General features: G+C 43.4%; 1 protein-coding gene and 1 long non-coding RNA gene across 6 annotated transcripts; one reads left to right on the top strand and one right to left on the bottom strand.

Annotated features, from left to right (window-relative positions):
* Window positions 1-27,419: 27,419 nt before the first annotated feature.
* On the top strand, window positions 27,420-32,875 carry FUT2 (fucosyltransferase 2 (H blood group)). Of its 5 annotated transcripts, none has more exons than XM_015888572.3 (3): window positions 27,420-27,750; window positions 28,011-28,435; window positions 31,385-32,875. In XM_015888572.3, the coding sequence occupies exons 2-3, from the start codon at window positions 28,413-28,415 to the stop codon at window positions 32,442-32,444; spliced, it is 1,083 nt and encodes a 360-aa protein (XP_015744058.1). In that variant the 5' UTR covers window positions 27,420-27,750; window positions 28,011-28,412; the 3' UTR covers window positions 32,445-32,875. The 5 variants fall into 5 exon arrangements, with proteins under 5 accessions (XP_015744058.1, XP_007431057.2, XP_015744059.1 ...); XM_015888573.3 differs by lacking the exon at window positions 27,420-27,750 and adding an exon at window positions 29,187-29,523 and having other exon boundaries at window positions 27,809-28,435; XM_025168412.2 differs by lacking the exon at window positions 27,420-27,750 and adding an exon at window positions 29,187-29,596 and having other exon boundaries at window positions 27,809-28,435.
* Window positions 32,876-46,324: 13,449 nt separating this feature from the next.
* On the bottom strand, window positions 46,325-63,043 carry LOC148215707 (uncharacterized). Its single transcript, XR_015796483.1, has 6 exons — window positions 62,899-63,043; window positions 53,404-53,474; window positions 50,391-50,499; window positions 49,086-49,116; window positions 47,814-47,862; window positions 46,325-47,454 (listed from the first exon to the last, which is right to left on the bottom strand). It is a non-coding gene; the product is annotated as an uncharacterized LOC148215707 (long non-coding RNA).
* Window positions 63,044-63,437: the final 394 nt, after the last annotated feature.

Below are 63,437 nucleotides of genomic sequence, written 5' to 3'. Positions count from 1 at the left end.
CAAAAAAGGAATAAATAAAGCTGATTTCAGGCCATTTCATTGAAGAACCTTTTCAGTTTTTTGGATCTACTTTACATGTTTCTGGATGAATCGACAATCTATTTGCACTTCTTCAACCTGAAACACCAACACATTTCATATTTCAAAATTCAAAGCTGCAGTTTCAGTTTTGAAACTGAAGTTTCAAAGTTTCAAGTCACCACACTTTAAGACATGAATCTCATCATAGATTCTGAGGGAGAATCTTAAGTATGTAAACTAAGCAATTACCCCAATTCTTCTAAAAATCCCTAAAGCCAATAGTAATTCCATGAGAGGGTGTCATTAATAAATCACAGAAGGAAAATTTATATAGGAGTGCTTGAAAATGGTCCTCTTCACCAAAACTTTGCACATATTTAATTACACATTCGGGACCGGATATGGATGTACTTACTCATATTCGACTTCTTCATCAGACATGGTGGAAGTTCTTAGGTTTTATCTAAAAAAAAGAAATAGACAAGCCATGGTTTTTGGGGTTTTTTGCTGGTAAGAAAGACTGTGGAATTAAATCTCAGATATTAGCCCTGACAATGGAAAGGTTATTAATAAACCACCTTCGTTGCCATAATCATATAATCACAGTAATCTCTATTCTTAGTATTGCTATTATTATTATTTTAAGCACATTGTCTAGTTTAAAGCAGTCCTAATCATAGCAATAATTAAACTGTTAATAATGGTATGCTTAACCCACAGGCCAGTGCCTGTTGCTCTAGACTCCGTCCGAGAGATCATTCTAAATCCATGTGGAACCCTTTGGCCTTTTATGGTATGAATTGTAGTCAGAGCCAGTAAGGAGACAAAGACGGACTGTGATCAAAGGCAGCAGGCTGGGTATGTAGGAACAAGGTTAGGGAAGATAATAGTTTCCATCACAATCTATTTTTAACCTTTCTCATTGCAGAGCTTAGCCCAGAAGAGAATACAAGTCCTTTCCAATGAAGGAAGCTGGCCAACATGACCATGGGATGTATGAGAAGAAGAGACCAGCACATCTGGAGGAAACCAGGTTCAACAAGATGCTCTGGTTGGATATTGGAATATCATTGGATGCTTCACAGGAGAATGTAACACAGAACCCTTCTTTTTACTGAATGGCATTTTCTCACACAAGGCTTCCATTGACTGAACTAGGTTGCTCTATTGATTGATTTCATGTAGGTCTCACCCTTTCTTTACAGCAGAGGCTGCACAACCATGTTTGGACCTTGGGATGCATTGAGCTTTTGAGCACGGTCGCCGGTTGGAGGCTAAACTCCTTCATTGTGAAGGAGGGACCAGGACAAAAACGGCATCTTTTATTTTAATTGAATGAGAATTACATTGATATCTTATTTAATATCCACCTCTTTGTGGCATTAAATATTACATTTCAAGAGCAGATTCTGAGCAGAGTTCCAGATACTGCCCACCCTTCCTGCTTTCCCTTTTTATGCTCCCAGCCATTGTTTGGCCAACCTCCCACAAAAAGATTGAAATCAAGGAGGAGCTTTTTAGATTGCGCTGAGGAGATTGCTACCACACCTCAAACAGAACGATTAAAAAGATGGAAATCCCAAGCAAAACATCTTTACGATTGGATAGAACCACTTGAGGAGTTGCCTGGAGGTTCAGAGTGGACGGTTTGGAGATGTTTAAATAGACTGTGCACTGGTTTGGGTAGAACTAAAGATCAAATGGAAAAATGGGCGTTTCTTCCTGAGGACAAGGATATTTATTGTGAATCTGGTGCTATTCAAACAATTATCCATCTTTTGCAGTGCCCCTCGGGACTGACATGCACACAGAATGACTTGCTGGTTGGAAATACCTTTGCCATCAACGTGGCCCGGCATTGGGCAAGAATTATATAAATCTATATTTTTATTAAAGTTTTTAATTTTTTAAAATTTAGATCAATAATTATCTCCTTTCCAGTTCCTGCTTTTCTGACATGAGACGAGATGAGCAATTGTTTGAGGTAGATTAGACAGAAAAATAGAAATTGACTCAAACTTAGCCAGCAAGTTATATGGCCATGTGGGGATTTGAACCTGATTTCTTCCTAATCGCTAGACTACGATGCCTATATTTACTATTAGTGCCATTTAGCAAAACTGTACATTGCTCCATTGCGAGCTTAAAGGGTTTGTCAGCCTGGCTTAATTATCCTGGCCACCTTCCAAGAAATATCCTGTCTTTATAAGGATTGCAAAATTTCCATGCTGGTTGGTGCTTGGGCCAAGGAAACGCAAGACAAGTGTGTGTATCCTAGACTTGTGGACATTTGGAAAATCTTTTGGAATAAGTGATTTGGACCTCACGGAAGTGCAACACTTCTGCATTCATTAAATGTGTTGCTATAATGACAGAGAGCTGCTGGGTTTTTGCAAAGTCCAAATCGTGCAATGATGCTTCCAAATCATTCTGGCAAAAAATACCAGTTGCATATATCACTTGCAGAAACTATGGAGAACTTGTGTTTTCAGGGCTGTGGGACCAAAAGAGGAAGAGGAGAGATTTGGTACAACTTGTGAGAAGTCATAAAATGGAGTGACAGAGCACCAGGGAGAAAATATATCTGAAGATACTTTTCACCAAATAATACATTGAGTGCGGATATAAAATGTGTCCCAAGTGTAAATATATTGAGAACCTATCCCTGTCTGTGTGATGAAAAAGAAAATAATTTTAGGTATCCGTGGTTCTGTAACGAAGTCTTAAATAAAATATAATATCTCTACTCTAGAATATAGTAATATAATACGTAACAACCCTACCCAGAGAATAGACACTGCATTTATTGTACTCGAGTTAGTAGCTTCTCGACAATCTAAAAACTTGTAGCATGTAAAAAATGAAAGAGAAAAGGATTTAGAATACATACATTTTACAAGTAGGGCCTGAATTTGCTCTGATTATCCAGGAAAGGTATAAGCCATTGACTCATCTGAGTGCTTTGGCAATGTTCACACAACACGTTCATCCATGGTTTACTGTGCTAGAGTTTACTGAATTAATTGTCTGGGTTCCCATCATAAACTAACCACTCTGGCTAGATTCCCAAAATGCATCAAGCCACAAACTCGCTGGCCCCAACTTAGCCTACTAGGCTAGGCAAATGTTGCTAATGAGATAAAAAGGTGAACAACTTATGTAAACTTTGGGACCTAATCCAGCACTTGGTGCAATTGTAAGTTCATTTAAAAGGAATCTCTGATTATAGTAGTGGGCTTACTCTCAAGGAACTAGCATAACATTTCAATGTTCTAGTTAGGGGTGTCTGGCGGGGGGTGGGGGGGCAGGCAAAAGGTCAATGCAGTAAAAATTGGGGAGGGCTTCAATTGCACAGTTGCAGCTGCCATCTTTACTTTTTTGACCCTCCTCCTCAGATGCCCCCAATTATAGTCAATCATTATTAGCAAAGAAAAATGAAAATAACAGAAAGCATTTAGCTAATATATAATTTCCTCACCTAAAAAAGAGAAACATGTCTTTAAGAGCTGGACAAAGTACAACATGGAATAAGAAAATGGAACCAAATATTGGAGGACCAATGCTGGACATTTAAACCTCAGAGTCCCTTTCCCAATTGGTGATACCTAAATAAAATTAAACTAGTCTCAATAGGTTTTTTGAAAAACAATATTGGTTAAGAATTTTACTGTCAGCTGGCTACCCTTCTGTAGTGCCCCAGGTCTCCTTGAAGAAGATCCATTTTGGACTGAATTGGAGGTGAGAATTGAAATGATCTGCTCTCTGGGTCTTTTCCTCCCCCCTCTATTTACTATCAGCTTTGCATCTTGGCCTATCTTGGGACTACTGAGTCTGCCTTATAGTAAGCTCCAGTTGTAGAGTACTTTAAGCCAAGAAAAGGATGATGGTCCAAGGTGAACCCAAAAGCATTATGACTGAACAAGGATTGAAATCTCAGATTAGTCTCAGCCCTACCATTAGGCAGAGTAAAATACAACATTTGGTGGGAGAAGCTTGTGACGGTGAATGGTACAAAGGACCTGCAGATACTACCAGACTTTCTCAGTACAATTATTCTATGGGTAACATATATGGAATACAAAAATCCAGTCTATCACTTGATGGCAACAAAGTGTTAGAATTTTCTTTGCTCTCATCACAGGTGTCCAGAAGTTAATTATACTAATTTTCCTCAACTACATGCCCTCTGGAAGCGTTGGACCGTAGCTCTTCCCAGAAGTTCCAGGTAAAATCCTCCATGCTGGAGAGGAACTGTGGAATATAGTCCAACACATTGTGAAGGTACCCAGTTGGAGAAAACTATCTTGGATTTAATTACTGGAAGTAAACCTCATCAAACTTAATGGAACTTATTTCTGAGTAATCCCAGATAGGATTGACATAGGAAATGTAGCAAGTTACCTTTATTTGTCTTTTGACTGTTTAGTGATGACCTACATTTGCCACCACTCAAAATCTCATGTCCCTTCATCCTTCAATCTCTGATCTGCCCAATCATTGAGCAAGGTTCACTCAGTGACTTGAGGATGGATCCTACAGATTTGGGACTTGTACAAAAGAGCAATTAGGGCCACTTTTCCCCACCCTCCCCACCCATCTTTTTGGACTTTATCTGACACAACCAAAGTAGGTGGGGCATTTTGTGCTCTTATTTGAAGCAGCTGTTGTAAAAGGTCAGACATACTTTGGAAGCGCTATTGTTTCTCAGTATCCAGTTTGAATCTGCTTCCTCTCTCCCTGAACTTTAAATAACTTTGACCAGGCTGGGTGGCATCTGTATATCTTGCCAAACCAGAACTATTGCCTCCTGCTACTGTTGAGTGTACCCCTAAGACAGGGTTCAATAACCTGCCAACTGAGTTGAACTATGTAATGGAAGCTTTTCTTAAAATAGTAATAGAATTATAGATTCAGACTTGTAAGGGGCTAAAGAGATCTCTGAAAATCATGTCACATTTCTCTGATACAGTGTTAAAATACATTTTCTTCCTGAACTTTGGGGGAGGGGGGAAATCTGTATTAATGTGTACTTGTCTGGGAAAGGAACTGAGACAAATGTCTCATATGTTGGATTGTCTTAATATGTAAATGTAAGCTATTCTCGCTCCTGCCTTGGGCAAAGTTAGTCCAAACAGTAAGTCAGAGAACTTTGTTCTGCTTTGATAGTGTCTATACAATTCAGGGAGCAGAAGGTTTCCAACTCAACCCTTAAATCTAATTCAAGTGCACTACAATGCTGAGCTTGGTTACTGAGAATTAAATCCCACTGAATTCAGTGGGCATCCTTTCCTATAAATGCATAGGTTTGCATTCTTAATCTAGAACAGGGTTCTACAAGAACTTGATGGGGTTCAATCAGAAACTAAGGGCAAAACAACAACCACAAAGAATTCACTCAAACACAGCCAATCTTCTACTACAGCTTTGCCTCTCTTTTTTTTAACCAACAGGTTCTGCAGCCTGAAAAAGTATGAAAACCATGATCTAGAGATCTTTCTCCCTTTCACCTAACTACAGAAGAAACATGTTTCCTTAACTCCCTTTTTCTGCTGTTTCCCTGTGATGGTGCCTTCATCTCTTCCCCAGTCCCTGAGTGTGATAGGCTTCCAATCCGTGAACTCGTTTTGCAGCATATTTTGAGCAGTCAAAGTATTTCAAATGTCGTATCTGGATTCACTTTCTGTGCCAAACCACAATTTTTAAAATCATGATTTGCTGAAAACTGAAAAATAAGGTCTGCACAGAAGGCCAAGCCACAATGGCTGCCTTAATATATTGCACTAATATACTGCCTGCAAATCAATCAACCATGTCTTGGCTTAGTGATATATGAGGGTCCAACTATTATCTCAGCAATGCCATCATATCGATGCTGAGAAAAGTCAGCCGCTATCCCATCTTGCAATGGGGAGGACGCTGGCGAGCATTCCCACTGTCAGCTAGCAACTTTTTTGTCCTACAGCTCTCTGGCTATCATTGGCAGAAGATTGTACAGGAGTGACATGTGATTGGCTAGCGTGTGCCCCAGTGTACAGTCAAACCCAGTCAGTATGCTTAGGTTAGGGTTCATTGAGTAGTGTGAACTTAAGCGATTGGGCTAATTCAATAAAGCCAAATTTCAGTCAACCATGGATGGTATGGGGAATAAAAAACCCAGCCTGAGATGAGATTCTATACATACTGACATGGGAATGACCTTTATTGGCCTTTAAGTAGACAGACACTTTTGGTCAATATGTGGAAATGAGCCCTGATATGGAATGCTTCAATTCTCATAAGAACGATCCGTGACTTTAAGACCCCATGGACAGTGACACAATCCCCAAAACTTCATGACTGGGTTCAAACAACAGGGGAAACTAGGTTAAAATGGAGTTAAGTTGTTTGTCTTAGCTTATGTAAACCAAGCCATCATATTAAACCACAATATAGTTTATTATTAGGACATAGCATGTTATGTTAATCTTTCGTGTGTTGTGTGAACTTAGGTTGCATACATTCACCCTCCAATAGTTTATCTGACTTGGACTTCATAGCCAAGATAATTTTTGTTCTTCTTTTAGTGAAATATATATGTGGGGGGGTGGGGGGTTGGCAATGCAGAGAAAAAAGTTATGCATGAAGCACAAATCTCTGAAATTATGCTACTATTGTTCAAAATATGTTTCTGTATTTCAATGATTTGAGTGTTTGAAAAAGACATCTGTATGTGCTGCAAACAGTGTTTAATTTCTGTGAAGATCCACCCACTACCACATTCTCTCTGCACATATTCAGTGTGGTTTTAATCTTTTATGATCCAATTTGATTGTCCCCAGGGCAGCAGTGAAAGAAGATCAAGAGGCAAAGAAATTCCGTTCGGGACATAATTCCTAATGAGCTTTGAGGGGGAGATAGGAATCTTAGGATTTTGGATGGAATTTGAGAAGAGGTTCAGCTGTGAACTATATTAGGAATTTCAACTGACCTGGACTGTCATGGAGTGGAAAAGCACCTGCAGTGAATGTGGGAGGCTATAAATTTGACCCCACGCTCAGTCAGAAGGAATTTTGGGATTTCTGTGATACATTATACAAGAGGCTATATGTTTGAAGGGTAGATGTTGCAGTCAGTGCATGGGGCAAAATGAACCCAGGCACTGCAGATATATGATTATAGGCTTTTTCTGTTTTTTTATTGGCTCTTCATTTGTTTCTGGGTCTGACCCAGGCGCTGGTTTTAACTTCTAAATTCCTGTGTATTTAGTAGCTCAGTATTTAAAGCCCAGCTATGCAGTTGGACACCGGTACGCCCCAGCATGCCCTGTCATAACACTCTAGGAGGCACCACATCACTGCCCTACTTGGTATTATTATTTACAGGGACATCAAGAGGAAGGAAGGAAGGAAGGAAGGAAGGAAGGAAGGAAGGAAGGAAGGAAGGAAGGAAGGAAGGAAGGAAGGAAGGAAGGAAGGAAGGAAAAAAAAAAACCCCAAAGAACCAGTCTCAAGTTTAATCTGTATTTCAGGTAATGCCTTTGGATCTTAAGAAGACCCTGGAGGAATTCTTTGGGGGAACAAATGATGGTTGGTTTCATCCCTGTGCTTTGCTGGAAGTAGGCCATCTGGCCAGGAAAAAAAATGAGATAATGGGGAGTATCTTAGTGTGAGACTGGGAAAGGAGGCTGGGAAAGGAACAGAAGCAAGAGGTGACAAAAATAGTCACAAAATTGAAGGCAAGTCCATTGGGAGCTTATCTTATAAATGGAAACTTGACCCAGGTGGCAAGGAACCCTGGAAGAAGCATGTCAGGTCATTCATAGAAACTCAGTCTTTATGAACTCACTATAAAGGAGGATGGGAAATTCCTCTTACAGGTCCGAAATTGCTGTATTTATCCCAGATGCACATGAAAGATCCCTTCCTGAAATCTGCTTAGCTCTTGCTACCTTGATCTTGCCAGCTGTGTGAGGCTGGACACTTAAAAAGCTGGAGAGGAACACCTTTACCAGTTGACTTCTGGTAGAGGTGCTTCGGGATTGTCCAGGCTCCCCATGGCAGCCATGTTGGGAGTGTGCTTGCCACATTCCAAGCACGCCATTGCTCCCATACATTTGAGGGACCTCCTCTTCTAACTCATGGAGAAAACTTATCTGGTCACTAAGAGTCAACAACAACTTGATGGCACATAATCAATCTCTTCTAAAGGACCATCTCTTCACCTACTGTATTTATTCAAACCCTCATGCCAGAAGCACAGCCTTTCTCTGCCTGCTTGCCCTCAAATTTGAGTGAGTTCATGACAAAAAAAGGCCTTTTCAGTGGCACATTCCTTGGAAATAATGGAAAATACTCCTTAGAAATATACATTAAGTGCCAAGCATTTTTTTCCTGCTGCCTCAGACTTTTTTCACTTCATTTTAATACTTTTAAGTGTTGATATTAACATTTTCCTCTTTGGCATTATGGTAGCTGATAGGTGCTCTGCCTACAGCTCTGTTAACTCTGTTAACTCAGTTATTTTCTCTGTTTTGCTCTCTATATTGTTGGATTTTACTTTTTTAAAACCATATAACTGTTATTCATACTTCCCTCTCTTTTTAATTACATTTGCACTTTGTATAACTGTTGTTAATCATCTTAAGTAATAAGTACACACCAGAAGGGCAGAACAGGAATTTTTAATCAGGTAAAAAATAAATGCGTATGTCTGTTCCTGGTCATTCGATTTCATAGATTCTGCATTTTAAACGTTCTATGTGTTTAGTTGAGTAATGGCCATAAAATCCAGGTTAATGAGTAGAAGAGATATATTGAACATTAAAATCAAATTCAGTTAGAGGGCCCTTTCTACTGTAGAGCAGCTGAACAGCTACTTGCTAGAGTAAGTATGCAGACTAGAGTCAGGTGTTACTTAAATCTATAAGGAAGGAAGGAAGGAAGGAAGGAAGGAAGGAAGGAAGGAAGGAAGGAAGGAAGGAAGGAAGGAAGGAAGGAAGGAAGGAAGGAAGGAAGGAAGGAAGGGTGGGTGGGTCAAGGTTGCCCAAGGCAATGTCTTGAGTTTATATAAGATCCACATTGTCTTTTTCAAGCCCAAAGTTACATCTGCCCAAATCATCTCAGCATCTGTTCCTTCTAAGTGTGCATACATTCATGCACCCCAAGCATACAAATCAAGAGTCACCCCATGCATGCATCCACAGGCATTGCTAGATCCCCACATGCTGGTACCCCCTAATCCTCACCTGGGGGTAGAAAGGTCAAAGATCCCGCTGGCTCTCTGAGCAAGCACTGGCTTCTCCAGGAGCAGGGGTAGCATGGCAGGTTGGAAGTCCTTATAATGAGGTAACCAGACACCTCTCTCTCTTCCATCCCCCTGCCCCCACACCCCTTGTGTTGGATGCTGTGATTTGTTGAGAGGAAAATGACAACGGGTATGAAGTTGATCCCTGCATTCCTGGGACAGAATGTGCAGGATCATAAAGGAACAAAAGAAGCTCCTGAAAACTGAGATTGCTCTCCTTGGAAGCAGGCAAGGAGGGGTTTACTTGCCTTCTCCTGTACCCATTGGAAACCCTTTCAAATGCTCATACATCTGAAGTTCTACCACCTTCAAACATGCATATATCCACCAAGTTTTTCTGTCCATAGCTAATCCAATGTTAAGCAAGAAATGAGGATGAGCTCTTAGTAGGGTCACGGTTTCAATCATTCTACTTTTTTTGAATGTCTGTGTAGTTCTCTTGGCAACAGTATAAAAATGGTTTGCCATTGCCTTTTTCTGAGATATTTGTTCAACTTCCAGTCTAGCCTGCAGCCTTGAAAGTACTAGAGAGACCTGATAGTTTCTGAGGCTAGACAAAGTCCCTTGCTGAGATCAACTAATCTGTTAATTTGTAAAATAGCAGCATTCAGCGGATATTCTTGCTATCACTCCCTTTCACTATTACAAACTTCCAAAAGTTGATAGGTTTTTCACTGGCCCTTGCCATTGTGCCTTTGAATTGTGACAGGATTATAACAGTGTGCAAAGATCACATTTTATCACCTATTAATTTATGATGACTGTAGAGCATATGGCTTCCAAGGCCAGTTGGGGAAAAAAATGGCAGCCTAAACTTAAATTTACTTTACAACAACCATTCCTGCTGCTGGATTCTGACAGATGGTATGAAAATAAATGAACTGTAATAGTTTTCTTCCATATGACCAATTTATTGACCTAGTAGAAAGAAAAGTAGGGCATCCTATTTTATTATAAAGGCAAACTAGTGGCAACATGAAGATCACAGAGAAAGAGAAGAATGAAGAGTCAACCCCTAATAACTAGAGACATCTAGAGGAAGATATGTCAGTGCAGCTGGGAATTCTGGGAGTCGTGATCTCAACACACCTGGAGGCTACCATAGGGGAAGATAGCCATAGAACTGGAATAGCTGAATCTGTCATTTTTTGGTTTCTGCCTCTCTTATTTTTGTGAACTCATCAGTAACATAGAGATATTTTTGTGCACATTTCTCCAAATATGCACCTTTTTGTTTGCAAGTTTGCTGAATGCACACAGCTTTTGCAAACAACATTCAGTCAGACATAAGGAATTATTATAAAAACGTTCATCAATACGTGCATTTCTGTGCAGACGTTTCTCCATTTTTTTCCCCAGAAAATGACACACTGCACTGCAAAATTCAGACCTGCATTTAGTTCATATGCAAACTACATAAACTTCTGCCCATTTTTAGCATATTATTAGCGTCTTGATGTGTTGGCTCTAGCAATGTCTGAAATTGGACATTGAGGTCTAATTTTGGGTAGGATGGAGGGGGAGAAAAGGGGAACTGTATTTCTCTGATGCAGTTTGCTTTCTTTAGCAGTACCCTTGCCTATTGTATCACTGTCCTGCTGTGGGTTGAAAGCTTATATTTGGAGGCCCTTGCAAGAAAGAGAATTGGCATCAGCAGCAAAGCAAAGAATAGAAACCCATGCTCTTTGCCACCCTCCCATTGTTCCCCTCGTGGAATGCCAATGAAACAAGAGACCTCCCAGCTGTTGGGAGAAAGATAAACTTAGCCTGGTGTGTATGAGACAGTGTGCATGTGTGTGTCAGAGGGAGAGAGATGGAAGATGTGGGGCAGACAGGATGAATTTCTGGGAGGGTCTTCTGACTAGAAGAGTGAGCACACTTGAGATGAAAGGAGTAAGCAATGGTTGTAGAACTCCTTTTCTTTAATATTGTTTTATCTCTCTTCCCCATTAGTCCAGATGAGCTGATGAGTTGATTTTGAATGAGAAGCTGGTGGATGATAATCAGGGATTTAACAAAAGAGCTAAAAGTTGTCAGTTTCTGAATAGAGTACCCAACAGAGTCCTATGGAAGAGGAGGAAGATGGATGATCAGAAGGCCTTTGGATCTGGAAAGAGGGAAAGGGGGCACAGGGCAGAGGGATACCACTTTGGCACCAGGTCTGTAGTCAGTCTATAGTGCCTTGGGCATTACCATTATAGCCCCTCCAAATGTTGCTGCCGAATGTTAATTTTTAATGTGAGTGAAACAGAGTATAATGAAATACACAGGGAACAATCACAGGTTATGGTACTAATTTAGTTAATTATAATTATATTAAACAGCTACTACAATTATAAATGTTTATAATAATAAAATTTATAATGAAACATACTAAAGATTTCCTTAAAAATTATTTGTTCTTACTCTGGCCCCACCCATTTTGATAACATGGCCCTCAGCATACTCCTCAAAGGCCCTATGTGGCTCTTGGTCTGCCCACAGTTCCCTGCCCCTGATTCAGAGGAAAGAGAAGAATCTCAGGTGGGCAGATAGCTCAGCCAGCCTTGTGATTAGACAGAGATACCGTGACAGTTCAAAATGGGTGAAATGTTAAAAAACAAAGTTTTATTGGCCATTTGCCCTGCATTGCACTTCAACTCCCACTTCTGGGTGTGGCGATCACTATCCTGTTGCCAGGGCTGAAGTGAGATGGGGCGCCTTGTGTCTAGCAAAGCACAAACATGGCCTGGCAACAACTTCTGCGTCCCCTTCATGTTGCCTTTATCTCCTCCCCGGCCCATGAGTGAGACAAGCTGAAGCGATCCTAGGGGTACTGGAGCTAAACTAATTTTTCTCCTCTTCTTTCGACATCATCCAAGGGCAGTCTCAGGTTGTACAAAATCTGTTAGCCTTTGTCACCCATGACCTTGGAGTGAAGTCAGGAGACCGGTGTAACTGGGAAGAGAGACAGTAGAAGCAAAATAGGGATTTGGGGTGTGCAGCTTTGCCTCTACTGTCGGCCATGAGTCTCTCTCAATCCCAACAGAAGAAGCTCATCCCTGCTTTATGCCATCATTGGCATAAATTCACTGAATTGCTTGCATGGATTTTTATTGAAGCTCTTATGGGGCTATATAAGCCTATAATACAAATGTGTCATATTTTCTATATGGGGTGTTCCCATCAGTAAATTGCTTTATTTGCTTTGTTTGCAATCTTGAGTCTGTAATCCATTATTCATTCCAAACAGACCATCTGGAGTACAGATAGGAACCTATCTTAACATCTCTCCTGGTAGCCTAGCACAGGAGTGCCTCAGCTGAAAATGCTTGACTTCATCCCCTAGACACCTTACAGGAGGTGCCACCAAACTGTAACTGTTCATGCATAAGAAGGGGACAAAGTGGTAAACGCATAAGGGATCAGTACACCAAGTGTATGCAGGTAATTTAATTTAAATCAGATGATATTCAATTTCTGGCCTGGTCCCCGCACCTTCTTTGCCTCCTTTGGCAGTGCGCACGCATGCACACACACATATAGCAGCTGTGAAGCTGTGACATCAACCTTATGTTAGCCCTACAAGGTAGTCCAGACCAGAAGCACAACCAGGAGTACTAGCTCTATCTTTATTGTAAGGCTAAATTAACAGAATATTGCTAGTCTGAAAGTACCCCTCCCTTCCTTCACTTTTACTCTCCTGAAAACTAGGGAAGGTCCCTTCTGAGACGCTTTCTCTTCCTTCCTTCTTCCGATTCAGATTCTGTTTATCAGAGAGTTGTCTAGGCTGTGGCTCTTCCTCTTTTCTCCCAAGGCCATTCCCAAATGCCATTCTACCTTGGCAGCTATTTTAAGGCTGGGAAAGCTGTGGGCAACTTGCAGATCATTCTCCCAAACGGTTTCAAAAATGGATCAGATATGTTGGGAAGACCAATTGTTGAGTTACAAGATGCTCCAGACCTTGCTGCTGGGAGCGGGGCCGTCGGCAGCGAGCAATGGCGTGAGCAACAGGGGTGGCAGCCTGGTACCCCAGCTGGTACCGCCCCCGGTGCCCCGGTCGGTGGACCGACGGGCGGCTGACACCCTGAGACTTCGAGGCATCACCGGGAAGTTCTCGGGGGATCTTGAACAGCTGCCGCACTTCCTGACGCACGTCAGGGGTTTCATGCAGAGGGGTGGTCACCTATTCACTAGGGATGAAGATAGAGTATCCTACGTGGCCAAGCTGTTAGACGGCCAAGAGGCTAGCTGGGTGATTGGACTGTACGACGCCAACACGGCGGAACTGAGGAGTTTCCCGGACTTCATGCAGGTGCTCCGGGACAGGTTCGAGGACACATTGAGCGCCAAGCGAGCCGAGGACGACATCCTGCAGTTTAGGCAGCGGGACAAGTTGGTGTCCGAGTACGCCTTGGAGTTCCAGAGGTTGGTAGAGAAGCTCACAGACTGGCCGGAGTCCCTGAGGGTGAAGTATTTTAAGAGGGGGCTCAATCCGGAGATCCTGGAGCAGGCGCTGGGCCGGGATGACCCGTCCACAGTGAAAGATTGGATCTGGCTGGCCGGGACGGCGGAGTCGGTGTGGCGGCAGATTCAACAGAGCGCGAGGCAATGGGACCAGACAAGAGACCGGCCGAGGGAGAGACCCTCAGAGGAGAGGCAGAGCAGTCGGCGGCAGCCCACCGGGGGGCGAGAGGCAACCAAAACCCCGAACCTGTGCTTCCGGTGCGGGGGCAGAGGCCACCGGGTGGCGCAGTGCCCGACAGAGCGGGAAGGAGCCCCACCCCGGCCCGAGGTCAAGCCCCCGCGTCCTACTGGAAAGAGGGCAGGCGACCGACCGCGGAAGAGTGCAGTGGTGGCGGTGACCAAAAGAGGCCGAATGGGGTGGTCGACCCCTGAGACGGCATCCTCCGGGGAGGATTCAGAGCCGGTGGGAAATGAGGCGCGCTCGCACTGAACGGCGTCCCAGTGTGAGCCGGGGAACCGAGGTGCGCGGACCCAATCGGGGATGAGGACTGCCCTCCGTTCCCGGTGAGGATACGCATCCAGGGGGTGAGGTCCGGAGGGGAGGCACAGCTGCGGGCGCTGCTGGATTCAGGCTGTACTCACTGCTTGATGCACCCAGCTGTGGCGCCTCTGGGAACCCATCGCATTCAGCCAGCTAGACAGCTCGCTGGCGGAGGGGGGGCCGGCTCAGTATTACACAGAGCCGGTCCAGATGATGATCGGGAGTCACCGGGAAGAACTAAGGTTCGTGGTGGTCCCGGTCGCCGATTACACGGTGGTACTCAGCTTGGCGTGGCTGCGGCGACGGAACCCATGTGTCGACTGGGCGGTGGAGGTGGTGCGATTTGGGGCCGAGGAGCCGGCAGAGCGTGAGAGCAGACGGGACCGGCCAGCGGCGACAGGCGCGGCCACAGCCACAGATGGGCAAGTGGAGGATCTGAGGCACGGGGGGACGAGGCAGGAGCAGACTGAGGTCGGGACCTGGGCGGCGACCGCAGCAACGGCAGCGCTGGAGACCCGGAGGCTCGCGGTGATCCCGAGACATAGGCAGGCAACAGCGGCCAGCGGGATGATGGTGGAACAAGGGCCAGAGTCCGGGGAAACCATGTCGAGCGGCGGCATACCGAGGCAATACCGGGACCTGACGGTGGTGTTCGGGGAGAAGGAGTCCAACCAGCTCCCACCACACCGACCCAGTGACTGCGCCATTGAGCTAGAGCCAGGGGCAAAGCTGCCCAAGCCGAAAATGTACTCCCTGTCAATGAAGGAGATGGGTGCCCTTTGGGAGTTCATAGACAAGAACCTGGTGCGGGGATTCATCCAACCCGCGAAGTCACCGTTAGCGGCCCCAGTACTATTCCAGGAGAAGAAGGATGGCTCACTCCGGATGTGCGTGGACTACCGGGGGCTGAACGCAATCAGCACCGAGTACAAATACCCCCTCCCCCTGATGAAGGACCTACTGTCGCACCTATCCAAGGGGAGGGTGTTCACAAAGCTGGACTTACGCGAAGCATACTTTAGGGTTAGGATCCGCGCAGAAGATGAGTGGAAGACGGCGTTCAATACGCCTCGGAAGCTACCAGTTTTCTGTGATGCCGTTCGGATTAAAAGGGGCCCCAGGGGTGTTTATGCAGCTAATAAACAAGGTGCTGCACGACCTACTCTACCAGGGCGTCCTGGTCTACCTGGACGACATCCTCATCTACACCGAAACCCTGACGGAGCACGTGAGCCTGGTGTGCACGGTGCTCCAGAGACTGCTGAAGGCGCAGCTGTACGCGAAGCTCTCAAAATGCGAGTTTCATCAGGAGCAGCTGGATTACCTCAGCTACTGTATATCCAGTCGGGGGATTGAGATGGACCCAGCGAAAGTGAAAGATGTCCTGGGCTGGGAAGCGCCGCAAACCCGGAGGCAACTTCAAAGCTTCTTGGGATTTGCGAACTTCTACAGGCAGTTCATCCCAAACTTCGCCCAAATCGCTCTTCCCCTGACGGACTTACTAAAAACCAAGGGCAGCAGGAAGCCCCCCAAACCCAGCATGGCACTCGTGTGGACTGCGGAATGCCAGGGGGGCGTTTGAGGAGTTAAAACGGCAGTTCACGGCGGAGCCGATCCTGCGCCATCCCAACCCAGATCGGAGGTTTATGATCCAAGTAGACGCGTCAGATGTGGCAACGGGGGCAGTCCTGCTCCAACCCAGCCCGGAGGGGGCCGTCCACCCATCCGCCTACACCACCCACAAATTCACGGAGACGGAGAGAAGGTGGATGGTGTGGGAGAAAGAGGCGTATGCGGTCAAGTGGGTGCTAGCCACGTGGAGGCATCTATTGGAGGGGGCAGCCGAACCATTCGAGGTGTGGACGGACCACAAGAACCTCGAGGCCCTGAAGACCCCACGTAAGCTATCCCCCAAACAGGCGCGTTGGTCCCAATACTTCAGGAGATTCAGTTTCACCCTAAAACACATCCCCGGGAAGCGTAACTTCCTGGCAGACGGGTTGTTTCGCATGCCCCAGCACACCAGCCTGCGAGAGGAAATCGTGGACTCCATCATCCCCGCCAGCAGGCTGACTGCAAAGGCGGTAACCCGGAGCCAGACCAAGGGGGAGCGGCGGGACGCGGCACCTGAGGTAAAGCAAGGGTTCGCGGAAGCGGCGGAGCGGGACACTTGGCTTGAGCAAAACCGAGACGTGCTAACCAGCCAGGGGGGTTTGTGGTGGCACAAAGGGAAGCTGTACGTGCCCGAAGAGTGCCGACGGGGGGTCATGGAAAGAGCCCACAACAGCCGGAACGCGGGGCATTACGGTTTCGTGAAGGCGCTCCACTTAATTCGGCAGCAGTTCTGGTGGCCAACGCTCCGGAAGGACGTGGAGGCATACTTGGGGGGTTGCCCGGTGTGTGCGATGGCAAAAGGGGCTAAAGGCAAGCCTAGGGGGCTACTCCAGTCGGTAGCGGACCCCGACGGCCCATGGCAAGAGATCGCCATGGATTTCATAGTGGAGCTCCCGGAGAGTAAGGGGAAGACCGCCATTTGGGTGGTTACGGACTTATTCTCCAAACAAGCGCACTTTGTAGCATGCCAGCAAGTCCCCACGGCGGAGAGGTTGGCGAGGCTGTTCATGCAGCATGTTTACCGGCTGCACGGCGCGCCCCGACGGGTGGTCAGCGATTGGGGCGGCAACTTCATCGTGCGGTTCTGGAGGGAGTTCCTGAAGCGGGTGGGGATGAAGCAAGCCCTTTCCTCTGCGGCGCACCTGCAGACGGACGGAGCAACGGAACGCCTGAACGGGGGGCTCGAGCAGTACCTGCGCTGCTACGTGGGACACCAACAGGACGATTGGGCGGAGCTACTGCCGTTCGCGGAAGTAGCCTACAATAACACCGTCCACAAAAGTACCGGCTTTTCCCCGTTCAAAGTAGCCACCGGGAGAGACTTCGTCCCCATGCCGGAATTGCCTCAGCCGGCATCCCAAATCGACTCCCTGGACGCCTGGTTCACCCAAATCGACGCCACCCGGCAGGCGGCGCACACAGCATTGCAAAGAGCCAAAGCCGACTACAAAAAACATGCGGACCGCAAGAGACTCCCCGAGGGGCAGTGGAAAGTGGAGGACCAGGTTTATTTGTCAACCAAAAACCTAAAGACGCACCAGACATCGAAGAAACTCAGCCCGAGATTCGTGGGGCCGTTCCCCATCGCAGAAGTCATCAATCCGGTAACCGTCAGGCTGACGCTCCCGAAAAGCCTTGGGAAGATCCACCCAGTGTTCCACTACAGCCTGCTAAAGCTGCACCAGCCGGGGAACGCCTGGCACAAGGCAGAGGTGGTGCCACCACCCATCATGGTCGGTGGGGAGCAGCACTTCGAGATCAACCAGATACTGGACGCCAGGAGGCACAAGGGGCAGGTCCAGCTCCTGGTGCAGTAGAAACATTTCTCCAAGTCCCACAGCGAATGGGTAAGCAAAGCCCACATAAAAGCGCCAGACCTAGTGCGGGACTTTTACAACAAATACCCCGGGAAACCGAAATAAAGTTGGGGGGGGATTTGTTTTCAGGGGGGTGATATGTCAGGTTCGGCCGGCACGGCGCTTCAGGGAAGCTTGCAGCTGCACCGCACGAACTCCGCCGGCGGTGGCTAGCTGAGGGAAAGAGGAACTGAAAGCACTGCTAATTAATGGGCCACCTGCGCCCAGCCAAACAGGAAAACCGCAGCAGAAGTTTTAACTCTACACTGATAACGGCGCGAGCCAACAATGAGCGGGGCCGCAGGCAGCGAAACGAGATCACCACGCAACTCAGAACCCTCGGGTTTGCACGTAACGGGGGGGAACCAACCCACACCGGAGGGGACTGCCAATCAAGGACAATGGACCCTGACCGAACCTGCCATCATGGACAATTAAGGGGGATTATTGGGGGCCGATAATCCGCAGCGGTAACGCAATTGCAGGGCGAAAAGCGCGGGAAGGGGGGAGTGTAAATGAGTGATGCAAATGTACCAAGCCAATCCTGGCTTTGCTTGTAACCGCTACGTTATGCATGAGTAAACCTCTTTTGTGAACCACACGTGTCACGGGAGTTTCTCTGTCGAACGGGGCAAACCTTACACTTATTTGCTTGCTACATCCAGAAACAGCATTTAAGGAAAGGAAAGGAAAAACTTTGTGCTTCTTTAAAAGCCCCTGGCAAGATCTTGGGGATCACCTGTTGCATTTCAGCACCCAGAAACAGCATTTTTAAGGAGTGGGAAGGAAGAACCCGGGGCGCTGGATGCCTTTATCGTGTGAATAATGCTTTTATTACATGCTTATTTGCTTGCTGCGGTGCCAGGCAGGGGCTTTAAACTCGGAGAAGCCACTCTCTTCCGGGGGGTGGGTGGGCGGGAATGGCGCGTGGGGGACTCGGGCTATACCAGCTTCATCTATGGGGCAGTGGTTATGCAGGCCTTCAGGTGTGACGCTTCTGGGTTCAGCTAGCCCTGCTGGCCGCAAGGCACATGCAGGCGCAACCATGACAACCCTCCCGGTGACGTCCGCGTACATCACTTCTGCCTGACTGCATGGCCCAAGGCGCACGCGGGCGCCACCTTGACAAATCCGCCTGTGATGTCATCATGACTCAGCACTTTCTTATCTGATCAAACCCTGTTAAAAAAAGTATGTACTTATATTACTTGCCTCTACTTGCTAACTTTTATAGAATCCTGCAGGATCACCCAGCTGTCTCTGCAGTGACAAATGATGACTGGTTTAATACTGCCGGGTGAGAATAGGAAAGACAGCCCCGTTTCCCATTTTCTCCAAAGCAGTAAAACCTTTCCCCAGGGTTGTAAAAGATCATTGAGCCTAGGAAAACACATGCCTATCCCCCCCTGAATCCAACTGGAACCACCTGCAAAGTATAGGTGATGCAGCCAACCCAACATTACAGAAGCACGAACACAGCCTTATCTGTGACTCTTTAAAGTACCTGCATCTTTTCCTAGGATCCCATGACCATGAGTGCTTGAAAGAGTGGAAAATAGCTTCTCCACTCATACCTCTGTGCCATTTTATAACTGAATCTAAAGTATTGCCCAACCTTAAACTAATCACCTTCCCCTAGTTCAGTGTTTCTCAACCTTGGGAACTTTAAGATGGGTGGACTTCAACTCCCAGAACTCTTCAACTTTAAGATGGGTGGACTTCAACTCCCAGAATTCCCCAGCCAGCCATGGGGAATTCTGGGAGTTGAAGTCCACCCATCTTAAAGTTCCCAAGGTTGAGAAACACTGCCTTAGTTCCTCACACTTACAGATGAAGGATGTGACCCTGCCAAGCAGTCCAGTAATTATAGTAGGAAACAGCAAACTTCTCTCAAACAACTTGAATTTCTAGATAAGGCAGGTGAGCCATTTACTTTTCCTTTTCCAAATGTAGCTGAAACCATAATCGTTTATTTAAACAGCAGGTATATTTGCTGACAACATAATGAGATTTAGAATGGCTGGGAAGTGAAGGAAACAATTAGTAGCCATGTTACTAATTGCCAGCTGGAATGTAAATAAACATCAGGAAATATACCAACAAGCTTTCTTGGCTAATTTTGGCAACCACTAAATAGCACTCTTCAGGTGTTCTATGGTAAGCTAAGGAAAGGGAGCACTTGGGTGGGTTGGGGAGTATTAGGGGCGACACATATTCCAAAAACAATTCAGAAGACAGACCTGGAACTTGATGGAAATGCAGCACCTTTCTGCCATTCCCTGAAACAGCCCAATTCTTTTCAAGCTTGTGCAAGTCCTGAAAACACGATATTCTTCTTCTAAAATCTCAGCCCCCCTCCTAATGTATAGGGCCACCCATCTCACAGCAAGGACTCTGGGCAGCATCCAAAGTCAAAACTAACAATTAAAACAATCCAAATCATAAATGTCTGAGATTGCAAACAGCAAGTTTCAACTTGCCATAAAAGTAATATCAGCCAGCAGAGTTCGTTTAACCTCCCATCCCAACTGCTTGGGGGAATAGCCAGGTCTTTAGTGCCTTGCAAAAAGCTAACAGGGTTGGGGCCCTCTGGATCTCTGGGAGGGATGCTGTTCCACAGGGTAGGTACTGCAACAGAGAAGGCAGGATGTCTGGGTCCAAACAAATGACATTGTTTAGTGGAAGAGACCTGAAGCATGCCCTCCCTGCTAGATCTGGTGGCGCGAGGAGAGGTGATGGGAGATGGGTAACTCCCTAAGTAGCCTGGTCCTATGCCATGTAGGACTTTATAGGTGATAACCAGTACCCTGAATCACCCCCGTAAGCCTACTGGAAGCCTGTGTAGCTTGCAGAGCAGTAGTGTTACATGGGCATAATGGAGAAGGCCAAAAACTGGCTAGGCCACTGCATTCTGGACTAGCTGCAGCTTTCAATGGCTCTTTAAGTGTAGCTCCATGTAAAGCACATTGCAGTAATGCACACGGGAGATGAATAAAGCATGGGTCACTGTGAGTGAGACCTCCTGGTTGAGGAATGGGTGCAGCTGGTGCACAAGGCGAACCTGTACAAAAGTCCTCCTGGCCATGACTGCCACCTCATCTCTGAGCAGGAGTTCTGAGTCCAGGAGGACCCCCAAATGTCACTCTAATTCCAAGTGCAGAACCATGCAGAGTTAAAGATGGAACAACTCCAAACTGGGGAGGGGGTCTTAAAACCCACAGACACTCAGTCTTGGCAAGATTCAGCCAAAGCCTGTTCTCCCCTACCCAAACCTCCAAAGCCTCCAAGCATTGGGAAAGAACCTGGATGGCATCACTTGGTCAGCCCATGACAAAAATGTATAGTTGGGCATAATCATTATACTGATGATTTCTGACCCATGTTAATGGATGACCTCACCTACAGCTTCATGTAGATGTTAAATAGGAGCAGGGACAGAGTGGAACCCTGAGACACTCCCTCAGGCTTGATCATTCCCCTCTACCAACACCAACTGGAACCAGTCCCAGAGAAAACAGGAGAATCACCACAGTACCATGCCTCTTACTCACAATTCCTGAGTCAGCCCAGAAGGATACTATGAGCCATAGCAGTGTTTTTTTTAACCTTGGCAGCGTTACGATGTGTGGACTTCAACCCCCAGAATTCCCCAGCCAGTATGCTGGCTGGGGAATTCTGGGAGTTAAAGTCTACACATCTTAATGTTGCTAAGGTTGAGAAACACTGATCCATAGTTTTGAAAGCCACTGAGAAATCAAGGAGGGTCAGGGTGGATGCATTAACACCATCTCAAGCCTGCCAAAGGTCATCAACAGGCAGTATCAATGTTGTCTCAGTACTATGACCAGATCTGAATCCAGACTGAAAGGGGTGCAGATAATCTACTTCTTCCAGGGCCCTCTGGATTTGCAAGCTGACCACCTTCTTAACAACTTTCCCTAAAAAGGAAAGACTGGAGACTGGATGAGAATTGTCCAGATTCATTGGGTCCAGTAATGGCCTTCTGAAGAGAGGGTGGGTCACTGCCTCTCTCAAAGCAAACAGAACTATCCCCTCCTGCCAAGAATCATTCCCCACTACATGGACCAACCACATATCACCTCCCAGGAGACTTTGCCCAGCCAGGAGGGACAAGAGTGGTTGAATTCACAGTTCTAAGGACCTTATTCATTTCGTCAAGGCCAACATATTAAAATTTTTCCAAGAAAACCAAGCAAGACTATGCCTCAGGCAACTCCATAGATCCTGCATAGCCAAATTCTGACTCTGAATAGAACTGAGCAATGTTATCCAAACAGATACCTAGAATAGTCTCACAGCAGTCCTGTAACTGTTCTCTTGGCTACTTCTTATGCAGGAGGGACTGGGTTACCCTAAACAGGGTCACAGGTGAAAAATTAACTTTCTTTCCATCCTTAACACCAGAAGATAATTCTTAAGAAAGGTTCATACTCATGTTTGGTCAGATTAAAGTCTTTGTTTCCCTCCAGTGGCACTTGAGGCAACTCTTATGTTGCTTTGTTACCAGAGCTCCTCTGAAAATCAAAGGACCCCCTGGGATCTGCACACATAGAAAGTCTGCATAGATGCAAGCTGATCCAAGGCCATCATTGCCTTTTCACAAAGACTAAAGCCTTAGTCAAACCATGTGCTATGTATTAGAGCCCCAGGAACAACCCCAAGCTCCCTCTGAAACCCAAGAGTCCATGAGGCTCCTGGGTCAGATTGATCAATTAGGTCCTGCCTCTCCATGGGAGGTGCAGCACCAGAGAACTTCAAAGCCAACAAGTTAATGTAACTCTTAGAGTGATCCATAGCTGTACCAGTGTTAAACTAGCAGTTTCCTCTTTATTCCAACACCAAGGATTGCCAAATATATAAATCTAATAAATTCTGTCACTCATTAACTTGGAAGGAAGTCAGGGGACTATGCTGACTGGGAACAAAAGCAGTAGAGATAGGATAGGAATCGGCAAAGAAGTTAGCAAATGATATGCTACTGTATGCTGACTCAGGGATGCAAGGAGAACAATGGTGAAAAGACTATAGGCAGTTGGGTGGTTTTAGACAAGTTAACCTTGCTTGTTGATCATTAATCCATGTGTACTAGCAAAGGGGATAAAGGAAGATAACAGATAACACTTACTGCAAAAAATCCAATCTCTAGACTTCTGATGGGGAATAGGAATCTCTTGGCATGTTAATGTTTGAAGAGCAATCAGGCAATTCTTTGATTGATTGATTGATTGATTGATTGATTGATTGATTGATTGAGGATGGAGGATGAAGAAATAGAGAGTAGACAGAGTAAGTACCTAAGTCCTAAGTCCAGTCCAGAGTTCAAGTGACACCAAATTCTAGGCAAACAGTTCAGAAGGCAGGCCAGTTGTCAAATCCAAACAAAGGTCACCACAAAAGCAGAGGTGATACAGAAACAAGAGGCTACGAAAGTTGTTCCAGCATTTGAATGATTTCAGGCAGAAGCTTAAATATTGGAAACTCCTGACACCCCATCCAAGAACTGCTAGTGCTGATTATTGGTATAGTAGTTGCTGAATATGGTCTACTCAGGAGCAATAGACTCCCACCACACAGGAATTTTCCAAGTAATCTAGTACTCCTCCTCTTCTCCGTCCTTGAAGTCTTATGCAGCAGCAATGCACTCACACAAGTTGCATGTCCATATCTATATGAGGGTCACAATCCATGTATGCAGAATCAGTAATTGTAGGATGTGGTTCTGCTGTGCCAAGTCTGTCCAGTGCCAGATGAGCCTATCTAGTGTTTCATCTATTCATTGCTATTCTCCCTTGGATGAATATCCATCTGGGAAGACCATGACACCGAGCTTCTTCTTTCCAGGGAACTGGAACCATTGCTAAACACTGGCATGCTGAAACTTCCCACTGCTCAGCAGTGAGGTGCATATATTAGCAATCTGATCATCATGCAGGTTACAATGACTGTATAGGCATCTGATTCTAATTGGAATGACCCTCCCCCGCTCCCCAAAAAATGAAACATGCATGACGATGTCACAATGCAAATCCTGCCTTTTTGTGTCCTGATGTCAGACACAAATGCATAGTAAATCAAAGGGATGTGGTTTGTCATTACAACACATGTTTTGTCAGTTGTTTCTCTTTCCTCCCCACTTCAGATGCCTATAACTGATTGGCTCTTCTGTAAAGAGTGTATGGGTAACACTTCTTGTTATGCAGATAGAAATATTATCCTAAAGGATTATAGAAGCAAGTTCAGCTCTCATGCATATTCCTTAGAAGATCTCAACTAAAAGTTAGTAAAGCAGTGCTTGAAAACTGCATGTGACCCCTTGTCAGCCTTTTAAGGTAGATCAGACTATGAATCCAATGTCATGTAGGTCAGTACTACCTTTACTGTAAAGCTATAGTAATAGAAACTTGCAAGTCTGAATGCACTTCCCCCCTCCCTCCCTTTAACTTCGTGAGAACTAGGGAGGGTAAGAACTAGGGAGGGTCTTGTCTGAGATGTTTACTCAGGGTACATTCCTGCCCTGGACTCAGTCCTCTTTTATCTGACCACTGTCTTGGTAGCTGCTCTTCTTTCTGTCCCTCAGGGCCATTCCCTCTTTCCTCTACATCTCTAAGCACTCCTTTTGTGACCCATTCCTAATTCCCAGGCTGGATGCCAAATATTGAAATTTGCAAAGGCTTCAGATGTACTAATCTCCCTCTAATTTCAAAAAATTCAGGCCAGTTTTTTCCATGTTTTAAGGTTTTTGTAGTGCGCAAAATTGTTACACAATAAGTTTAGGTATACTTCCATTTAATTGACCTTAACTGCCTGTACAGGCTGACATGCAATCTTGCCCTGCAAGATTCTTAGAGAAATATATTGACCAACCCAGCACAGGACACTTAAGTTTAATACAACTCAGCTTTATAACGTACAAGGAAGCCTTTTCTTAGACACATCCATGTTTTTGTTTGTGGTATCTCCTTTCAGTTGGCTAGAACTTTCCTACCAATCCTTATTTTCAGCTTGCCAGCTGACCACATTTCTTGACATATTTCCTTTATTTGCAGCTTCATGAACTCTCCCTTGCTCATTCTTCTACCTTGGCAAATTTTCCCACATTCATGAACATTTAAGTTGCAGCCAACAAATATAGATATTATGGCAATCATGGTCAGGGAGTATCTGTGATCATAGAAATTGGAATAAGCCCAAGAGCAATATAAGCACTAATATATATTGTAGAAAGATTCACCTCAGTTTTAAGAGATAAGATTGATCCTTAAAGACTTTGCAAGGTTTAAGGCATTTATTTTGCCACTTAACCCCACCGCCTAACACCAGCAACAATGAAACAAAATCCACATCTTTTAGCCCCATCCAATGTCATGATATCACCAGCCACATTTTCTGAGGAGGCCCCCAATTTGTTCTGAAAGTACAGCTGGTGCAGTCCCCAAGTACAGGTCCATTGTCCTCCTTTGACCTGAACAGGTCCTTAAAGATCTCTCCAATCTCAGAATAGATGTGGGTGGAAATTGTTTCACAAACAATGATGATAATTTAGATTATCAAGCAACCGTGCCCAGGTCTAGCACCATGTTTGCTGGAAATTCTGGGTGTTGCAGTCCCAGCATATCTGAAGGGTATCTGAAGACATTGGGAAAGTCTGGCCCTGATGATCCCAGATAGAGATATCAGGCCACCTTCTTTGGCTTTTGGAAATTTTAGTATGTAATTTTCATGCACTTTCAACCTCAGTCTTCACAATAATCTGATCTCGCTGCTAGCCTTTTTAAATTATGCAAAATGAAAATTTCCTAGAATTCTATATTCAGGACCAAATTAATAATTTGTTTGGAATTATGCTGTCTGACAGTAGTCCCTTAAGAGTGAAGGAGAGGTTCTTGATAGAAAGGGACCCCTGGGCTTAACCAGCAGTTGGTTTAGCATGAGTTGGTACTAAATCCTTGGCTACTCTTGAAATCCGCCACAATATTATTTTTGCAGTAAATGGCAGCACTGGACCAACCTTCTCTGGTCTTGGAAGCTAAGCAGGATCTATTCTGTTTAATATTTGGATGGGAGACCATCTAAAAGTTCTAGGGCTATAGGCTAGACTGAGAAGTGGAAACCAATCCCAGAAGAAAGGAATAATAAAAACAAAAGGATGTCAAAACAAAAAGGATAACACTTCTGTATAGTACTGTTGTAAGGAAACAACATGGATATGTCTGCAAAGTCAGCAGGAATAAAATTCAACTTGAAGGGGACCTCTTTAAAAGGAATCTGGCATTATCAAGACTACAGAAGTGGTATTTTAACCAGTCCCCTATTACACTTTCTATGTGTTTTGGTATAACTAGACCCGTTACAGTCATGTCTGCACAACAAAAAAAATTAGGATGGTGGCCCCACTCATACAGTTGAGGCCCATCTCTTTGTACCAGTATGGGACGCCAACACACCTACAAAAGGGACAGAACTTTGATCATGCAGACACAGCCACCATCTTGACTTTTTGATTCTCTTCACCCTCTATAGATGCTTCTGAGGCTTCTTATCTGCCTTTTTCTATGTGTTTCTAGCAGTTCCTGTTTGTCTGTAGCTTAACTCTATAGAAACAGGAATTGGGATCTCCTGGGCCAACACCTTGCTTTTCCATCTGTAGGCAGTATCTGCTGAAACTAGTTTCCATTCAGAGGAGTTTTCCTCAAAGGAGTTTCATATTCATACTGATATAGGAAGAAACCCAGCTTGGAAAATCCCTAAAAGGATGGTGGATTAGATACAACCCCAACCCCCAGGAGATACAAGAAACCACAGGAGTTACAAGAACTACCTTGGGACAGGAAGGAGTTTAGCTCTTTGGAGGCTGACAGCCCTAACCATTCTGTTCTGATGATTTGGCCTTATCCACAGAAATGTCTTCATTCTATGCCTGCAAAAGTCTGTCCTGCCCTGAAAGCACATGTATAAGGCAGGTTTCTCAACCTTGGCAACTTTAAGATGCATGGACTTCAACTCCCATGCTGGTTGGGGAATTCTGGGAGTTGAAATCCATGCATCTTAAAGTTGCCGAGGTTGAGAAACTCTGGTATAAGGTTTAGATAGAACAGAAGATCATGATTTTAGTGAGTAGAGTTTTAATAAAACATAATTTGTATTGCATTTACTTGTATCCGTGTACTTTTTTGGGAATATTTGAGGCCAGCCAATATATTTATTGATGACTAAGCAGGTATAATTTTTGTATTTGTATCTGATTTTTCTTCAAGTTAAATAAAAGCATTGAGGAAGTCTCCAGAACTTGTCAAGCCTAAGGGAATATTTATTTTTTGGCTTAGGGGAATATTTACTTATTTATAGGGGATTATTTCTGTCACGTTGTAATTGACATTGGTTTTCTATTTGAACATCATGGAAAGTAAAAAAAATTGCTAGACTCAGGAGTCAGTAAAACAAGATACTCTATTTGTTCTGGATCAAGTTACGGGCAAGAACCACAGGAAGAAGAAAATTTTTAAAAAATGAATACTTATGGGTTCTGCTCATATAGCTAGTGCCATTTTGAATGACTGACTACAGTTTAATGCTCCTAAGTTAATCTTTCACTATGAGCGAGTGAAAAAGAGTTTTGTTTTTTGTTTTTTCTTAATCAGGACTGGGAAGCAGCTGTGGAGAAAGTGCGGAAGCAAAATTAGTTTGGAGAAATGGGACACTGAAAGAATGGACATTGTAGGAAAAGAGCAGTGTTGGTCTATGGTAGCCAAAAAATAACAAGCAGGCTGGTAGCCCCTTTTATGACTAACACATTTTGTTAAAAGGCATAAACTTTCGTGAACTGCAGCACATTTCATCAGATGCAACAAAGAATGGAGGATTTGAGGATTCACTCAGACCCAGGAAGCTTGTGAAAAATGTAACTTGAGAAAGTTGAAGCCGCTGGTCTGGAATAGAAGAGACGATGGCAGGAGAGAACTGGAGAAGGAGGTAAGGATTATGGATACGGGGCGTGTGTGTCCCTGTGTGCACGTTTTATGTGTGCACACAGTGGAGAGATAGTAGACTTTTGAGTAAATATAGCAGATATCTTGAGACTTAAAAAGGGGAAAGGAATACAAAGAATGTGATGGTTCAGATTCTCTGGGTAAGGATCCATGGAAAGCATGGTTAGATTCTGACACATGGACTGACACATCCAAAACACCCAGTTACTTCCCCAGCCTTGATGACCTTCTCCTCTCCTTCAGAACTGAACTCCTCTTTCCCCGTGACATCACCTGGGTGGAACCTACAAGACGCAACTCCTCCAGTTCCGCAATTGAGCAGACAAGCTATGATAGTACCATCAGCCCAATGACAAGGAACAGGGAGTGGTGGCAAGGAAGAGAAAGAGAAAAAAGCCAAGTTTTGCTTGAAGTCATTTTGGTGAAAGATAAAGGCAAGGTCATGGCAGTAGAGAAGGCCAGGAGAGTCTGGACAAGAAGGCCAAGGAGGCACATTGCCCATGGCACCCTCTGACGAATAAGCCAAGGCTTGCTCCTAGGGTGAAAAATTGCAATGTTTATTTTCTTTTTACTCTCCTCCAAAATAAGAGCAGCTCCAAAAAGAACTTTATAGTCCAGTAATCTTTTTCTATAGCAGCCAGCCAGATGATTTCAAGCAGAACATTAAGGTAAGAGGCATTGCTGATTTACTAACTGGGATACTGAGAGATATATGCTGTTCTTTGTGTAATACATATTTTTAGAGTTACTTCCCATGGGTGCTGCAACTTATGTCAGTAATGAAAAATAAGCTACTCTATGTAAGGTTGTGCATTTAGGGAGGAGAAACAAGAGCCATGTATAAGGCAGGTGATACCTGGCTTAGCAATAGTACTTGTGAGAAGGATCTGGATGTCTTGGTAGAGCACAGATGAAGCATGAGCCGGCAATGTGCCACTGCTGCCACAACAGCCAATGCAGTTTTGGGCTACATCAATAAAGGTATAGTGTCAGGATCATGGGAAATGATATTACCGCTCTGTGCTGCATTGATCTGACCACACCTGGAATACTGTGTCCAGTTCTGGTCACCAGGATGCAGAAAGAATGCTGAAGAATAGGAAAGAATGCAGAGAAGGATGATGAAGATGGTAAAAGGCTTGGAGGCTAAATCCTATGAAAGAACAGGTATGTTAGGCTAAAGAAGGAAAGGTGAAGGGGAGACATGATAGCAGTCTTCCAGTACTAGAAGGGATGTCACCAGGAAGAGGCTGTAAATCCTCTGTTCTTTGTTGCATCTGATAAAATGAGCTGAAGCTCACAAAAGCGTATGCCTTTTAACAAAATGTGTTAGTCATAACAGGGGCTACCAATCTGCCTGTTATTTTTTGGTTACCTTAGACCAACACTGCTCTTTTCCTACAATGTCCATTCTTTCAGTGTTCATTCTCCAGAAGATTAGAGGGTAGGACAGGAACCAGTGAGTGGAAGCTTTACAGCGAGGGATGCAAACTTGAAATAATGAGGAATTTCCTGACTGTGAGGGCTATTAAGCAATGGAAGAGTTTGTCTCCTGAAGTCATGGGTGCTCTGTCACTGGAAGTTTTCAAGAAAAGATTGGACAGCCATTCATCAGGGATGATCTGACAATTCCTGTGCTGGGCAGCAGTCGGACTAGAAAATCTCCGAGGTCTCTTCCACCCTCTGATTCTATGCACAGTCTATTCTGCAATCACCCTTCCCCATCTGCTGTGAAAACCTTCTTAAAAATATAATGGTACTTTTACTGCGCAATTGTCTTGCCACACACAGGGAATTTCACGTACGCAAAAATCTGAAGAACCTGCAAGGTGAAGGAAGCAGTTTTAAGCCATACAGTCCTGCTTTTGGAAGACTACCATCTTCCAGATGCCCTGGCATTGCATTCATGCCAACCCTTTCTTTTTGGCAATTGGCTTTCAGCTGTGATGGTCTGACAAAACTCAGGGTTCTGTTGGAGAAATAGCTGGCCACAAATTTGGATGCTCATATAGAAAGATTAGACAAAATTGCAGCAGAAAAAAAAAACTAGTAAAGAATGTGTGTGCATATGTGTTTCTGGGTGTGTGTGTTTTAATAATCAAATAGATCATAATGCTAGTGCCAAAACTAAAAATAACTGCAACTTAGAAATCAATTGTAATAACAGTAAATTTGGAGTAATATTTATTTAATACTCTTTCTCTGACTACATTCAACTCATATGTTTGTAAACAGAATTTAGATTTCCTGCTTTGGCAGGAAGTGAGATTCCTTATACTTTTCTAATTCTGCAAAGGAGACGCTGTAGAAGAGAGCCATGATGGTCTATGGTATCCATCCTTGGTTATAAGCCAATTTATTTATAAATTTGATAAAATAAATTAATTAAGAAATCCAAAAATCAGAAGGAGACTGGTAGTGCCATTTCCAGCTAACAAACTGCATTAAAAGCTTATGCCTGGTAATAAAATTCATTAGTTTGAAAAGGAGTTATCAGATTCCTTTTGACTGCTGATTCTATAAAATAAATATTATAAAAGGCCTTGGTGTCCTCATTTCCCTTCATGGAACTCAGTGACACAATCTGACATCTGATACTAGCCACAAGATGTTACTTACCTCATTTTATAACACTCACTAATATGAGTCATAGGCAATTCCCAGCCAAGCACAAACCAGTTGCAGAGTTGCTTTCATGACATTATGCGCTTTCAGCTCTCTAACTGGATATAGGTTAATGCTGGGTTCACAGCTTGTGCTAAGCCATCATGTTTTGGGTGAAGGAGTTGTGAAAATTTAGCCGTGGTAGCTTATCAACCACGGTGTATGGCAGGTGTGGGCAACCCATGGCTGATGTACCACGTGAACCCCTCACACTGCAAGAATACATACTCCAAATTCAGTGGTAACTGGCAATGTTTGACAAAATGAGTTTTTTTTCTTTGAAAAAGTAAGAGTGAAAATGGAAGTGAATGGTAAATCAATCCCTTTTCCACCTTAAAAAAAACAAACTCAACCTTCTGAACCAGCCCAAGCTTCAAATCATGCTGATGAAATTTGACCATCTTACTGCCAAATTTGGCAATAACTTTGGGACTATTGGGGGGAAGGAGGCTGGAGGATTTGTCAATATGGAAAAGGGTGTAGTTTGCCATCCAGAAGCTTCCCTTTCCCATTCTCACTCTTAAATACCCAGAAAATGCCCCAAACAGGCCGGAAAATATCAGCCCCACCCCTTTGTACAGACACCCTCAACAGCTGGGCTGCTGCTTGGATGAGCCAATTACAATTCTTGAATCTGGAAATGTTGCCCATCTCTGATCTATGTCTTAGCAATCTGTATAAACCCAGCTAGTGAGGTTTATTCAATAAACCAGGGTGAAAAAGTAACAAGGCTTTAACATTGTTTTAAACATAATGTAGTTTAGTCGTGCAAGTCCATTCCATGTGTTGTTTAAGCAAACATCACATTTCAACTGATGGATATTAGGAGTAAATTCCATCAAAATCCACAGGTCTTACTTCTGAATAGATAAATATAGACTTGAACTATCATAGTCAAGAGTGTCAGTGTGTAGTCCCACCTGAGTGTTGACTCCAATTTACTTTTTCTTTAGGGTTCTCTATTTTGCAGCAATGAAACATCTAGAAAAAGGTACAGTCAGCCAATCCTCCTTCATATATATCTTCTACCTTTTTGGGTTGCTTTCTCTCTCCATATTTTTTCATCTATGTGAGAAGATCTCTATCTACCACACATCCAATTCCCCAGTAATGGAACAACTTCTACTCCAGAACATCACCCTTAATTCTAGCTTGTCCTTTGCTGGTATATGGACGGTGAACTCCATTGGGCGCCTGGGGAACCAGATGGGAGAATATGCCACCCTCTACGCCTTAGCCAAGCTCAATGGTCATAAAGCCTACATCCTTCCAGAAATGCATCAGTACTTATCGCCAATCTTCAAGATCACTTTGCCTGTGATCTCTGCTAAGAGGTTTAGGAAAATCCAGTGGAAGAAAGTTTATCTGAATGATTGGATGTCAGAGGAATATCGTCACATCCGGGGCAGATATGTCCAATTGATGGGCTACCCTTGTTCTTACACCTTTTATCATCACATCCGCCAGGAAATACTAAAGGAGTTCACCTTCCACGACCACATCAAGGAAGAGGCCAATCACTACCTCCAAGTGTTGCGGGGGGAACGCCAGAATGTGACATTTGTTGGAGTGCATGTCCGGAGAGGGGATTATGTGCGGGTAATGCCCGAAACCTGGAAAGGTGTAGTGGCTGACAAAGGTTACTTGGAGAAAGCCATGAACTACTTCAGAAAGAAATACCTCAATCCCATCTTTGTGGTGACCAGCAATGGGATGCAGTGGTGCAAGGAGAACATTAATGCCTCCAGGGGGGATGTCTACTTTGTTGGGGATGGGAAGGAATCAACTCCAGGGAAGGATTTTGCTCTCCTTGCCCATTGCAACCACACAATAATGACCATTGGGACTTTTGGCATCTGGGCTAGCTATTTAGCAGGTGGGGAGGCTGTTTACTTGGCCAATTATACCCTCCCAGACTCTCCGTTTCTCAAGATCTTCAAGCCTTCCGCAGCCTTCTTGCCTGAATGGATTGGGATCCCAGCAGACCTTTCTCCATTGCTGCCCAAATCATAAGATACCCTGAGAGGATTTGCCTGCCCACCAGGTTGGATAGAGCAGACACAGTCCAGGTCCCTTCCTTGAAATATTGCCATGGGACCTAGGAAGCATGCCTTTTCCATGGTGGCCCTACCCTGTGGAACGCCCTCCCCCCAGGCAATCTGGCAGACCCCCACTCTTTTAGCCTTCTGGAAGGCCATGAAGACCTGGCTCTTCCGCCAGACGTTGGGGTAGAGTGCAATGGCAGCTGATGGATGCTTGCTGGAGCATCCCAGGAGAATGACTGAGGTGCTGGGTTTTAGTCTTTGTTTAAATGGTTTTTATTGTTTTTGTGTGTGTTTTTTAATTGTTGTGAGCCACCCAGAGTTGCACTGTAAGATGGGCAGCCATACAAATGTTTTAAATAAATACGTTGAAGCAAACCGTTGTGACTCATGTTTAATCAGAAACTAATAAAAAAACGTATCTGGGAACTGAACCTACAAAGCACTTGTGTGAGAAAGGCTAATAGTATTCCTCATAAGTTATTCAAAGTCTAGCTTGGTTTGGCCATATCATTTTTTATCTGTTTAAATCCCCACCCCACCCTTCTCCTTGGATTTCCTTTCCCAGAAAAATGCGGAATGGAAAGAGGCACAACCAGGACCATTTTATGACTTGTGGGCGTTGTTATGCCCTTTCTTGGAAGTTCTCAAAGCCTTCACAATAAATGGAGTAAAACCCTGAAAATAAAAATGATTATGTGCCTAGATTTCCTGTAATAAAATAAGATCAAAGTTCCTTAACTATTGAGTAAAAGAAACATCATTACACTTATTCAACCAACCAGCAATATTCCAGGAAATTATTTTCAAAGAGGATTAGTCAGAGCTATATTCTGTAAATAGTGAATCTTCCACATCAGTTTAATAATCCTTCCTGGTTGACATTGAATAATTCTAGAATAATTTGTCAGCAAGTTTTGGATGGCTTTGGGATCACTTTTAAAGGCCACTAGATTGTCTGGGTTACCACCTAGTTCATTTGCCTCCAGGTATCTGATTTGTTGCCAATTTGAAACAGACTCAATATTAGATCTGCAGTATTCTGCAATCTCTTTGTTTCTCTTATTATAGCAGTGTTTCTCAACCTTGGCAACTTTAAGATGTGTAGACTTCAACTCCCAGAATTCCCCAGCAACCCATGCTGGCTGGGGAATTCTGGGAGTTGAAGTCCGCACATCTTAATGTTGCCAAGGTTGAAAAACATTGTATTATACCATTTGCTTCCATGCCAGAGTCAAACATTTCATTATTACATTTTAGTAATTTGCTTGGTTAGTTATTTTCCCTGAAGGTTTGGCTAGCTGGTCTTTAGGTTTGCAGAACTGACGCACAATTGGCTGTATTGTGTAAAAACAGGATACTGTGATAATTTTTTTATAAATAGAATCCTTGAGTTCAAATACACTGTCTGCCATTTCTATTGGTTTGAATGTAGCAATTGCTCTTGCTTTAAAATAGTTAAAAATAAGTACTCAACCTTACCAATCATATTAATAATAATTGATGGAGTTGGATGTTGGATGTTGAATCAGTTGAACGAGATGCAATTTCTGTTCCAACTGAGATAACATTCCTTTTGGTTTGGGGTCATTTATAAAAGCCAATTTATTGGTCACAGGTTTAGGATTCCAGGGTATATTAAACAACTTAGTAATGGCTTTCTTGCATTTCAAGTATTTGGGATTAACCATAGCTGGATCTTCCAGCACAAAAGGACATAAAGATTGTTTTGCATCAAGCGTAATTTGAGTTTGAGAAGCAGCTGTCTTTTGCCTCTTCTCACAAGGTTTACTTATCATTTAGTTGGGGCTTATACTGTTATTATTTTTATGATCTATGGTTAAAACTGTTTTTGCTTTCTTGCTTAGCTTCTTCTAGTATCTTTCTTTCTTTCTTTTCCTTTTTATTGTCATTAGATGCATCTATAACATTAAACAGTCTGTTAAATTGTAACTTCCCAGCCATTTTATTAGCTTTATAGTTCTTTATATTTTTTACTTTTTTTCTTCAGCTGGCCTTGTTTCAATTTAAGTGTTTTAAATAATTTCTTTGTGTCAGAGTCATTTGAGTTTGAATTTTCTTTCCTAGAACTCAGTCCTCTCTCTCTGTTATTTTTGTATCCTCAAGACAAGGTTTAGTAAACAGAAGTATGTGGGAAAATCATGGATACTGAAATCATCATTGGAATTATTTACTAGTTTTACTGTCTTGAATAAAAAGCATTGATCTATCTGATCCTTTCATACCGTACATCCATGAGTGGGACATCCCAAAGGATTTCTTTTTTTTATAAAAATTTTATTAAAGTTTACAGTTCCAAAGATAAAAAATTAACACAAAGTAAGAAAAATATAAATATAAAAAAGTAAAGGAAGAAAAATTAAAAAGTGCAGAGAAATATATGTATGTATGTTATGTATGTATGTATGGGCTAGACCCCCCCTCCCAAGTCCAGATGGGAGATTCCACAGAAGGTCGTGGAGAATAACAGGGCTAAGGGGTGAGAGGGGAATTTTTTTTTTTATAAATTTTTTATAAAAAAATTTTTTAGATATAAATCTGCTTGGGTCCTCTACCAGAGGCCTGGGAGTTTGAGGGTTCTGCGCAGAATCTTAGCCGTTCCTAGCACTGCACTCTTCTGGACAGAGAGCTCTGATGTTGTTCCTGGGATCTGTTGGAGCCCCTCTCCCAGCTCAGGAGTCACAGCCCCGAGTGCTCCTAGGCCTTGACTTTCCACATCCTCTCTAGTTCCTCCTTCAGGCCCTGGTACTTCTCCAGCTTCTCATACTCCTCCTTCCTGATGTTGCTGTCACCTGGCACTGTTACATCTATCACCACCGCTGTCTTCTGATCCTTGTCTACTACCACAATGTCTGGTTGATTGGCCAGTACCTGCCTGTCCGTCTGGATCTGGAAGTCTCACAGGATCTCCCATCTGGACTTGGGAGGGTCTAGCCCATACGCTGTGCAGATGTTTCTGTACACAATGCCAGCTACTTGGTTGTGCCATTCAGTATATGCTGTTCCTGCCTGCATCTTACACCCTCCCACTATATGTTGGACTGTCTCTGAGGCCTCTTTGCACAATCTGCACCTTAGGTCCTGTCTAGTGTGGTAGACTCCTGCTTCTATGGATCTGGTGCTTAGTGCCTGTTCTTGTGCTGCTATGCTCAGTGCTGTCTTTTAGTCCAGCCCTTTCCAGCCGCTGTTAGGACTTCCCAATATCAGCCACCTCAGCTATCTGTTGATGATACATCAAGCAGGGGCTTGTCTTGCCATGGTACTTTCTCCACCTGACCTTCCTCCCATGTCTGCTGCTGCCTCAGGCATTCTCTCAGCAGCTCATCTTTGGGTGCCATCTTAGTGATGTACTCCTGGATGCTCTGGGTTTCATCCAGGACAGTGGCTTTGACACTCTTCAGACTCCGCCCACCCTCTTTGCGGCTGGCATACAATCTCTGGGTGTTGGACTTGGGGTGGAAACCTCCATACATTGTGAGGAGCTTCTGGGTCTTCACATCGACAGCTTCCATGTCCTCCTTTGGCCAGCTCACTATACCAGCAGGGTATCTGATGACTGGCAGGGCATATGTGTTGATGGCGTGGATCTTGTTCTTCCCATTGAGCTGGCTCTTCAGGACTTGTCTTATCCTTTGGTGGTACTTGGATGCCGCTGACTTCCTTGCCTCCTCATTGTGGTTCCCATGTGACTATGGGATACCAAGATATTTGTAGCTAGCCCTAGGTCTGCTATGTGGCCCCCTGGTAGTTCCACACCATCAGTCTTAACTACCCTCCCTCTCTTTACTATCATCTAGCCACACTTCTCCAGTCTGAATGACATCCTGATGTCCTCACTGTAGATCCATGTCAGGTGGATCAGTGAGTCGATGTCTTGTTTACTCTTAGCATACAGCTTGATGTCATCCATGTAGAGGAGGTGGCTGATGGTGATTCCACTCTTGAACTTGTACCCATATCCAGTCCTTGTGATTGTCTGGCTGAAGGTGTTTAAGCCTATGAAGAACAGCAGTGGGGACAGTGCATCACCTTAGTATATGTCACAATTGATGGCCACTTGTGCAAGCTGTTTTGAGTTGACTTCCAGTATTGTCTTCCACAGCCCATTCCAGTTTTTGAGGAAGGTCCTTAGTGTCCTGTTGACTTTGTATAGCGCCAGGCATTCACAGATCCATGGGTGTGGCATTGAGTCATAGGCTTTCCTGTAATCAATCCAGGCTGTGCTCAGATTGGTCTGCCTAGACCTTGAATCTTGTGTAACTGCTCTATCTATGAGCAACTGGTGTTTTGAGCCTCTGGTGTTGTTCCCAATGACCTTCTGAGCTGTGCTATATTTCTCTGCACTTTTTAGTTATTCTTCCTTTTTTTCCTTTCCTATACATATAGGGAAAAAAGATATATAAAGAGATAACTTCCCCCTTCATCATAAGTTCAAACAATTTCAATAACTTATCACCTTCTCTGATATTACAACAAAAGCTTTTTTCTTTCCATATCTCATCTATAAAAATCCTAAAAGCCTCATCATTCAGTCCTAACAAGCAGAAGTCCATTAAGAGTTATCAGAGTTAACATATACATTTTAATGTTTTAACCTTAATCTAATAAACTAACTTTATATTTCTTTCCTTTCCTTTTAACACAGTAACTTATCATTTTCTCTAAAAATACAACAAAGGAATTCTTCCCATATCTCATGTCTATAAACAAATATTTAAAGCCTTGTCATTCAGTCCTGGTTGGCAAAACTCCATTAAGAGTTACCAGAAACAACAACATATATATTTTAACCTTCATCAAATAAACCTACTTTATATTCCTTCCCTTTGCTTTTAACAATCTTGATCTAATTCCTTTAAATAATGTCCCAGAACTTGATTCCTTTTTATTTTCTCTTTGTCTCTTCTCAGAAACTCCTTCAAAACTACATGAATCCTTCCTGTGAGTTGTTTAGAATTCTATAAAAAAATGTATGAAGATTTTGAGTTTAAGAAACCTTCCCATGGGAAAATGCTTTTGATTAGAAAAAAACACAATAAGAAGGGACTTTGAAGGTTAGACACTAGAAGGAACCAGAAAAAACTAAAGATTATAATTAAAGAAGACCCACTAATACAGAATGGAGCACAATACTGTAATTTTGTAAGAATTCAAGGATATTTGGGAACAATGCACTCAGATGTTACTCTTAAGATTGTCTGCTATTATAAAAATGGATTTTAAAGAGGTTATAGAAGAGGAATAGGTTTTACTGAACAAGGCTGAGGCTGATTCGAATGTGAATTTTAAAATGACAGGTTACAAGAATGATATAGAAAAAGAAGTTATACTTGATTTACAAATGAAACCTGCTGATGTCTTAATAATTAAAAGATTTATACAAATAAACCATAATCACTCCATTTTTCCTTTCCTTTTATTTAATTTGATTTTTAAAAATTTCTAATGCATATGCAAAAAATGAAAAAGAAAAGAAAAAGAAAAAGAAAAAGAAAAAAAACCCAAAGCATAGATCTATCCTGTACCGAACAAAACAAGTCTTATAGTATGTGTGCATAGTATATATGTGTGTTTTGAAGGAGACCATGCTCAGAGGTAAGGATTATGGAGACACACTGTGGCTAATGGGAACATTCCCTTCATTAATTTGAGCTGTGGGGCTTCCAAAAGATCTGAGGGAGGACCTCTGTCTCCTTACAGTCTCTAAACTGGCTCTCATCAGATGCCCTGGACAATAGCTTCTAAAATCTTATAATAAGTAGCCATCTTATTTCCCAATAGAAAACTATTTTCTAGTTTCCAAAACTATCAGTGTTGTAGTTCCAACACATCTATAGAATGTTGGGTTGAGAATGGCTATTCAATATTGATTAAAATAAATACTTTTTGCAATACATGCAGTGAAATCCATAGCTTCATTGGTTAGTCCTCAGCTCAAAGAAGGATAAGCTGTAAATTTTCCTATGTAAGAAATATCATGATACTAACTAAGAATTTGGAGATGCAGTAGAGTGTTGTGAGAAAGTTCAGACTGCTCTAGTGATGCTGTTCAAACTGTCTGGGTTTCCCCAGGAGGATAGCAGTAATCTCAGGTAAGGTCACTGGAAAGAATATGGAACCCTCATTGTTCTTTTCTTTCCTCCCACCAACCCTTCTTTGTGTCTCTGGGAGGACGTCAAGGGACAGAGAGACAAGGATGAATATGGGCATGTATGGTTAGGTGCATAAAACGTATGTGCACCCCCAAGTCCGGGTCCAGCAACTGATGTGGTCCTCAGATCCAAAAAGGTAGCACACCCCTTATGTAGAGTAAAGAAACAGTCATTATATAGAATTAAACATATTTGGTGGTTTGCTCCTGGGGCATGGATTCACAGTCTTCATCTAGTTCAGAAGACCATGGCCTGCTATTGTGATGCATAGTGAATGGATGCAACTTATTCTCTATGATCTGCATTGATTGCCCATTCAATTCTAAGCCAACTTTAAGTTCTTGGTTGACCTATAAAGCCTCCTATGGCTTGGGATCTAAATATAAAATGCAGAACAAATTCAAGCCAGAGTTAACTTAATATAGTCATCACAAATACAAAACCTAAAACAATAAGAATATTTAAAACATATTGATTAGACAATAAGAGATAATGAATTTTGAGAAAGTATTTTAGCATGGGAATCAATCAACTTTTTATTTTGCTTTCATCTTGACTCATTTGAATGGAGGAACACCTCAGATGGGATATCTCTTGTCATCATAATAGTAATTCCCTATTTTCTTCTTCATCTAGTCCTTCCTAGATAAGTCTCAAATTTTCATAAAGGCCAGTGGGATGGGGGCCAATTTTACCATCAGCATTGTGAACATAAATATTGGAAGACTCTACAACTATAGCATGGAAGAACCATTTGTCTCTGCTCATAATAGGTAAAAGAACAACCCTGGAATGCACCTTCTCAAGTATTTTGTGGAGTGTTAATTTTTTTATAATAGTTCTGCTGATTATTTGATAGTTTCAATAGTATCTACCTTAAAATGGGGATGGTAAATTGGAGGGGAAGGAGATGGAACTTTTGCAATGCTCCTGGTGGCAACCTTTGGTGGTGATAGGGAGTGAGAGGTCCCATCCTCGGCCCCTCCTTTGTGGGGTGCTGCAGGGTTTGGTTCTCCCTCCGCTCCTTTTTAACATCTACATGAAACCGCTGGGCGAGATCATCCGTCATCATGGGGTGAGGTATCATCAGTATGCTGATGATATACGCAGCTATACATCTCCATCCCTGGTGAAGTAAGTGATGCTGTGGCCACCCTTTCACGGTGCCTGGAGGCTGTAAGGGTCTGGATGGGGAACAACAGGCTTCGGCTGAACCCTGGTAAGACGGAGCGGCTGTGGGTTAATGGCTCCTCTGTTTCCGGGATTTTGTCATCTTTGGTGCTGGATGGGGTGGCGCTGCCCCAGACAGACCCAGTGCGTAATTTGGGGTTCCTCCTAGACTCACGGCTCTTGCTTGAAGAGCAGGTGGCAGCCATGGCAAGGAGGGCCTTTGCACAACTTTGGGTTGTGCATCGGTTACACCCTTCCCTGGATCGGGATGCCCTTCAAACAGTCACTCACTGTGATGGAATGGGACTATGAAGGCCAGGCTCAGGCAGATAAACATTTTCTTAGCTCGCCAGAACCGCGTGGGAAGAACAAGAGGATGAGACTGGCACCTCCGTGAGGAATTCACACTGTTGTGGCTGGAGGGCTTTGGGAACTAGGGTTTTAGTCTGGGAAGATTCTTGCTAGAGGTTGTAGCTAATAAACATAGCTGGATTGAATTGGCATTGTCTCTTGGAGTTCCTTGGGCTAGGCCTGACACTCACGCCCTTATATCACGCCCAGATAGACTACTGCAATGCACTCTACATGGGGCTACCCTTGAAGAGTATCCAGAAGCTACAACTGGTCCAGAATGCAGCCGCGCAGGCTATTGTTGGTGCCCCAAGGAGGGCCCATGTAACGCCTCTGCTCCACGAGCTGCATTGGGTGCCAGTTTGCTTCCGGGTCCAATTCAAGGTGTTAGTTATCACCTTTAAAGCCCTACATGGCATGGGACCAGGTTATCTAAGGGACCACCTCTCCCCTATGACTTCAACCCGTCCCACCCGATCACACAGAGAGGGCATGCTTCGGACCCCCTCAGTGAAAGGACTTCGACTGGCGGGGTCCAGAAGGCGGGCCTTCTCTGCGGTAGCCCCTGCTCTTTGGAACATTCTGCCCCCAGAGGTCCGATTAGCCCCCACACTCCTGGCCTTCCGTAAGGTTTTGAAGACCTGGTTCTGCCACCTGGCCTGGGGTGGGGTGAGAATACCTCAAGCATGGGGATGGCTAGCCCCATAGAATTCTTCTGCCTTCAGCCTCAGATTTTTCATCCTCTTGGTCTCTCCTTCTTCTTTTTAGTAATGTTTTAAATTAAGGTTTTATGTGTTTATATATTTTATGTTCCAATGTTTCTTGTGAATCGCCCAGAGTTCCCCCATTGGGGGGAGATGGGCGGTTGAACAATTTAATAAACAAACAAACAAACAAACCTTGGTGTGGGTCTTCCGGGCTGTGTGGCCGTGTTCTGGAAGTTTTGTTTCCTAACCGGCATCTTCAGAGTGCAGAAGCACAGACAGGAGCAGTTCTCTCTGTGCCCAGTTCTGCTCCTGACTGTGCTCTGCCCTCTGAAGATGCCGGTCACAGATGCTGGCAAAATGTTAGGAAATAAAACTTCCAGAACACAGCCACACAGCCTGGAAGATCCACACCAGCCATCTGGTGATAATCTTGGTGTTAATCTCTGCTTATCTGGGTGTTGATTGCTGGTGAGGAGATGTTCTGATCTTTTGTTTTCCTTTCTATTGTCTCTTTGAATAGTGTGTAGATGTTGTTTATCTCTATGTGCCTGTTGATGGCTGCCTTGTCCGAATATCAAGCTTCCAGGAATTCTCTCGCATTTTTCGATTTAGCTTGGTCTAAGATGCTCACAGTTTCCCAGTTGAAACTATGGCTAAGTCTGTCCACATGTTGTGAGATTAAGGAGTTTTCATCATGTCTTCTGACTGCTACTTGGTGTTCATGGATGTGCTCTGCTAGCCTTCTGCCTGTCTGTTCTACATAGTGGTTGTTACAGTCCTTACACTGCATGTGTAGATGACTCCTGTTTTTTTCTTCTTTGGCTACTGGGTCTTTAGGAAGGATAGGAAGCTAAGAGGGAAAAAAGAAAAAAATTGCTACATTGAGTACTTAGTTCAGGGAGTGCATCATGGGGCCCAGGGATGAATGTGGCCCTTAGAGACCACCACAAGCATTCTGGACAAGTAGCCCTCTAGCCACCATTAGAATGCCTCCAGTGATTGGGAGCCTACTCCTCCTCTGGGTAACTGCTTCTACTGTTGAATGCAACAGAAGAAGAAAATTATTTAACACATGGTTAGAGATTAATCATATTAATCATATTTAATTTTAGTAATTTTAGTAAAGCATAAGTATGAATGAAACGAATGGGCCCACCCATTGCTTGTTCAAATGGGACCTCCCTACATTTCTCAAAGGAAATTTTACAGCTTTGGCATAACAGCTTAAGAGGAACAGCTGGAAGGGAATCTGGTTAGGGAAAAAGGATCCCCATGGAAGTCATCTCTCTGCACAACTGATACAAGAATTCTGAGTCTCTTCTGGATTTGCTGCAGTGTGTGGGGTTAAATGATTAATTTATAATTTATAATCATATTATATAACTTTCTAAGACTCTATAACTTCCTAGTCAATCCGCATTTCCTGACTTGAAAAAAGTATAAGGGATGGGAGAAGCTGTTGCCTGTCACATTCCCCCAGTCTTAACTAAAGTCATAACTGGGCACGGCTATGAAAGTGGCTTTTTCCAATGACAAAACAGGATGATCTCATGATGCACCCCACATCCACTTCATCAGCATAAACATTTCATATCCCTTCCACAAGAACGTAACCCCAAAGTGCTTGTTCTGGGATAGAGAATACATAGTTGTAAAGGAGTATGAAAAGTAACATGTGTATTGCAGCAGTTGCCAATGAAATATTCAAAAGAATTCAGTTGCATAATTCTTATGAGAGTCTGGTCTAGCTATAGTACTGTTAAAAAGATCTTGGAACTCTACTGACCACCACCTGAATCGAGTTTCCAAATCTTGGGAAGTAATGATTCTTGGGAATGATTTAGAAATGATTTGGACGAAGTGCTTCATATCTTGCAGCAACACATTATAGTAACTCAGTCTTTTTCAGTCTTCCATGCAAACCACTTCTTTGAAATCATCTTTGATGTATTCATAGTCCTAATAATTCTACTCTAACCCTATAAGGCTCAGATCTTACAGTGAGTATTGCATCTGGATTTGAACACTACACATTTGGAAGGATTCAGACACATTGGAATGAATTCAAGGAAAAGGAGCAAGTATGATCAGGGGACTAGAAACGAAGACCTGCCAGGAGAGGGGGAACTGGGTATTCTTGGTCTTGAAAAAAGATAACCAAGAAGGTATAAGATAGAATTCTTCAAATATCTGGAGTGTCATATAAAAATGGCAACCACTTGTCATCCATTGTCCCAAAGTGCACTGGAATAATAGACAAGTCTTTGGACAGCAAATTCCAGTTGAATGTTAGGAGAAGCATCTTCATAGTAAGCAGTGAGTTTCCTCTTTGTTGTTTGTCTTCAAGGAAAGGCTGGACAGCCATCATTTAGGAATCCTTTAATTTGGATTGCAGCCCTGGCAGAAGCTTGGACTTGATGACCTAAATAGCCCCTTAACAACTGTGATTCTTTGATTTCACTTTCTTCCCTTCTGGTACCTTACCCAGACCTGTAATTTTCACTAAGCCCTATCAGCCAGTTGCCCTTGGGGGACAAGTCATATTCTCCTGTGTAGCTCAAGATGGGCCCATGAGCTTCTTTCTCCATAAGACTGGAAAACCAGTGTTAGAGTGGAGCATGTCACCTGGCTTTAATGAGGGTGAATTTTTCATCCAGAAAATCACTGGGGAACACAAAGGAAATTACAGCTTAGCTGCACTCATGAAGGAAGCTGGGTTTTGTTTTCAGAACAAAGCAACATCCTGGAATTTTGGGTATCACCTGGAGTATTTCTCATGGTCTTCTTCAAAGTTCTCATGGTCTTCTTCTAGAACCCAGGTGTAGGTTCATTTTAAAAATCTAGGAACATAGACAACTCAGGTACAGGGAAAGGCATAATGGGAGCATGGAATTGTCTTCATTTCTGCCACTTTCAGATGCTGTGAACAGGCAACAAATCCTCTTAGCCTTGTGGTGGGATTTTTCCAGCTGCAGTAAAAATGCAGACTGACTGCAGAAAACACTTCAAGCTATTGCAGGCCTTCAGGCAGCAAACGTTCCCTCACTGCCTACTCCATGCAAAAAGGAATTAAAATTGCTCCCCATCCTTATCTCCAGGATATGTTGTGTGAATTTACATATATGGGTGTGGGCTGTGTGTATCAGCAGTTGCAATGAAAGAGTAGTAGTGAAGTCAGCAAGCCACTGTTCTTGGGTTACATCCAAGCCTCTTGCTAGCTGGGATGATAAAAGGATAGGATGCCTGTAGTTTTGCAACCAAGCACTTTCCCCATTAGCTATAACCATAGTTGCATGTTACTACTATGGCTGGAGTGAAAAGAAAAGGAGAAGTTCTAAATCATGCCTATAGACAGGCAGCAGGAAAAGCTGAAGGCCATTATGGTGACAGGGAGGATGGTCCTGGAGGATTAAAAATCCCTTCATTCCCATTCTATACTAAATGAAAGAAAAGACATCGCTAGACTCCTCATTCATGAGGTAGTCAGTCAAAAACCTCAGAGCAGCCTGGTGCCCTCTGCTAAAGAGAACAGAAGACTCTCCACACTGCTTCATGGCTACTATCTGCCTGGTCTTATGCATGTGAAGGAACAGGACGTGCCAACAGACCAAACACCTCGGATCAATCTAAGCTGCATTTTAAACTGGAACCAGCAGGGCAATGTATATTTCTTTGCTCATACATAAAAAATCCAGGTGTTAAGGGAGGCCTGTAGCCAACCAGTGAGACTCACCTTCCCTGCATGGATGGGAAGGGCAAGTAGCAAAGGAACAAATGGTCAGGTCTTGCAGCAGCACCAACCTACTGCAATCCAGAGTGGAATTTTTGAAGTTGGCTTAACAAACGGCTGGGAGCAGTACGGGAGGCAAACGGCTTAGGCTGCAGGCCGGAATGACACAAAGATAGCATGTTCACACGCACATCCCAAGTGCTGAAATACATACTATATCCACGAACATTTCTTCAAAATTTTTCTTTTGAAAAAAGGCTGAGGAAAATTATCTCAGATTAAATCGAATGAGAATAGTTAGGGGGGGGAAAGCAGGAGAATTTTTCTGCCCAGCACAAAGGATAGTACAGTGATACCTCGAGTTACGAATTTAATCCGTTCCGTGACTCTGGCTGCAACTCGAATTGGTCGCAACACGAGGCAAATTTTCCCATAAGGTTCAATGTAATTACCGTTAATCCGTTCTGGCGTGGAGGACAGGAAGGCGGCTATTGCTTGGAGGGAGAGTCAGGGGCGGAAAAATGGCCGCGGACCACGTGTCAGGGGCGGAAAAATGGCTGCGGACCACGTGTCGGGGCGGAAAATGGCCGTGGACCACGTGTCAGGGGCGGAAAATGGCCGCGGACCACGTGTCACGGGAGGGAAAATGGCCGCGGATCCGGTTCATAACTCGAGGTGGTTCGCAACACGAGGTAAATTTTTGGGGCTGGAGCTGGTCGTAACACGAAAAATTCGTAAGCAGAGGCATTCGTAACTCGAGGTACCACTGTACTATGAGTTTCCAGAAATTTGATTCCAACCAGTTTGGCTAGCTTCATTAAATATATTTGATTAAAATTCTGCCTTTCAAATTATTCTGTCTCAAAAAGTTGTTATGGAGAGATTGAAAAGCTCCCTCTATTCAGAACGGAGGATCGGGTGGATTTTTTCAGAGGGTTTTTGTTTTTTGTTTTACTCAATCCATACTTTGATCAAGAATGATCATGTCCTTCCCTTCCCACTTGATTGTTTTGTCTTCTTCCCTCTCTCCCTTTCTTCCTTCTTCCCTGAACTAAACCCTCCCAATATTTGCATATGAAAAAAATTGCAACATGTAGGAAAAAGTAGGGGATGAAAATGTCTGAGACTAGAGAAATATTTGAAATAATGCTGAGCAACCCTCCAAGAAATGCTGGTTGTCAGATCTGATAAATCCATCCACTCTCTTACAAAACATCCTGAATCCTTACAAAACATCTGATATACTGTATATCACATATATGCTATATGTAATCATTCACAAGAAACTGGGCCATCAGTCACCAGAACATAAATCACTGACACGGTGGAAAAATTATGCAAGTCCTGCAGTAACAGATTTTATCTTTTTTTTTTCCATTTCCCATTCAATCACACATGATTCATTGCTCAGCTATAATTTTAGGGTTAAATATATTTATATATTTGAGTTATTTAAAGGCACAGCTTTCTGAGTGAGAGCTCAGATTAGTTGGCTCATGTAAGATTTTTTAAGACTTGTCATCTGTATAGAAATTAGATTTGTCATCCACATGGGCTCTGATTTATTTTTAATGAGCTGTTGAAGTGACTTTCTGCTTATAAATCTTTATGTGGCATATATATCCTTGATACGTTTAAAACTCCAGATCTGCTAATTAGTATAAGCCTGGTCTAATTTTTTTTTTTACTTTATTGAAAACATATTTATTTCTTTTGGGACACAATTTTCAGAAGCACATACCTTTCAGACTCATTCTATGCAAACAACATTTTGAGCAGATTTTGGACTAGAGAAAGCATGGTGCTAGTGAACTCCATCCGGTGCTGATCTTTGTCTCAAATTTTTGTGTTAATGTTTCAAGAATTCCTTGTGAAAGATGGTGGTGCTCAAATTTGCAATTGCCATTCTAAAGCTTTCCAAATCCTTAATTCTGATCTTGGAGGGCACACACCTAAATTCACCCTCTGAAATCCCATGTCTTTTCCATGAAGGCTGTTATCCCAAATAATATTCTACTCAATCAAGCTTAGAGTCAGATCTAGTAATTTCCATGTATATGTCAGCTGGGATCCAGCTTCCTCTTCTTTTGAGCCAACGATCTAATCTGTTAGACTAGTGTTTCTCAACCTTGGCAGAATAAAAATATAAAAGAGGAAAAATAAAAAATAAGAGACAAAAATTTTAAAAGAAAGAATATATTTCTTTCTTTTCTAATAAAGAAAAAAGAAAAGAGATATATAAAGAAATGACTTCCCCCTTCATCACAAGTACAATTTGAATAACTTATCACCTTCCCTGATATTACAACAAAAGCTTTCTTCCCATACCTCATCTCTTATCTATAAACAAATTCTAAAAGCGTCGTCATTCAGTCCTAATCAGCAAAAGTCCATTAAGAGTTACCAGAGATAACATATATGTTTTACTGTTTTAACTGTAATCTAACAAATTAACTTTATATTTCTTTACTTTTAACACAATAACTTATCATCTTCTCTTAAAATACAACAAATGATATCTTCTTTCCATATCTCATCTCTTGTCTGTAAACAAATATTTAAAGCCTTGTTATTTGGTCCTGGTTGGCAAAACTCCATTAAGAGTTACCAGAAACAACAACATATATATTTTAACCTTCATCAAATAAACCTACTTTATATTCCTTCCCTTTGCTTTTAACAATCTTGATCTTTAATTCCTTTAAATAATGTCCCAGAACTTGATTCCTTTTCATTTTCTCTTTGTCTCTTCGCAGAAACTCCTTTAAAACTTTAACACATCTTTACAAGAATCCTTGTAAAACTTTAATACGTCATTACAAGAACCCTTCCTGTGAGTTGTTTAGAATTCTATAAAAGAGAGAGAGAGAGGGAGAGAGAGAGAGATTAAGAAACCTTCCCATGGGAAAATGCTGTTGATTAGAAAAAGACACAGTAAAATGGGACTTTGAAGGTTAGACACTTGAAGGAACCAGAAACAACCAAAGATTATAATTAAAGTAGAAGAGACTTTGTAGTGTACCTCACATTAATAAGTAGGAGAGTTCTAGCTGAATTTCCACTTTGGAGGGAAAAATGCCTTGCAGTGATCATAATTAGTAATTCTATGGGGACCCCAATTGATCCCATCCACAAAGATGTTATTCCTTTACCTGAGCACCACCACCGCTACACATATATCTACCCCCATGCATCACACAGGTACTTACTACCAGGTTTCACCACCCAGTGAGATCCAATACTTTGAAGGAGCTTTGCCTAAAATGGAATGAATGTGGAATATGAATGGCAAAGGAATTATGTACCCTCATAATTAATTATGATATTAATGATAATCAATATCATTAGTCTCTATTAACCACTCAGTTCATTCAAGGTCAGGCAACATTGTCCTACCCATGCTCTCTCTTACACACACACACACACACACACACACACACAATGAGTCAGCCAACTCAAAAGAATGCAAAGATCTGGCTCCCTCCACAATTATTATCTCAGGTTCTCACAAAATGGCTGTGATGGAGATATTCCTGTTCACAGAATGGTTATCATGGTTGGTCTCATCCATCCCAAAAGACACCCTTAACAGAAGACAGATGGGAGCACTTGCTCTCCACATCCCTTTTAGTCCCACCCCCCCAGGATATTTAGTAATACACCAGATTACTTTTGTTCTTTTTTTGGGGAGATGAACGTGCTTCCATCCAAAGTTCTGTGCTTTGTAGGCCTTAGAGACATGATTGGAAATCAAGAGGAACTGCTAGAGGGACACACCAGCTTCCTTTCCCCCCCAAATAAACCTAATGTTTGCAGGTATAATAGTACTGATGAGCACCATATGACCTACTTTGGGAAGACGCAAATACTTCCCCAGTCTGGCCAACCTCATAAGGGTGGAAGCTGGTAAGGCAGGAACCAGCCTGTCTCAGCCTACATAGAACTATTGAGTCATCATTGAGAACATTCCTCCCATTCTCAAGGCCAGGAAAAAACAGCCAAATTTCCACTGACCCCAAAAGGTAAGAGGAAAAGGCCTAGAATTTAATCCCTGGAGTTGGCATTTATATAGACTTGATTTCTTTATTCTGAAGTAAGGAGATTTGTGTGTATGTGAGAGAGGGAGAGAGAGAGAGAAAGAAACATCTGTCTTGTCTGCAAAAAAGCTATTTGTTCAGCTGGGTTCTGTCTGTGAGTCTCTGTGAGAGGCTGGCTGGGGAACTCTGGGAGTTGAAGTCCACGCATCTTAAAGTTGACAAGGTTGAGACACACTGCTCTAGAGAAAGCTTGTCATCCATTCTCCTCCAATAAACCCTAGAAAGAAAGCTAGGCTTCCAAGCACAGCCTCTGTTTATCCTATCTTTGTAAAATCCAATGTAAACCTTTCCCCTATAAAACCTTGGAATAATATTATATTTCATCCTAATGAAATACCATAGTTCCTCCAAATGCAATGTCAGGTAAAACTGAACATCCTTTACCTCTTTGGAGCTGTTTTTTTTCTTTTTTTCCCTGCAAAGAAACAAAATGAGAATCTACTGGAAAATTTCTTAGATCCATATTTTTTCAAGAGAGAAGCAGAAGCAACCCATCTTAGAATATACTTTCCAAATCTATTGATTTGCCCATCCATCCATTTTCCCTCTGTGTATAGTTGGGAGAACCGTTTTGAAAATTGCTTTAGACTTCTGTTTTGCAAATTTTGGGAAAATACAACAGAGGGGATTTTTTCTGTCATGGAAAGTCCTCTTCCCTTTTCCCTGCCTTCTCAAAATGGAAAGAGGGAAGAATGACAGAGGAAATAGAAAGGCAGATGCTCTTTATAAACAGTTTGCTTTTCTCTGCTGGAACCACAGTTTGGGAAGGATATAAAATTAAGGCTTAAACCTAATATTTAACTTACTTTCGGAGTTGGAACAAAGAATATTACACAGAACTGCCCTCCTTAGAATAGCCTCCCAGCCACTGCTATTTCATACTCAAAATGGGAAGGGCAATTGTGTTTCCAGAATTTCAGGCTGCTGTTGGGGGAGGGGTCTTATTAATATCCCACCATGATAAAGAGCAAAGCTTGTGATGCTTCCACAGACTTTCTCTCCTTCAGAATTCAAAGCATGAAAACATGGTGATGAGTGCATTACAGGCTGAGCACCAAAATGAAACAATATTTCTCAGAGCACACTAGGGGGAAAGAAAACTTGGCGTTCAGGGATCGTTTTTAAAAATGCTAATGTTAATCTATCTTCCTTACAGAAGAAGGCCATAGGAAAAAAAGTTAGGAAAGAATAAGGTTAAAGAGAAGGCACATATATTTCAGAGTTGGAGCTAACCTATTATTTATCTTATTTTATTTAATTTACTTATTACCTGGACCTGTTTCAGTTTGGTTTCAGACCAGGATACTGTACAGGGAGAGCGTTATCTTTATACTGTTGTATATGGTATCTCCAAATACCTTGATTTATTTAATGTATTTCTTTAATAAATAAAAGAAACAAAAAGGAAGACAAACATATTTCAGAGTCAAGAGCTAAGCTGTTACAACTTGAATTGAAATTCAAAGTGAAATTGGACTCAGCTCATAAAGGCGTAGAGATTTATGGATGGAGAAAACCTTGACCCAACATTCCCCAAATTCTTATTCATAGTGAAGCATACATTCACTCCTGGTACGTTTTATTTGGCTGTTGGCCTCTATCTGTTAGGGATCATGTGAAGCTTTATTGTCCATCCATCAAAATGGTGACAAATAGCCTTTTGAAACCCCCTCATCAGGTCATACTTACCATTTTTTTCTTCTTTTATACCAAAAAATGAAAAATAACAGGAAGAGAAAGAGCGGAACCGCACATATTCCTAGGTCTATAAGAAGAGTTTGGTTACCTTGACAATCACCTAAAAAAAGGGAGGGAAGGAGGAGAAAAACAATCTGAGAATTGCTGTAGAATCTACCTCTGCAATCTTATTTTGGAGACAAATATTATCCAGGAATTTCATCATCACTAATTTGCAACGATTCATGGTTTATTGCAGCTTTGTTGAATTACTGTCTTTATTCAAAACCTATCCCTTGCAAAAACATTTAAACAAACAAAAACAGATTGGGTGCATCCCCTGAACTTTTGTGGTGAAATTCTCTTGCCTGAGGGTTATATGGGACAAGCATACTATATATGTTGTGTTACATAGTTATGAATTAACTGACTGACCTTGCATACTATCTTTATACACCATGTGTCTCACCTATAGTACTTCATTGCAGCAGAAGTGGTCTTAAAAAGGCACATCCTGCAAGACTAAAAGAGAAATACAGGTAGACCTTGGTTAACAACTTCCCTGTTTAGTGACTGTTCGACATTACGATGGCGCTGAAAAAGTAACTTTACAACCAGTCCTCGCACTTACAACCTTAGCATCCCTGCAGTCACATATTTCCATTTGCGTGCTTCACAACTGGCTTCCGTCAAGCAGAATCAATGGAAGAACCAGCAGTAAAATTGCAAGTCGTGGTCACATGATGTCTTGCTTAATGACCTGCAGTGACTTATTTAACGACCGAATGGAAAGTGATGTTGGAAGTCCATCATGGTCACATGATGTTTTGTTTAACAACAACATCGCTTAGCGACAGAGTTGCTGATCCCAATTGTAGTCACTAAGCAAGGACTACCTGTACTCCTCCTAAGATGGCACTTGTCATCTTCATGTTTACAAGTGTTGAAAGTTTTAAAAGCCCATACGTCTTAAATGTCTAAGGTTGAGAAACACTGGCTTAACTCAATTAACCTTGAGCTGGCAGAACAATATACTGGAATTACATTTACTGTACTCATTGCCTATCCCTATGCTATCTGTAGTGCCTCTGTTCCCAGTCACTGCTAGTCAGTTGTTGACTTTAGTCCAAAGCAATACCTGATTAAATGATGATATGCACTTGGACAGTGTTTGAATAAGGGGCACAGGTTTTAACACAGGTGAGACAACTTAAGCCTATCTCACTCATCGGCTTGGTATACAGTAAAATGAAAGCAGTACCATGGGAACACAGTAAAAAAAGATATGGCTAGGGTGTGGCAGTATCATGGTTAGGGGCAAGTGAGGAAAAGTCATGTGATATATAAAACACTAAACATCTAAATCACAGGTTGATAACTATAATGCATTTCATGAGATCTTCCTTACATGTGAAATATACTGTACATCTTAACGGCTGCAAATAAAAACTGAATTCCAGGTTCCAGGTTTGTCTATATGCCTGCATAAACTGGTGCAACACAAAAGAGGGATGAAGAAACTCTTGCTGATTGGTGTAATGGTTAGTGGTATAGAGATTTCTGGGCTAAGGAAACCTTGACCCAATGTTCCCTAAGTTCTTATTCATTGTGGAGAGAAGCATACGTTCACTCCTGGTACATTTTATTTGGCCACTAGATGCTATTAGGGAGATAACAAAAGATCGTGAGATGTTTTATTGTCCTTCCACCAAACTGGTGATCAAGAGTCTTCTGATAGGTTGCATTGCCTGAGGATTGTTCACACTTAAAGGAGTTATTTAAAGGTGGCATTATCTCATCTACCATCTCAAGTGATACCATCACTAAAGTGAACGTGCAGAACACTTAACTGGTTTACTGTACATGTCTTGAAATTACACCAATATCTTCCTTGAGTAGAACCTTCAGGTTAGCTCTGCCATTTATATTTAGGTCTTTCTCAGATTTGTTACTAACATCCTAAATAGAGTAAGCAGTGAGACCTTGCAATCATTACTGGTCATGCCCTCCCAGAAATGACAATGTAAGCAGTGACGAATCATCCTAACTTCCTTATTCCGTGAGGGATCATGGATCTTTTCCCACTGCCAAATTAAAGCACTATTCACCAGTCCTTAAGCCATAGAAAAGTATACCAGCATAACACTTGTTGCCCCTACTGCCAATCCCTATTTTTCCTCTGTAATCATTGCCTGTGTTGCTGCTAAATAGTGATGTTTTCATGTATGGTGTGCAGAGTTTATGTGTGTATAAACTCTAGCATAAGTGCTAGTTTATGACTAGCATTTATGATCCAATTTTGTTTGCCTCCTCTCCCACCAAGATCCCCAGCCAGCAGGAAAACATTCACCAGTCTCTCTACTTAAAGTGGGACACTGCTGGGGCTCAAATGGACCCCCAGTTTTCATGTGCATAAAAACTGAACACAAATGTTCCTTGCTTACTGTCTCCCTAAAACAGTATGGTTCTGTGTCTGGATGATGACAATTGAAGTCTTCACCCCAACAGTTTCTCATCTGTAATGTATAATGAAACAGCTCAGAAACCATCTGCTCTTCTGTCTGATCTGTGTGTATACTAGAATTGAGTCAACCTCCCTGGGAGCTAGGACTGGCATTGAATTCCTAGTTACAATGGACATTTGGCGAGCCATGTTGGCCACTGAGATGACTGCATTGCAAAGGGGGGATGGGGAGAGACAGGACTTTGGGGAAAAGCAGCCACACTGGGAGGTTGGAGAGAATTGGCAGGCGGGGAAAGATTGGATGGGGTGGGAGACAGTAGCACTGGGAAGTTGGAGGAGGTTAAAATATTGGGAGAGACCAGGGAAGGGCTGAGGAAGTGGTTCTAGGAGGCTGGAAAGAACTGGGTAGGATCGGCTGGGGTGGGGTGGCATGCTGGAAAAGTTGGAGATGGAGAGAGGGGAAGGGTGAAAGAGGGTGCAGTAGTGGGTGGATAAAGAGGAACAGAGAGTGGGAGTGCTCCACCAGGCTATGCGTGCACTCTGGACCGTTTGGTGATCCACCTTGGGAGGAGCAGCATTCCTGGTTCCTTCTCAATCCATGGCTTAGGTCTTCTACACTGGATGAATAATCACTGTTCCAGAAAAGCAAATTAAAAAATACAGAATTTCAGAACTAGGCAAAAGAAAAAATAGCAACAAAGAAATCATCCCATACTTTTTTTCTAACTCAGTTCTTATCCCTTACATGAAACAATTCCCCTTAAGTTTATAACCACTTAAAATTGTCCTACTAAAACAAATAAATTAGACTTCTATTGTATTTATGCCTTTAGGTATTTATAGTCTATTTCTATTTCTAGAAATAGACTATGAATTTCTAGATTTTTTTTTCCCCTAAAATGTTCCTATTTCCAGAAAAAAATGTTCTTTCATGAAGTGGCTTATAATACAACCAACGAAATAGAATAAATTTCAACCAAGTATTGTAAATATTATCATCAGATCAAATGTGTAATAATGTTAAATATAAGATGACAACATTATATATATCCCAATCCATTCCAGCAAAGATCAAATATGGAGTGCTAACAAATTTTAAAACTTTCAGAAAAATTTTGCATAGAATTGCGTATGATGGCAATTCTAGAATTCTTATAAGCATAGAATTCTTTTAGTATTCAGAGACATGTTGCACAAAATAATACCTAAAAAAACTAACAACTTCCTTCCAATAAAGCAATTCTGAACGAGGCGATTTGCAGATGTTTGCAGTGGTTCATCATTAGAGAAGAGGGCTGCTTAATTCTTTCTTTACTGTTTCACCTAATTAAAAAAATAATTATGTAAGATAAAATTTAAATGCCCTGGATTGGGAGTTGGGAATATGGCAGCCCCAAAGAACATCCAGTCATTACTTTAATTTTTTGCAATCTTCTGTACAGATGTTACATCCCAAAAGAAAGGCTGATTACTTGATTTGCATGCTCCTTTGCATAGGGTAAAATGCATATTTTACAAGCCTTAATGATATAGAAAAGTAGTAGCTAGACTGACTTGCCTTTAAGGATGCAAAATAATTCTCCACGATTTCTTCTGGGAGCAGACTTGGAGGGTTTGTCTTACTGGAATCCATGGTGGAACAAGCCCTAGCTGCAAGTGAAGTCCAGCGAATGTTTTTCCTTTCCACAACCCTTGGAAGGTTGGGTAACTGCATTTACTTTAAAAATATATACTAAGGGTTTAACTTTTAAAAATCACAGCAAATGTGCATCTTCCCAGGGTGCGGTTTTGCTGTCCGCATCAGGGTGGGCCACTCATGGGGTCTCGACAGGCGAGAGTGAAGACAAACACGCAGGTTTTCCTCGAGGTGAGTGAGCCCAGAGCGTGTTCTGAACTACTCTTTTATTGGGTATTACAAGTCAGGAAGCAGGTTGTGGGGGCAGGTTGTGGGGGCATATAGCCTTTTATAGTCATGCAACAGCTTTAAGCAACACTATTGGTTTATTCTATGTTTCCTGTATAGCCTGTCATGGTTATACGTTTCCCTACTTGCTTACGTAGCATCAGGTATTTCTCAAGCAGTGATCGCCTTATCGTGCTTTTAGGTGCTTTTATTATCTGGTACCTTCCCTCATCCTAGGTTTCTGGTTCGTGTGCCGGCCACTGGCCTGGCCACACTGCAGAAGCCTGAATCAAGTTTCTGATAAGCAAGCATTTTATTCCAACATCTCCTCCGTTTTTGTTTTAAAAGTAAAACTGGTGGATTCCAACTCTTCGTCAGAGTCTAATATGCGGAGGGATGCTTTTTCCATATTTTCTCCAGACCGTATTGGTTGGTAATGGTGGCGTTCCAGTACCATATTTTCCAAGGCACCTATTTTAGTTTCCACAAATTTTGTTAGGCGAGATAGAATGCAGGGGCCAAATGTACATGCAAGGAGTAGCAATATCAGTGGTCCTGCTATGGTACCTATCAGGGTGGTCAACCATGGGGAAAAGTTGAACCAGGATTGAGACCATCCTTGCTGACCCTCCCTCTCCTTTTTACGTTTATCCAGGCCCTCCCTGAGTTTGGTCATGGAGTCCTGCACTATGCCAGAGTGATCTGCATAGAAGCAACATTCTTCTCTTAAAGCCACACATAACCCCCTCTTTTAGAAAAAGTAAATCAAGGCCTCTTCTGTTCTGCAAGACCATTTCTGAGAGGGAGGTTAGGGATTTTTGTAAGTGAGAGATCGAAGTTTCTATTCTCTCTAAGTCTTCATCGATGGCTGCCCTAAGGTGGTGGTATTGGACATACTGATTTGCAAAGGATGCTATCCCAGTTCCTGCTCCTGTTAGGCCAAGTCCTACCAAGAGAGCTACTGTGAGGGTGGAAATGGGTTCACGCTTGTGTCTTGTGAGTTCTGACCCTGAGTGAATGTTGTAAACTTCTTCTTCTGTGTGGTAGTATATGCGTGGCATGACCTGGACAAGGATGCAAAAACCTTTGGTGCTTATTACATGACCATGGGCACAGGCCGTGAGGCCTGTAGAGCAAGCCCACCATCCATCTGTGGGTGGTATGTAAAAGAGTGTTGTATCAACCTCACTATGTGTTGTGTTGCAGTATTGTTTATACTGTGTGGGAACCTGTCCAAGGCAGGTTCCCTTGCCTGAGATTGACTGCAATGTTTGTGAGCCATGTTTCCATCTGCATGCCTTGTCATTCGAGGAAGTGTTGTATGGAGAAACAAGCCCTACAGCCTCATAATATGGGGGTCGAACATTGTAGCAAAACCAGCAGGCTGTAGTAAGGTTGGGATTGGTGTCATTGACCATGTGATAGGTGGCTGTGACGATGTCCCAAAGAGGGTTCCCAGGGCGGCTCTGTGAAGGGGAAAAAGAATAACCGATGGAAGTAGGCGAACTTTTCCCGGGAGTGGGGGTGGGTTGTGGGGGTGGCTCCCTGCAGTTGGCTGGTATTGTCTTGGGGCCCACCGGTACTGGGGGTTCTATGGGGGTTTGTGTTAGGCGTATAGTAAAAATATTCCCTGGCTCCCCGGTTTTATCATGAACTCGGCCTCCCCAAGTGACCCCTGACTGCCACCCCGTGTGTCGTTTTCCCTCAGCAGTGAAAGAGATTTTAACCGGATTACAATTAACATATGTTCCAAATTGGTTTTGCTCACATCGTACGTTCTCACCAGTCCGTCTGAGCGTAATAAGATCACCTCTGAAAGGGGGGTTCCATGTTATTTCTCCCGTGGAGACGCAGCTCCAGTCCGCACAAAAGTAATCGTTTTCCCCACCACACTTCTTCCGGTATGTTGTTGCCCTGACATGGCCGGGGCAGACATAAAGGGGCCATCTCTTGATCCATCTGTGGCTAACCATACCCGGTCTGTTGGGAGAAGTGGTGGTGTCCATCATCACACCAAAGTCAAAGTACAGGTCAGGGAACCAGGACCCCGGCACCGCCATAGATGAAGTGGAGTTCAGGATGTCTGCGTGTGCATCCAATACCGCCCACGTTAGGTTCTGGGGTTGATGGGGATTGTGCTGCGCATAGTTAGGTGCGCAGAGGGCAACGCTCAGTAGCTGAAGGGCAACCGGGAACCACAGTATTCTTCCCAATTGAGGCAGATGTGACATTTTGACTGAGGCCCTTCCCTTGGTCTACCTTCTGTTGTCCCTGCTGTCCTCTTCCTCGGCCGTACGTTGAGGGTCAGCTTCCGGAGTGACACCAGTAAGGCCTCTTATGTGGGGAGGAGGAGGGGCGTCTTGGGCGTCCGGCGAAAGCGGGAGATGACAAGGACGGACGCAGCGACCAGGGACCCACAGAACCTTATCGGGAAGCTGAATGGCCGCGTAACCTCGACCCCAGGTGATGAGTTGTGCAGGCCCTCTCCAGGCGGGGTCTGGCAGGCAACGATAGTAGACAAGTGGTCGTTGGTGGTCAGCGGCAGGTTGTGAGGCAAAGTGACGACAAGCAGCAGAAGTGGCAGGTAGTCCGGTCAAGTTGAGAAAGTTAAGAGTATAGAGGCAAAGGTTGAGAATGTCTTGCACCGCTGGGAGGCTAGGGGCCCTTTCCCCTTTGTTTCTATATATCTGTCAAGAGCATGTTTTAAGGTCTGATTTGCTCTTTCAATTATGGCTTGACCTTTGCTGTTGTATGGTATGCCGAATTTGTGTGTGATTCCCCATTTCTGGCAAAAGGCGGCAAAAGCACTGCCTGTATAGCCAGGCCCATTGTCTGTTTTAAGTTCTTTTGGGCGTCCCAGTGTTGCAAAGGTTCGAATACAATGATTAATAATGTGTTTAGAGGCTTCGCCCCTTTGAGGGGTGGCCATGATGAACCCCGAATAAGTGTCAATGGAAACGTGTAAGTACTTCCATGGGGAAAAAGAAGCATATTGGGTAACATCCATTTGCCAAATTTGGTTGCACTCTGTCCCCCTGGGGTTAACTCCCATGGGCACAGAGTGCGCTTGTTTGCTACAGGTGGGGCATTGCTGTAAAATTGCAGTGGCCTCTGTAGCAGAAATTTTGAACTGCTTAATGAGCGCCTTTTTATTCTGGTGAAAATAGGAATGACTTTCCCACGGAGTGGGAGAGGAAAAGGCAAAAATGAGTGGGGAGGAGGATGCAGCCGCAGCCGCAGCGTCGGCCACGCTATTTCCTTCCTGGAGGATACCAGGGAACGGTTGGTGGCTACGAATGTGTGCAACATGGAAAGAATGAGTCCTTTTAGAAATGAGGTGTTGTAAGGACAGAAACAAAGATAGAAGAGTTGGCTCGATAGAGGGGGATAAGTAGGCTTGATAAATGGAGGAAATAATTTGGGAAACATAAAGACTGTCAAGAATAAGGTTAAAAGATTGATGAGGAAAGGCCTCAAAAGCAAGGATGGAAGCATAAAGCTCTGCCTGTTGGGCGGAGGATTGTGGAGGGGTGGTTTTTGTGTGCCATTGGCCGTCAATCTGCCAAGCGCAGGCGCCAAATTTTTTGCTGCCGTCGGCGAAGACAGTGACTGCATCATGAATGGGGAAAGGAGACATAGGAGTTTGCCAAATAAAGGGAGTGGTTCTGAGAAGTTGTACCCGAGGGTCTGGTGGTGGATGGCAAGAGACAGTGCCAGGCCAGTCAGCGAGGGCAAACTGAAGGTGGTCGCTGACCGCTAGCAGTGACTCCCATGTGGAGAGAGAGCAAGGAACATAAATGACAGAGGGTTCAACACCAGCTAGGGCCTTAGACCGCAGCCGACCTTTGGTAATAAGGGAAGCAAATTGAGCGGGTTTAGTAATAAGCGTTGCACGAGGCGTGTGAGACAGGTGGATCCATTCAAGGATTAGCAATGAAGGTGTCACCTGAACCACCGCACCTGTTGGCAGTGTCAGCGTGTTCAGTAGGAGCAAAGAGAAAGGCAAGTTGTCTTTCATGCGATCCACCCATTTGGTACGTAGGGCCTGATTAATTAATTTTACAGCGTCCAATTGTTCCTTTTGCAAAGGGATGACATCTGCAGGTTGCTTTCCTTTAGTTAGTGCCGTGAATAAGGGAGAAAGTTGAATGGTGGAAAGACCTATGTAGGGGCGGATCCAGTTGATGGATCCCAAATATTGCTGTAATTGCAGCAAGGTAGGCGCAGGTGGCAATTGAATGTTCGGCAAACAGGGGTTAGCGTGTGATTCAAGCACCTTGTGTCCCAAATAATGAAAAGGTGATGAAAGTTGTACTTTGTCTGGTGCAATATGTAATCCTCCTTGTTGCAATATGTGTTGTAGGTGAGGCAATGTTTTTAAGACAGTACCTTTGGGTCCTGGTGCAGCAACCAGAATGTCATCCATGTAATGATAAACTAAAAATGACGAGTATTTATCCCTATAGGGTTGTAAAACCTGCGATACAAAGTATTGACACATGGTGGGGCTGTTCAGCATTCCCTGTGGCAAAACTTTCCATTGATAGCGAGAAGTTGGTTGAGAATTATTGAGCGCAGGTACAGTAAAGGCAAAGATATGTTTATCTTTAGGATGCAAGGGTATAGAGAAAAAGCAATCTTTAAGATCAATGATCATCATATCGTAATTTTGAGGAATCAAATTTGGATTTGGGAGGCCGCATTGCAGCGCCCCCATTGGTTTGATAATTGCATTCACCGCCCTAAGGTCATGAAGAAATCTCCATTTACCGGATTTCTTTTTAATTACAAAGACTGGAGTGTTATAAGGGCTTAAAGAGGGCTCAAGGTGCCCATTGTCCAATTGTTCATTGACCAATTGTTTTAATACAGTGAGTTTTTCCACTGTGAGCGGCCATTGATCTATCCAGACTGGAGTTTGAGATTGCAATTCCAGCCGCAAAACAGCTGAAACAGCCATTATTGCAAAATAAGCTTGGTTTGGAATTGGGACATCAAATCTCGTCCCCACAAGTTAATATGTAAAGGTAAAACTACAGGCTTAATGAAAGCGGTAACAGGGCTTGTGGCTGACGTGACTGAGATCCAATTGCAGCTGATCTGAGCCATCTGGATCCCTCCTACCCCTCTGACGGATGGGGCAGGGTCAGTAGGCCAATCGGCAGGCCATTCAGCTGAGCAGATGACCGAGATGTCGGCACCGGTATCTAGAAGACCGGAAAAAGAACGTCCATTGAGTTTAAACTTGGCTACTGGCCTTTTGGAGTTGACGTTTTGCTCTATAGTCATACAGTCAGAAAAAGTCTCAAGGGGGATCATTGTCGCCACCACATCTCCCTGTTTGATGGTTACCGGAGAATTAACCATAATTGCCAAGGCGAAATCAGAAAAGGAGTCAGCACTGCGCAAAAAGGGGGCAGCTATGACTCCTTGAGCGGTAAGGTCCAAGTTAGGGAAAACAAGCACCGGCATTTCGGGGGCAATGTCAAAGGCAAGCGAGGCGATATAAAAAGATGATAAACATGAGCGGGTAAAGAATAGGTCACGGTCTCGTCCGCAGTCATCTCTACAGAGTGAGGGGACGGGTCCTCATTGGGTAATTCAGCCTTGGGGGTGGGGCTGGCTGCATGCCCCACAATCAGTTTCCCGAATTCTGCTGACTTTGATTAAAGGACCTGCATTGGTTGGCCCAATGAAATCCTTTTGCATTTTGGACAAACGGTCTTAGGTTTGACTGCCTGTTGGGAGAAACTGCGATGTGCGCCCTCCTGGTGCCCTGCACTGAGATTTGAAATGACCAGGTTTCCCGCAATTGAAGCAATTTCCGGCAGGGCGTGACACAGGAAGTGCGTCTTGTGGCGCGAGGGAGGAAGAAGAAGGCGGAAGCAAGGTTGTGGTAATGGCGGAGGCCAGCGCAGCCATTTTGTGGCTGGTGGTTCCGACAATACGACATGCTTGGAGAAAATCAGCCAGGGTGATGCCAGGTTTGTTAGCTATGGGCTGGAGCACCTTTTGACAGTCCGAATTAGCGTTTTCATAAGCCAATTTCATACACAGTTCACCTCTAGCATCTACGTTGTCAATTTGGCGTTCTAATGCAACTTGAAGGCGACTAATAAAGGAAGAATAGTCTTCTGTAGGCGATTGAATTATTTTAGAAAAGGTTTGCAAAGGTTTGCCCTGATTGTCATCAACCTTTCGTAAGGCTGCTAAGGCACAATTTTTAATAATAGGAAAAGCAGCTCTATCGGAGTTTTGCTGTTGTGCAATAGTGCTGATGGTGCCAGTCCCCAGGACATCGTCAGCAGTAACATTTTGAGGGAGTCCAGCATTTATGGCAACGGCAGCCTGTTTGCCGTACTCCGAATTCCAAATTACATATTGAGCAGGGGTTAAAATCATGCCAAAAAGCGACTGCCAATCTGCAAGCAGCATTTCCACAGCAGCAGTAGAAAGCGAAGTAAGCAAGCCCATAACATAACGCGACTGCAGGCCATAATCTCTAACAGCACTTTTAATCTCTTTGATTTGTTTGTAATCTATGTGCGTATGCACCGGCTGGCCGGGAGCGCCCGCAGCAGCTCCGGCGGGCACCACCCAGGTCACCGGAAACATTGCACACGCTTCAAGATCCTCAGCAGAGAGTTGACCTGACTGCTGAGCAGTCTGCATAGCTCTGATTATGTGACCCCCCCTTTGAGGTTTTATAGTAAGGGGGGGACTTGGAGCCATGGGAGCCGTGGGACCATTGGCTGGATCAAGGCACCCAGAACCTGCTGACATGGGAAGTAAAGTGGCCGGAGAATTTTTAACAGAATCATACGGGGGTGGTATGGGTTCTGCCGGCATTTGGTTTTCGAATTTATGGTGAATCATTAAGCATTCCATGACCACACGCCATGAGGTCAGAATTTGGACCGGGGCCCTAGGGGCCGCGTGGAAGTATTCCCCCAATTTTGTCCATGTGGATATTTTCAGTGACCCTTTTTCAGGGTATGATGGACATTGTTGCCAAATGTAAGACAAAAGGCCAATTAATTCTTTGTTTTTCAAACGGGGAGGGTTTTGCCTCCGTTTGAAGAAATTTTAGAGGAAGATTCGGTTAATTCCCTCAATTCCTTCAGATGCGCTGTCTGTTGTTGAGAGAATTTTCCGCCCATACTTACGAATATCCAGCCGTGTTTCAGACGGGACGAGTGCACAGCTCCCCTCGAGCGAATAAGTAAGGACGGTCCGAGACGCACCTCGTGAAATCACGCGATCACGTCGGGGTCACCACAATGCGGTTTTGCTGTCCGCATCAGGGTGGGCCACTCATGGGGTCTCGACAGGCGAGAGTGAAGACAAACACGCAGGTTTTCCTCGAGGTGAGTGAGCCCAGAGCGTGTTCTGAACTACTCTTTTATTGGGTATTACAAGTCAGGAAGCAGGTTGTGGGGGCAGGTTGTGGGGGCATATAGCCTTTTATAGTCATGCAACAGCTTTAAGCAACACTATTGGTTTATTCTATGTTTCCTGTATAGCCTGTCATGGTTATACGTTTCCCTACTTGCTTACGTAGCATCAGGTATTTCTCAAGCAGTGATCGCCTTATCGTGCTTTTAGGTGCTTTTATTATATGGTACCTTCCCTCATCCTAGGTTTCTGGTTCGTGTGCCGGCCACTGGCCTGGCCACACTGCAGAAGCCTGAATCAAGTTTCTGATAAGCAAGCATTTTATTCCAACACCAGGGAGATTTCTTCTTTCGCTCAGTACTTGCTGGAAGAATTATGTGACGATGCTTAAGGTCACAAGGTCATTCTGGGAAGTGCTGGACAAGGGAGGAAAAACATCTCAGTAGATGTAATCCACCTCACCTTTCAAAATAAATGTAACCCTTGGCTATCCCCATTGGGACTAAATACATCTCCTCAAGCAGAATGCCAGATACTGAAACTGCCTTGTAAACTGGGCAGTAGAATGAAACAGGTTTTATTTCAAGCCAACTCGCTGTGGGAACGGATCTTTCCTTAGCATCATGGGGGGGGGGGGGAAGGGTGCGTGTGTGTGTGTGTGTATCAATCAACCAAATGGCCACACAACAAAATTAGACTATGGCTCTCAGGGCACTGTCAACAGTCAGCACATCCTGAGTAAAGGAACCTTTACTTACAATACGAAAGAGGATTTTGTAAATCACTTCTCAGAGACTGATCCAAATGTGCAGACCAAGGAAGTGTTTCCAGGAGCATCTCAGCAACTCTTACTTTGTATTTTGTGTTTCGCCAGAAGAAAAGGGGAGCCTGAAAAAAGGAAGGCCGTTATTAAATCCGCTTCCTTTTTTCTATTTATGTGCTCCACTTCTATCTCCTCCCTGCTCCCAAGACCCGTAAACAAAGAAGACTTAAATTTGTCTAAGACAGGCTCTGGGACAAATTGGCACGGCCTCAGTTTTTATGTCCCCCAAAAGCAATTTGTTCTAAGATAAATTAGGTAGCATCTGAGCCATTCTCCTCGGCACTAAGAAATCACTTTTATAGATCTTGAATGAATAAGATAGGTGGGGTTTTCCAGCTCTGATGCCTCTCAGAAAGTTCATGGACCTAAATAGTTAATTAATACCATCTACTCAAGTATCAGTAATAAGCTTGGCTTTTGCAATCCCCACCGAAGTAAAAGAATGGAGAGTTTGGGCATTACGATGCAGTCTGT

This window comes from Python bivittatus, unplaced genomic scaffold (genome assembly GCF_059951505.1).
Source record: "Python bivittatus isolate LINGU-HERP-01145 unplaced genomic scaffold, Pbiv_v1 ctg000440_np1212, whole genome shotgun sequence".
NCBI classification, from domain to species: domain Eukaryota; kingdom Metazoa; phylum Chordata; class Lepidosauria; order Squamata; family Pythonidae; genus Python; species Python bivittatus.
This window is presented reverse-complemented; position numbering and strand designations above follow the sequence as displayed.

What these genes read in the sequence shown, in the direction of transcription:
- FUT2 (XM_007430995.4), top strand. Translation starts at nt 27,725, where the DNA reads ATGGCAGGAGAGAACTGGAGAAGGAG. An exon ending in GGAGAGAACTGGAGAAGGAG is followed by an intron (nt 27,751 to 31,384) that starts GTAAGGATTATG and finishes CTTTTTCTTTAG; the next exon opens with GGTTCTCTATTTTGCAGCAA.